Here is a 60,588-nt window from a genome sequence, read left to right on the forward strand (position 1 = left end):
CTCCTGCTTCCTGCTTTTTCAGCACCGCTTGGGTAGCTTCTCTGTCTGTCACTCTGTAGCCTACACTGTCTGTCAATCACTTCTTTTTCTCCGTCAGTTTTTTGGCGCATTACAGCCTTGTCACTTTCGCACGCAGAAAGTGAGATAATGGAATAGTCCAATGTAGTGAGGTGGGGGGCCCTCTCCTGTCTCCGACACTAATGATTTGATGCCTTTTTTCGCAAATGTTTTTTTAGAAATATACAATTTGCGAAAAGTAAAAAAAAAAAAAAACTTAAGTATAATTTAATGGGGCATTTTGGGGGCCCCTAGGTAGCTCGGGGCCCAAGGCAATTGCCGACCTTTGCCTAATGGTTAAGTCCGCCCCTGTGTACATCTCTTGGAACAAACTAAAAACAAAAAAGCAATGAAAACATGTAATGCTTTGAAAGCACTGGATTTTATGTAAAACTTTTTTTGTATTTTTTATTTCCTGGCAGCTAGTGTTAATGTGATATTGTGAATATGTAAAACCTCGTGTGGCATCGAATAAAAAAAAAAGTCAGTGAGAGCGGTCATGAATCAGTGTTTTCGGTAGTTTTTGTATTTTAATTTATCATCGTCATGGTAAATTATTGTGTTTGTGGAGGTTGCAAAAACTCCAGCCTGTCAGGACATGGAGTCCACAGGTTTCCTAACAAGAAAAGGGACGGTGCTGTATATCTTTCGTGCCTGTGTGCGGTTTGTGCAGCTGTAGAGACAGGATTTCTCTTCTGCATCGGCTTCGAAAAACGCGGTCGTGTCTGGATGGATATTAATGAGCATGACATACGCGCCTGATCAAAGCTTAGTTTATTCTGTTATTGGTAAATTCCAATACTCCTAGATGACCAATAATAGCTTTGCTATTAACTGATATACGATGGTAATAATCTGTACAATATTGTGAGCACAATGTATATCGTTAGCGAACGTGTATAGGCTATATAAGTTAGCGGTGGTCTCTCACCACGACACCTGCCGTGGCGGCGTTTTAAATAGGCCTGCATTCCCCCCTGTGCATGTAGAACAACGACATTATCGAACGATATACACCTCACATTTTACCAAACAGAATGAACGATGCACTATTAACTCTATTACACTATTAATTAAAACTCACAGTGAACAGCATTAAATATAAAAACACATATGCCTTACCTTTTTGTTGCAGTGCAGTTTTTATTGCAGTGGTATAATGTTTTGCCGACAGCACTACAGTCCTCATTTTTTTATTCCTGCTTCCATTCTCCTGATTGCTATTATTTAATTTCTTTGTTAAAAAAACATCCAGGGAAGATTGAATAGGCCTGTTATTTTAATGTTTACTCAGTATCTGACAGCTAGGCTAATCAAAAATACGCGCGATTAAGTGATGCAATAAACTGCGGCTGCGCACACTCACTCCACACAAGTTTTTTTATAATAATACTTTTGCAATAATGTGTGTCTCCTCTGACCGTTGTTCTGTCTAACATTAATCCTGGCCTGTCCCTGCTCTCTCGGCAGCATAGCAGGCTCATAATTGTAAGGCTGTCGTCCGTGGTCTGTCATACGAGTAAGTCCGAAATGTCATTGCGATCCATTGTTTTCCTGTTGTTTGAATGGTTTGAATCGACCGCTCTCCCGCCCGTTACGTCACGCCCCTCACGCCCATTTTCAGATGCGGAAGTAAAATTCTCTCACAAAAACGACTCCAGAAGGCAATGTAACGTTTTTTTAAGTATATTTTAAAGAAAATCTAATTACTACACTGTTTTTCTATACATTGACTCGTTGGGTCCTCTAACCTGCAATATGCCCTTTAAAGCTCATTTCATTGGTGTCAACAGACTGTAATTTGTTGCTCACAAATATAGGTTTATTTCCGTGTCCATGCTTTCAACTGTTTTTTTTTCTTTTCTTTTTCTGACCACTGTTAATATTTGGAAGACATTACGTTATGATGTTAATATTCTTTTTTATTTTTTAGATATCTGCCTATGTAATGGAAAAAGCAGGAGAGTGTTATATTCATACAATAAGTTATTCACATCAGTAACTTTATTACAGACAGACAAACATAAATGCTTAGATGTGATATTAAGTATAAAAACAAATTCAGGAACTGATATTATTTTTTATTTTGTCAGATTAGCTCCTCCCACAGCAATTACATCATCAGTGAAGCTCCTCCCACAGTGAGAACATGAGTGATCCAGAACCCTGCAGAATGAAACACACTGAAGATCCTGAAGAACAAAGAGGTTGGTGTTTAATCTTCATTCATTCATGATGCTGGAGAACATTCATGTTAGAAACATTCAAGCACTTCATTAGATTTAGATAAACAGTTAGCCTAAACTATGAAATTGTACAGATTTTTTGCTTGTTTTCAACAAATGATGAGTAAAGGGATGTTTGAAACTTAAGCAAAACCAGACTGGGGCCTTCAGTAGGGATGGGCGATATATTTTTACCTAGTGGGCGTGAAGCTGAGGCTTGAGTTTATCGCTAATCTAGGAACTACCTCTACAATCTAGAACTGGTACACACATATATTTTCAGTTAATGAAAATGGTATTTCAGTTATTCTCAATGAATGCACAGTGTATATGACGTAAACACTAGTGTGAGGCGCACGACTCGCTGTCGCTTTGCTGAGAGCGCTAGTGTTTCTCACACACTTAAAGAAAGAGAAAGAGAGTCTTATAACTCGCAGAATTGACATGCTACATGTAAAACATATTAATTGTTGTATTTTCCTGTAAAAATAAGTTCATTTGAAACTAATTAGACTTTTTAAACAAGCAGAAACTAATGCGCGAACGCAGAGGTGATTAATATTCATGAACCCAGCAGCTCATCAATCATAAGTAATCCGGTCTATATTGTTATTCATAGTAGTATTATTATCTTATCAGTGTTATTTTTTTTTTTTTTTACATTTCTAACTTGTGTGCAATTATTATTGCGTGTTGTTTTTCAGCACAGCTGCACTATTTAAAGGCACACTATGCAAGAATTGTACCTTAATATAACAGCTTCAAAGTCGGTGGTAAACAAACTCATAGTAGGGTGAATCATCCTGGTAATAAAGCTTGGGGGGGGACGCCGCTGGAAAAACCAGCAATGCAAGTTTGAGAGGAGCGCCCCGACAAATCTCGCGAGAATCACGACATGCTTTACGGCAACGGCATCACACACATCAACCACAACATTTGAAGCATGAAGACACTTGCGCGCATTTCAGACGTGATACTCGACGATGGAAAAAGCAAAGAAAACGCGGTCGGAAGAGACTAGGAAAAGGAAAAGAGAATCTGGCCATGTGAGGAACCGGACAAGAGTCCCACTCGTCGGACTTTCACTCGTTGGCGCGAGCTAAAAAGCAGCACTGGATGCAACAGTGATGCTGACCTGGCGATCTTGTTGATGGACTAGTAAGTACATCTTTCTAAGTTTGTGTGCATTTTATTTTGTGATTTCACCGGAATGAATAGATAGTCTCCGCAACGGCGATAGATTGAAGAGCGCGTCTGAGTGAAGACTGCGCGCGCGCCGCCACAAGAGACAATATGTATCCATGGCACTGATAGCAGCGGACACGAGTGCTCAGGATGAGTTCAAAAACACATTTTAGCGCTAGATCTCTTATTTAAAGGCACACTATGCAAGATTTGTAGCTTAATATAACCGCTTCAAAGGAGTATCAGGCCGTGAGTGCAGAGACCAGTCTATGGCAGACGCTCTGCGTGAGTGGCATTTACGACAGTAATGTTAAATACAAGTACTCCACAGCAACTCTAGGTGTCGCTGTTTGGCAAAAATGGAATTCCTGCATAGTGTACCTTTATACATTATCTGCGCTGTAACAGAAGAAATGTACACCTGCATTTTTTTCCATTTCTGCAGGGGATTTTGGATTTTTACTGTGTTTTTTTTTTATTCTTTTATGTTATTGATATATTATAGGAGCCTATTTGATGACGGGTACGTTTTACTTTAGATCACTGTTTGTGTTTCTGAGGCTGCTATCACTTGTAGCCAAAAACAGTGGCGAATGGTACCATATTTATATCGTCATTGATATCGTTAGCACAATAAATAGCAGAATATATCGTGATATAGTTTTAAGTCCATATCGCCCATCCCTAGACGCAGTTTGGCCCCTTTACGAGCCTTTAAATGAAAGTGTTGCTAGACCTCCTCCTGCTATAGAGAGTTGTCCGCTGGGATAAGCTTCTTTAATACTGAGCGTAGTTTGGCCTCTTCTTGTTCTCCTCTGTTGCTGATCATCTTATCACAGTTAATATTCTCCACATTTCATTTTAATTCTATTTCCTACCTATTGGAGATAAAACATAACATGGACAACATTAAATGTAATCCTTTGTCGGTTGCACACATCTGCCATGTTTTGTAGTTTAAAACACTTTACTTGTGTTTGTAGTTCTGAACGAATCTTCCTCAAAATTGCAATGGGTTGTGGGTAATATTAGCCTTTACAGTGTTCACGGATCCACACTTCAATAGTCTACCAGAAATAGTAGACAATACGGGGACGTCTGGCATACTCTTTTCAACCTAATATGCTTTGAGACACACTTATTTAAATCTCACATATTACTTTAAATGGATAGCATGGACATTGGGATGCAGGCCATGGTGATATCAAGTTATTTGGCTCTTTTTGGGCCGCTATGTTAAGCTCTATCGGTAAGGTTGAGTTTGGTTTGGTCTCTTTTCATTCTGAGAGTATTTTTGCGAAGGTTTCCGCTCACCTCATCTCCGTGAGGATAGTGTCACTGATGGTCCATAACAGACCTTAGGGAGCAAATGTGGATCCAGCATCCAAATCTGTTGAGTTGGTCTTATGCTGGCAACTCAGATATGGCAATCAATTTCCTCGGTATGGCAAAGTGGGTATTTTGGAAAATCGTGGCATACATAATAGGGCTTTCAAATAAAAATTTGAATTTTGAAATAATCCTTGAATTTCAACAAAAGAAATAAAAAATGCACATTAGGCTACTGTCACTTTAAGTCCTGCACTCATCGAATATACATGCATTTGACAAGGATCAGATTTTCTCAAACAATTGCTTTCACTTTAGACATAATCAACTGTGTTTATTAGGGGTGGAACGGTACACAGAAGTCACGGTTGGGTTCATACCTCGGTTCAGACATCACGGTTCGGTACGATTTCGGTACAGTGGAGGGAAAAGCAAAACAAAAATGCAGAAGGCATTGTATTTTTTAAATAAGTTTTATTAATAAAGGTATAGAACCAGTTTATTTGTAGTGCACTGACAATAGTTTTATATAATTATTAGTTTATTAATTAAATTAATAAAAAGACAAAAAGACCTTGATTTCTGTATAAAATAATACTACCATTAAAAACACATTCGATTTTCTTTTTTTAATCAATTTAGAACGTGTAAGATTAGTGCTCCGAGGACAAGAAATGAAAACCAATGCAATATGATGAATGTCCAAAAGATGAGACCCACAGACTGTTTTGAAATTGAGTTGGATCAAATTTAATATTTAATATTAATAACAGTGTGTGTGTGTGTGTGTGTGATTTTGGTTGGGTGACAGTTGTAGGTTACAGTTTGACGAGAGTTTACAGTGTGACAAAAGCACAATGTGGTGTTTTATTGCGAGTGTACACAAATATAAGTAAACACTTTGCAGGTTTAATAAACTTAACAAAATTACGGAGTATGTTTTTTATGTTTCCACTGTTCGATCACGCCCACGCCCCTCTCTCTCTCTCTCTCTCTCTCTCTCTCTCTCTCTCTCTCTCTCTCTCTCTCTCTCTCTCTCTCTCTCTCTCTCTCTCTCTCACACACACACACACACACACTCCAGCATTGTAATCTTGACATCGCAGCCTGTTCATTATGCGGTCACACCAAAAGCGAATAGAGCGTCAGATTCGCGTCTAGTTCGACGCTAGTCCAAAGCGAATAGGACGCGCGTATAAAGCCAACGTTTGATGTGAACGCGCGTTCAGAGCTAAGCCGATGGTACAGATTATGTGTCCCTAAAGAACCCGCGTATCTAACAGAAGTTCCGCATTACATTAATTAATTTACACGCGAGTTTAATTTATTTTTATACCGTGTATTCTCCGTGTAAATTCGTGCACCGAACCGTGACGCCCGTACCGTTTCGGTTCAATACGAATACATGTACCGTTCCACCCCTAGTGTTTATGTAAACCTTGTGTGTATTTGACAGTATTAGCGCAATGAGACTTCGAAAGATAACTTAGTCCAGTAACTAGGCGCTGTTAGACAGGCTTTTAGTGTCTGTGCGCTTCGGGTGTTTGCATTCAGAAAAGCGCATGTTAGAAACAGCATGAATGACATGTTTAACCGGCACGGCTTCACAGCACATGCAAATAATGAACTTTTGTGCCGTGAATGTCAAGTCAAGTCACCTTTATTTATGTAGCGCTTTTTACAATACAGATTGTTTCATAGCAGCTTCACAGAGATGAGAGGAAAATAATGCAAAAACTTAGCATCACAGTCCAGTGACGAAAATAGCGTCACAGTCCAGCTTAAGAAAGTTCCCTTGAGGGACGGACGCTGCGTGTAATCGCAGTGGGAACGCCCCCCAGCGTAACGCTTCTGAAGCATGAATGAAATCAGTCAATGGAGAGATGGAGCGTCACAGCAAGTGACGTCATCGACCAGGAAGCTATAAATATCCCCTGAAAACACAAGCCGCCAGCTTCTGTTACTTCAGCAAGCGCTCTGTGTGTGTCTGAAATCTTTTGATTGTGTTTGTCTGTTCTGTCAGGAGTTTATCACTATATATATATATATATATATATATATATATATATATATATATATATATTTATATTTATATATTGTTATTTGATGCCGGATCTATCCTATATGTCCTATATATAGATCCTTTACATCTTCTACCTTATTTTGTTTATACTCTCAGGTAAGGTAAAGTATAGGTCAAATTCTACCATAGATAATAAGCATACAAATTTATACTTACAGTCTAGAAGAAAGACCCCTCCGTGGTTTAGTTCTTTTGTATAAAGCAGAGACTTGTGGCAGGCAATCTTTTTATAATAGTTATAAGTAGATTTATTATAATGGTTATTCAAAGTTTTTCCATACAAAGTAACAAGTTAAAGTTTCAAAATCAGTTCACAAGTTTCACCAGCAGGTGTCAGGCTTGGATCATCAAACAATGGAGAGACTGGCCCATCATCCAGAATCTGCCTTTTACATGAAATACAGTTCCTTTTATAATACATATCACTCATCACACCTCCTCATTACATATTCAAACTCATATGCACAATTTATCCAATCCTAGATCTTCTACAAAGGTTAACTCCTTCAATCCGTTTACAATTTCCTTATAAAAGGTTCTGTACTCCTTCATCCTCCTTTTTCGAGCTCGTCTCCTCATCATTCGTCGTCTTCTCGTCTATAATACAGCACTCAGGTAATACTTGCATTTTGTCCTTTACATGCATGCTTTACTATAGTTTCTTAATACAGTTTATATGTGTTTCTTTAATAAAACATTTCCACAAGACAAGCCTCACTGTTTCTTTCTTTCACAATCCTTTCAATAAACATTTTCAATACATCATGCTTTCTGTGTGTTCTTTTACAAGCTTAATAAACATTTTTCAACATTTCATTCTACTGCGTATTCTTTGTAAATCCATTAAACATTTTTTAACAAATCATGTTTCTGTGTATTTCTTACATACCCAATAAACATTTTTAACCAATCATTCTTGTGTTTGTCACAGTCGTCACATTGTCACACTACATAAGAGACTTAATATAAAAGTCTTTACATTACATAAAACATAAGAGACTTAACATAAAAGTCTTTACATCAGACTTCTTATAAAAGTCTTAAATCACATAAGAGACTTAATATAAAAGTCTTTACATTACATAAAACATAAGAGACTTAATATAAAAGTCTCTACATTACATAAAACATAAGAGACTTAATATAAAAGTCTTTACATCAGACTTCTTATAAAAGTCTTAAATCACAGATTGAGATTAAATGAACAAATTGCATATTTTCCACAACATGCCCTTCATGCAATTTATTCCTTTATCTCCAAGGTCAGGTAAGTTCTGTAACATCCTCTTTTCTTGTCATATTTAGACAATTGAGCATATACTTGCCCAGTTTCTGTATACACGTTTTTCTGGAATATGTTCATGTATCCCTCTACCCAAGGTCTCTTATTTTTCGGTCTCAACACTTTACTCTCAATTAACTTTCCCTTTATAGGATTTCCAGGAGGCCAGATTTTTGTACTTTGTTTCACTATAGTCAAATAACATCCAAATGCACTGCGCATCCAATTGCCATTAGTAATCTCATGTATACAAGCCGCAACCAATTGTCCATCAGGAGTCTCACATATGAAGGCGCGGCCCCTTCCATCACTCACACATTTTTTACATCGATTGAATGTCGGAATTGGAGCTCTCGTAGGCATCACTACCTTGCTCTGGGCCGCTTTCCCTCTCCTGGACTCCTGGTGTACCAACTGGACTGGGCGAACCCACTGGACTGGGCGTACCCACTGGACTGGGCGTACCCATTGGGCTCGGCGAGTCTGCCTCTCTCTCACTTGGAACGCATCCATTTTCCTTTTGGGCTATAACATAAAATACCCCATCATGTTTCATTACTTTCAGATTATTCTTTATCGGTTTTGCTTCTAGTACATGTACAACCAACTGGTCTCCCTTCCTCCACATTTTGTGAGACGACCGATCACTATATCTCTCTTTGGCCTCTGGGTAAAGCACCCTGAACATATACTTAAATTTGTCCAATATTTGCACATGCATTTCTTTCACCATATCGAATACATCAACACAATACTCTATTGTGTCGTGTTCGTTGTACCAAATCACTACGTTCGTTTTTTCAAAACAGATGTTACACAGACTTCCCATCGGTAGTAGTACAGATTTCCTATCTACGATCAAATTCTGGCATTTCATACATGAATATCTCCTAATTACAATCCAGAGGTTATGATATTTGGATAACACATGGCCAGCAGGGGTCCTTGTAAGTTCCTACAAACAGATTAATTTATTTGCACAATTATTTCATATTCATCCTTCATTATCATTTTAATCTACATATATTATTGTAATAGGTTTATATCTACCAGATTTCCAAAATCCTCAGGTCTGCCAAAGTAATTCTGTGTCCCTTCAGAATAGTAGCTGTGTGTGCTATGTGCCATGATGTATCCTTTCGTCTCTCAGCTTTCTTTGCAGTGATTTACTGATTAGACATAGCTTCTTTTATTCTCTCTTGGCCCACCTCCATGTTTAGAGGATGGTCCCCTGGTATGCCCTTCCATGTTTTCTGAAGTAGCCACACCTCTCTCACAGTACTTGATATATTTGCATAATCTCCAAATTACAATAATACATGTTCTACACATCCTTCCTAATCCTGTGCACTCAATAATGATTAACACAAACAAGATTGTTGCTACTGTCAATATTAATTTGAAATTATTAGTTATCCATTTTACCGTGTTGAAAGCACTGTTTCCCATTCCTGCCATTTTTAGAATCTTTCTCTGTACTTCCTCACTCATGGATGACCATTTTTCTTTTATTTTTTCTTCAATATTTCCTATTGTTCTCCGTGGATTTATATCTTGCATTTCTCTATCAAAAATTTGTTTTCTTGCTAACATAAAGTAGAATGGGAATGGTGGCATACACCTACTATTTTCTTGTGTACTGAAGTTTGCCATAGTATCTGCATATATGGTTTTCTCAGTCATAATTGGTTCAGAAACTACTCTGCATATTCCTTGATTTATTTCATTTCTCTTCAAATTTCCATCTACTTTTGAATCCGCACAAGTCCAACCGGTGTATAACCACGGTATCTTGCCTCCAATCCATAACACCGACCAGAATCGCTTATAGTCAAACATTTCTTCCCTTTTTGCTAATTTTCAATAATAATTCCAGGATATTTTGTACACTGGTTTAGGAATATCTTCTTTCCCATGATATTCTTTTATCTCCTTGGGAATCTTCCACCACATGATCTCTGGATCATTTTTATGTCTTATTCTAACTATGGGTATTGGGTAATACTTCCCTAATCTATTATTCTTGTACTGGACACTTACTCCCTGACTCATTAGTTCATCATCTTTTGTATCCACTATCTTTATTGGAAATATTTTCTCCTCTGTCTTTGTTTCTAGATCCTCCAATAAATCAAATAGTCTAAACTGTATTAACATCTGATCTGTTTCTTTATTATTTTCTGTTATTATGTCAATCCATAGCTGATATCGCTTTCTCATCGTTGTTAATGTTATACCTTGACTTTTTACTCCATTTTTATTTACAAATACCAACCAATAATTAGTATTGCCTTCCTTCTTTTCTGCTATATTTTTATGGTAACCTATCTCACATTTCCATTTGTCCGTGCAGGCACAGCCTATCCAATTCATCTCATAGGCCTCACAATCTTGTTCATTGAATTGCTCAATTAGTTTCTCAATCACCCTATCTCTCCAAAGATTGTGCAGCTTCCAGTTATACCTGGTCTTTGAACATTCGTTGATATTACTGTCAGGACATTCTTCCCAGAATTTATTTGTTTTAATGCTTGTTTGGAAAAATAGCTCCTTCCTTTCTCCATACTTATTTCTTCCTATAGCAACTTCAGCCACTCTTGTTGTTTCACTATACCATTTTAATTCTGGAATAGGGTTACTTAACTTTTCTAATGTTTCATACATTGTATATTTTTCCTCTGTAAATTCCTCCATACATTCCCTCGCAATGTATCTGTCCTCTACACGTTTACTTTTCTTTTCATTCACTGTTATTGTTTTTTCAGATTTTGCATTACTCTGTTTTTCATTTTGTTTTCTTGTATCCGTCTTCACATCTTTTATGGATGTATGACCTACTTCATAACTCGGATCTATTTCTTCTATGTTAGTATTAGCATTCTCATCTATTTCCTGATCCATTCCAGTTTCAGTATTATTTAGCTTAACTTTAATCCATAATACTAATAGCACAACCCCAATTGTTACTATTGTACCCATAAATATGGGTCTTTGTACACAGGCCTGTTTCCACCTTCGTGGTATTTTGGGATTTCTTGACCTCGCAGGCCTTCTCTGGTTCTCGGACTCCATGTTCTGTAAAATAACAAGCTGCCTTAATGTCATTAATTTTTCCATTAACAAAATGCCTCTTAAATTTTTCCAATTCTTGTACAGTTTACTTCACGAGTTGAATAGATTCTTAATCCTCCAGTACTTCCCCTTCTTAAGAATCTATCAACATATATTCCCCTTCTTTGCAAAAGGTTCATACTTACATTGTTTGATATCCAGCCATTTACCTGTATTTGAACTTGTTTCTGAACTGTTTAAACTTTACATACCATTTCACCGTAGACACTTTCAATGTCCTACGGCTCTGCCAAGTACAGTCTCTTTATTTACTGCTATGTACGTCACTATACTCTAGCATTTATCTCCCACTGCAAACTGCAGACATTCAGGTATTGAACTTTTTGGTCCATCCAGAAAATCTTTGATCTATAAATTCACTGCCCTCTAGATTTACGATCACTCCCTTGTGTATTGCAGCTCCACGTCCCTGACCTGCCTACCCCTTTATCCAAATATTGGGTACATGTTTTACGATCATTTAATCAGGATCAGGTTTCTTTTGCTCCAAATTCCATTTTGCTCTAGCTGAACTGTGTGTTTGTCCACAAGTCCTATCACCCTATCTTTTTTTGTGATTAAATCTTTAAATGGTCTATTTGGATGTTTATTTTTCAATTTTATCCACACATAATCTCCTACCTGACAAATATCGTCAGGTTCTGGCTTATCCTTTTTTGTTTCCCTTTCGCCTGTATTCATGTTTACAAAATATAAGGCTTCTTCCATGTGTTTGTCCCACTCAATATTATTATAATTTGCTCTAAAGAAACTTTTTAAGCTGCCAATTGATCTTTCACTTAATCCATTGCTCTCAGGTTGATAACGTACTGACTTAATTAATTCAATATGTTTCTCATTCAACCAATGTTCTAATTGTCCTCCGACAAAGTATGATCCATTGTCTACTCGTATTCTTTCTGGTCTATTCCATGCTGACATTATTTCTTGCAGGGCCATAATTATATTTTTCGTACTGGGGTCTTTTAATGGTTTGGCCCATATTTTATTTAAAAATGCTTCAACCACCACTAAAATATATTTATTTCCTAGCTTCGATCTAGGATTTAATGGACCAGCTATGTCTAAATCCCATTCTAAGTTAACTCTTTCAGGAAGTATTCGGCCATAATCTGATCTGATAGTTCTATTATATCCTTTCTTCATGCAATTCTCGCATTTCAATTTTATTTCCCTGTACTTTTTTCTCCAATTGGGAATATTTATATTGTTATCTGCTAAAATTTTTCCCATTAAGTTCATACCAGGGTGTCTTAGATGGTCATGTAATTTTTGAATGGCCTCTATACCCTCCTCTTTGATGATGATTATCCTCCTTAGTCTAGCTAATTTATCTACAGCCTCATTCCCTTGGGATAATTCAGTCTTTTCTTTTGAATGTCCTTTTTGGTGAATTACGACTAAATCTAGATCTTTCACTAGATCGTCAATCTCCTTCCACATTCCTTCATGCTCAATAGGTTTTTTATTACTTTTGTTAAAGCCATTCTGTCTCCAAACACTAAGATTACTATTCAGACTTGTCTCCACGTACTTGCTGTCAGTTACTATTATGATTTGAGTAGCATTCATTTCTTTTATTTTCTTGAGTGCCTGTAGAACTGCCATTACTTCAGCACTCTGCGCTGTCCCTGGACAAGAGCCTTTATCAGATATTTCACTGCATTTTTTTCTTCTGATAATATACGCCCAGTGAGCTTCCTGATCTGCTAGAGTTTTGGATCCATCTGTGTATATCACCGTCCCTTTAAATAATGGTAAGTTTATCTTTTGACATTTTTTACGTTCTTTATTAAGAATAGTTATACTTGGATCCAATAATATATTCTCCCACCTTTGCCAGCGTGTGTTTTGAGCTTTGGCATCTTTGATCTTGTTCTTGTTTAAATGAGCCATGACCCTTTCATCTGTGTTAATTATTATTTGCTGACCTCTTGCCAGTCCTTTAAGCTCTGAATATCTCTTACTGATAGCAACTAATTTCTTCTCAACAGGTAGAAATTTTTTCTCTGGATTTTCCCAATTTCCAGTCATTATACGTATAGGTATAATGCTTTTTGCATTCCGTATGATTAATTGATATCCTACGTCACATATATCTAGGTCAACTTCTAAGTCCTTTTCATCATCTCTTCCTTCCAATTGCCCTGAGCCTAAAATCGCTTCTTTTAGATCGCAGAGCGCATTTTCAGCTTCTTCAGTCCAATTCAAATTATTACCTTTGATTGTCGCATATATAGGCTTTGCCATGTGACTAAATTTAGGAATAACATCTCGGACATAATTTAATAGTCCCATTAATTGTTGCACATTTTTGACACTCTCTGGTGTCTTTATTTCTGTTATTCTTTCTTTCATCGTCTGTGTAATACCTCTATTACCTGCTGATACCCAGAAACCTAGGAATTCTACCATATCTGTCATGACTTCACTTTTCTTTATGTTTATTTTTAATCCTGACTTAGCAATCCGTTTTAATACCTCTTTTACAGTTTCTACATGTTCTCTTTCATCTGCACTTATTATCAAGATGTCATCGATGTAGATATCCACGGGTAAGTCTTTCAATATTTCCATCATTACACTTTGAAATACTACTGACGCATTTATGTATCCTTGTGGAAGACGTTGATAAACATAATGTTTATTATTTACTGTAAATGCAGTTTTCTCTTGACTTTCTTCTTTAATTGGAATCGCCCAAAATCCATTTATTAAATCTAATTTCGTTAAAAATTCGCCATCCTTTAATCTCTCGATTGTGTCTCTAGCATTAATTAGATAACGGCGATCTGGTTTCGTCAACCGATTAAGCGCCTTAAAATTCGTAACAAGACGAAATTCCTGATTTCCTGGTTTCGGAACTAATTGAATTGGGCTATTAGTAACTGCCGAGGCTACTTCTTTAATAACCCCTTGCTCTAGCAATTCCTGTATTGTCTGATTCAATTCCTCCTTACCCAATTTATTAATTGGATATTGTCTCTGTGGTTTATGTATTCCACCTACAATTTCATGAGCAAATTCTTCACTTACTTTTCCACAATGATTTTTAAATTTTCCACAGGGAGTTTTCCTTATTTCTTGTATTAATTCTTCTTTAGATTCATCACTTCCAATCATTTTATGTCTTATACGAATTAATTCCTGTTCTACATCCACTTCTTTTAATCTTAATATCTTTTTCAGATCTTTACCTGCAAGTAAATTTTCTTCTCCTCTTATCATTTTTACTCCATGTTTTTCTCCCATTCGTTCCTCTTCAATATTTCCATTATATGTTTGAACTAATATTTTATCTGTATACTGTATTGGCTCTGTTGTCGAAGAAATTTGAGCTCCTGTATCAACAATATATTCCGTTCCTTTTATATTCACGAATAATTCCTCATCTCTTTCTAAAACTCTCTCATCACAAATGTTCTTCTTCAACAGGCCTAGTTCACTTCATTGTGTAAGAAATTATAGTCTGCTCCGATCCAACTTCCACTCCAATATAGATGTATTGAAATGTTCCTTCACTTAAAAGAGCTTATTTATCATAGAATTAATTCCTTACAATCTTAAAAGTATCACAGAGTCACGTTTATTACCTATAGCGTGGGAATGACAGCGGGTATTCAAGAACCATCTTGATTAGGGAGCTTCAAAGAGATGTTATCACCTTAAACATTTGGCCGTTCTTATTTGAAAGAAGATCAAAGACATGGACACAGAGGTACCACTTTTTGTTATTCTCAATTTACATTTAAGAGAGAGCTTCATTTACATGCTGAGGAGAAAGACAGATGTAAGACGGTATAAAATGTTTACGCTGGGATGAGTTCGGGGTTCATTCTGACGCCAGTGAACCCAAGGTGCTTCGTGTCCCTTGCCACTGCTATGCTGTAATAAACTTCATTTTTGAGATCTTCGACATCTACATCATTTTTTCTTACATTGGCGAGCCACCCTTCCAGGAGTTTCCAGCAAAAAGTGGGGAAAGGTAAGAAAAAGCCGTTTTCTTTCATTTATGCTGTTTTTTGTCAGGAAACCCCTCGTTTAAAAAAATCTAGAAAAGGAAAATTTAAGGACAGAAGAGAATTTGGTTTATTCAGTATTAGCAGGAGGAGTTGTTAAGCCTATTCTGTACGATTTTGTTTAAGATTCTAACGGAACTGAATCAGCCCGAAGCAGTGCGGCGGCAGAGTTGTATTGGAATTGTTGTTTCTAAAGTAGTTGAAACAAAGTGCTTAAGTGTAAAGTTTCTAAAGTAACTGAAACTTTGTGTTGGTCTCTTATAAATTCTGTTAAGATCCTAAAATAATTGAATCAACCCGAAGTAGTGAGGTGGCAGAATTGTTCAGTTGTTTCTAAAGTAACCGAAACAAAAGTGTATGCAGCCTATTTGAAACCGATTGTGAAAGTTGTAATAATTCTGAGGAAATTCTAAAGTAATTGAATAGACCCGACGCAGTGTGGTCACAGAATTAATTCACAACGATTGTGTTTTATAGTGTAGATTAGTGAGTCTGACACCGTGGCTCTGTGAAATTTAAAACAAGAACCCGAAGCAGTGTGGTTTTGCCCGACGTACTGTGGCAGTGTTTTAAATTGTATAAATATTGTTTAAGCCCGAAGTACTGTGGATAAGTAAACTGTTTTAAGAAAATAACATAAAACCCGACGTAGTGTGGTTTTGTCCGACGTACTGTGACGTGTTATATTTTTTTAAACTGTTTTGTGTAGTGAAATTTAAGGTCCAAAGGACTGCGGCCATGGTTAAGTTAAGCCTCGGGTAGTGTGGCTATTTTGTTCATTTGCGTCCGAAGTACTGGAGCTGTGAATAATTAGACTAACGGATATCTTAAAGAAACTAGATAACGTGTAGTTATTTAAAATCAGACTTTGTGAATAACAATTAGATCACGAGTAACTCTAAAGCCCGATAAGGGGAAGAAAATGGAAGAAATTATTCTTAAATACATCGCTAAACATGGTTCTCAGGGAATGTTTGATGGAATAGAGAGTATTGTTGATAAACCGTACAAGTGGGCTATCTCTAAGTTTGAAAATGATCCCAAAATGCCTAAGAACAAAAATGGGAAAATTGCTAATGCGCTTCAAGCACTTTTTGCTTCATACAAAGTAACGAGGAGGAGACTAGATGAGTTAGAGGCTGAAAATGAGCGACTTTCTACCAAAAATTACCTGGCTAGTGACATGATATGGAAAGAAGAAAAGGTCAAGATGCAGAATGAGATTGCACTTCTGAGAACAAACAATAGTTTGCTTAAATCATCTGTGGAAACATTGTCCAACAATTTGGAGGAAGCAAAGGCAGCGTATCAGTTTATGATAAAGAGTGGCACAACTGAGAAAAACTGTAGTAAGACATTATTAGGTGTCACATTGTGTAACCCAGTTCCAGAAATGCCAGATTTGCAGGAAGACAGAGCTGAGGGTTGGGAAAAAGATTCTCAGTCATTTAGTAGCCAATACTCAGACTGTAGAGTCAGATTTCCCATGGCACCAGTCCATACTACTACCGCTATACGTGCTAGTGAAGGAAGAGAAGAACCAATAACCTCTACCATAGTCCGAGGATTTAATCCAACTGAACTAGAAACTGTGATCAATAATATTGGTAGATTTGATCCTGTCAAACAAGATCCACTAGATTTTCTGAAAAACTTGGAGGAATATGCTGAAGTGTACAATTTAACAGATGGTGATGCATGCGTTTTGTTGAGAATGTGCTTGCCTGACACTTTGTCTGGAGCCTTAACTCAGAAAGTAAAGGACCGAAAGGCTAATAAGTCAGAGAGGAAAAAGGCACTGCTTGAAGTCTTAGGTGTGATGTCAGTTAATTGGGATAAAATATCTGAAATGCACATGAGGAAAGGGGAGCATCCAGCTGCATTTTCAGAACGATTATTGGAGATGTTTAAAACTTTCAGTGGGAATCCTGATATTACTAAGAATGATGTCAGTTTCAAGTCTGCCTTGATTAACAAATGTGACCCACTCACCCGGTCTGCTGTGACAATGCTTGTGACACCACTCTCTGAATATAATGACATTATTGGTAAAATGACACAGTTTTACAACAATAATGCTAATGAAAATAGTCAAATGAAAACTGTCAAATCTAGACATCCAGTTGCTGCCTTTGGCGGGAGAGAATGTTCTACTACATTGTCTAATGGTTTCCATCATAGACCAAGGAGATTTACAAGAATAAATTCAGAAGGTGTTATTCTTTGCTATGCATGTGGAAAAGCTGGTCACATTGCTAGACATTGTCAATACAATGAGAGACCTCTTCAAAGCTTTGTCTGTCATGCATGTGGAAAGGATGGTCACATTGCAAGGCACTGTTTGGAGAAAAGAAAGGAAGATCAGGAAGTTGTTTGTTTTGCTTGTGGACTGATGGGGCACAAGGCAAGACAGTGTCACTTTTCACACAAAAGAAAGATGGGCTATCGTGGTTTGCTCAAGAAAATAGGCAATTTAGAAACCCAGTTGGAACTGTTGCAAGGAAATAAAGAAGCGATTCACACCTTGTCAAACATATCACCGCATGAGCAACAAGACTGTAGCTCAGTCACAAGCAGATGCTGATGCAAATTAGAATTAGTTTTATGATAGTAACACATTTTAGAAAAGGGTTTACTATCAAAAGGGGGGTGATTCTTTATGATTTATGGAACATGTTTTATTAGCATTGCTATGTAGGTGTAATTTATAATAAATGTTTTGATGGCATTATGTTTAGAAATAATAATAAAAAAAAAAACATTACAGATGTTTGATGTTTTGAGATTAAACTTCTGTGACTTTGATGTTTGAATGTGAAAAGATGATTGTGGGGGAAAGGGGGGCAACCTCTTCTTTTGATAATTGTTTCAGATAAGCATCAAGATGTTTTGTCTGAAACGTGTAACCTCCTGGAGAAAGATGGCATGGTCGTTTGAAGGACGAGAAGGAAGTAGAACCAGTGGAGCCAGGGGATTTCCTCAAGAAAAAGAACACAATACAGAGATTTCCAGACCTGCAAGATCCAGAACTCCAGACCTAAAAGATTTAGAAACCCTGAGACCCACCATGGGATGGATGGAACTGATGAAGAGACACAGACTTGAACAACACCAGTGACTGCTTCTTCTAGAAGGACTTACAGTATGGTCCATGTGAAAAAGAATGGACAATGAGAAAAGAAACAAGAAGAGATCAAACCATTTCAGAGACTACGGACAGCAGTCTTTGCACATAGATGGAAAACAAGTGGGCAGAAGACATACCCACTCTAAGAAATGCGCAAAGACACAGACGTCCTGCACATGAAGAGACAAATATATGCGTACTCATTCACATTAGATATATTATTGTCTATTGGATGCACACATGTGGATAAAGGATGCCCACACTGAGAAAATGGACACAAAACACATGACAAAATGAAAACACACACACACACACACACACACACACACACACACACTCACACAGTCTATTGATTGTTGATTGTTTGAATTGATCAAAACTAAAACAATATGCTAACATCACTGATACACATTGTGAGCCCAACAAGGCCTTGAAGAAAAAGACAAAGATTTTGGCAAAACAAATGCATGATGGAGATTTAGATATTGCCTTTGCTGGTTTAATTTGGAATGTAACCTTTAAAACAGCTGTATGTGTATGTATGCATTCTTATTATCAGTCAGTACATTATGTTATTCTGTATGTGTTCCATGTTGAAACGTCAGGTTGAAGATAATTCTATGATCAAAATTGGACTTTCCCGTTGGATGTGATGGTTCTTGATTACCTCTCTCAAACCCAAGAAATACTTTTCCAAAAAAAAATAAAAAAATTCTTAACACCAACTATGATAATTCTGCTCAAGTGAAGTAGAGCTGTAACCAGTGTGCATGAGGTGTCATTCCTATGACGGGTAAGATTCTCCGATGGCCATAGGGGGACAACCTAAGCCAGGATGGCACCGCCACTGGGCACCTGCCCACCAGGAAAGGGAGGTGTTATTTAGGAAAAGGGAGTGGATGTGATGCTACTTATGGGCCAAGAGCATCAAAGGGGGGTCTGTAAGAAATTATAGTCTGCTCCGATCCAACTTCCACTCCAATATAGATGTATTGAAATGTTCCTTCACTTAAAAGAGCTTATTTATCATAGAATTAATTCCTTACAATCTTAAAAGTATCACAGAGTCACGTTTATTACCTATAGCGTGGGAATGACAGCGGGTATTCAAGAACCATCTTGATTAGGGAGCTTCAAAGAGATGTTATCACCTTAAACATTTGGCCGTTCTTATTTGAAAGAAGATCAAAGACATGGACACAGAGGTACCACTTTTTGTTATTCTCAATTTACATTTAAGAGAGAGCTTCATTTACATGCTGAGGAGAAAGACAGATGTAAGACGGTATAAAATGTTTACGCTGGGATGAGTTCGGGGTTCATTCTGACGCCAGTGAACCCAAGGTGCTTCGTGTCCCTTGCCACTGCTATGCTGTAATAAACTTCATTTTTGAGATCTTCGACATCTACATCATTTTTTCTTACAATTGTTTAGGTTTCACTGATTCTTCTATTCTTTCAGTTCCTTCTTTCATCTCTTGACTTGTTTGTCTTTCTTCCTTAGAAACTAATTTGTTTCTTCCCAATCTCTTTGTATCCAAACTAGTGGTCTTGCGTTTTTGCATGATTTGATTTCTCTGCTCTGGTGTCATTTTTCCCCATTTATCACTTGAGATATAACTGGACCTGGTTCCAGTTTCCCTCTGATCAGTTTTAAATGTAGTTTTAGCACCACTATTCCTTTGCCAGGTCATCGTATTTTGATTTCCTGCTTTTGTTCCAATAAACCTATTTCTCTCGCCTTGTCTGGCTTGAAATCTGGTATTGTAGGTTTTTACATTTTGTGTTTGTACTTTCGATTGATTTCTCACCTCTCTTTTTTGTTGCTTTTGAATTTTCCTATTTTCTGGCTCCTTTCTTTTTACAAATTGAGTATTTAAATCATACTCTGCTAGTCTCTCTTCTATCTGTTTTTTAGTTATTGTATTCAGGATCGTAACTAACTTATACCCGCCTGGTATTTTACGTCCCACATCTCTCAGCAGTCTTACTTTATCTGACATCGGTATTTCATCTTCAATAGATAGCCAAACACTTAGCAGCGGTACTTGATCTCTATTGGCATTAACCAGCATGTCTCGCCATTGTGAGTATTTGTCTTCTACCCCAGTTAGGTCTCGAACTCTCTCCAGTGCCTCAGCAGAGATGGCATGGCCTGTACATGTGTGCACTAATCGAGTTATCGCTTCCGAACCTAAGCCTGATTGTGTAGCTGACTTAACTATACGATCTGTATAATTATTGTAATTTTCTCCTGATTTTCTAGCCCCCACTTGCTTCATTACAGCGTTAGTTAGCTTTAACTCCAACAATTGCATTTGTATATTCTGCTCCTGGTTTCTCTGTGGAGTACTGAACTGCAGCTGCCTTACAGGATCCTCTCTTTCATTGGGGGTTACCGGCCTTTCCACTTCATTTTGATTTATTTCTGCCCTACTTTCATCTTCCCAGTCCTCTTCGAGCTCTTTGTTTAAATTATCAATGGCTCTCAGACCTCTTGTCGTTTCCAACTCTCTCTGGAGTTTTTGGTTTTTATTTTTCAAGAGTTTAATTACATTATCCATTTCTATACATATTTTTCTGTTGTACTCGTAGCCTTCCTGGAATAATGTTTGTTTCCCTGATTTTGACCATCCTTCCTGCTCTGCTATTTGCACAGCAGACGGGGACCTACTGGCTGTTTTTATTTGACCATAAGTCAGATCTCTTTCAGGTATTACTTTTTTATCCCATTTGTTTAATAATTCTCTATCTCTTTTTTCTCCACTCGGATTTCTATATTTACATCCTCGAAATTCCTCCTCTGGCCAGTCGTTCTGTATCTGCTTTGTTACCCTTTTCAATGGTAATTTACCACCCTTTTTGTGTTTCAACCTAGTCTCTTTTCTGAGTACTGGTTCTTCCTCGCTAACTTCATTTTCTGTACTTATTCTTGTGGAATTCAGTTCCCCAGCTTCTACTTCTTCATCCAGGCTGTCCTCAGAACTTTCTGAGTCTGTTTTTATTTCATCTTGTTGTTCTGTTGTTTTTATCGGAATTTTGTTAGCACATTCTAACCCTTGCTGGTCAAATTCCATGATTTTCTCATATTCCTGTCGGAATTCTTCTCTTTCTCTGTCTGTCATTAGCAAGTTTATTCTCTGAAATCTTCCCTCGGAATTACTGATTATTCCTGATATTATTCCTTTTATCATCGCAGTAACAGAATGTCCAAACTGCCCTGATCCTATCAGATTCATGTGTATTTCTTTTATTTTATTTTCATTTGCTATGTTTATCAGTGAGGACATTATTGTCTCTATCTCTTTTTCTGATTTTTTAGCAGTACATAGCTTCTTCCTACAGTCTGTCATTATTGCATGAGCTATTAACTGCCAGTAAGGAGTTCCAGATGTTAGCCTCACAGATCCTACTGATTTCAACATCAGCCTTTGTTCTACATTTTCGATTTCTTTTAGGGCCTGTGCGTCTAACATACTTTTAACTATCCGTTTTTCCTCACTGCTTTCGCCAGCATTTAGGACTACTATTCCTTCTCTGGTATTTTTTATTAGTCCATTACTAATTATTACTTCAATATCTCCAATTTTTATCCTTTGTTTATTCAGCTCGCTGATTTCTAATATTTCCTCCATATTTGCACTTGTAGCTCCTTTCTCTTCTAAAGGAGTTTCTTCTTCACTCTCAAAATAAATGAGTTGCTCTTTATCTGATTGTCTTGCTGACATTCTGTTTAAGTGTTTTATTTTTTGTTTCTTATTTTGTAACTGTCTTCTCTCTTCTCGACCTTTCAACAGTACTCTCTATTTCTTTATTTATTCACTGTATTTTTTCCGAACTTATCTAACTACTTCTCTCTTTCCAGCCCACTCTATCCCTGCAGTAGCTGTTTTTTATTTCGTTAGATTGTTCTTTGATCAATTGTTTTCTGGATGGAAGCCAAAATAGAACTAGATTAAAATCTATTTCTCTCACCGATTTATTTGCCTGTAACGCTTCCTCTACCCATATAATTTCTCTAGGATTATTACCTCTGTATATCCTATTATGGGTCTACTACAATCTCCATCCAACGATGTGCACTTCGCTGGACAGTTCATGCAGTCTTCTAAATCTCTATGTTTCAGATCTAGCTGATCTACTTATCTTATAGAGATTTCAGTAGTGTCGTGCATGCACTTATAACCCTGACCAGGTTATCTTAATAATTCTACGGCGAATTATTGTGTCTATAAGATTCCTCCTCTTTTAGACTTATCTCATTCCTTGAGATTTCAACACTACTATTTGTATAACCTTTCCATTAGGTTTTTACAAATCCACTTTTTATTTTATTATTATGTCATCTACATAATAATTCGCGTTTTTCCTTCAGCACTTGGTTATTGATTTTGGCCAGAAATCAATAATCAATGTGCCCCACGTTGGGCGCCATGTTATTTGATGCCGGATCTATCCTATATGTCCTATATATAGATCCTTTACATCTTCTACCTTATTTTGTTTATACTCTCAGGTAAGGTAAAGTATAGGTCAAATTCTACCATAGATAATAAGCATACAAATTTATACTTACAGTCTAGAAGAAAGACCCCTCCGTGGTTTAGTTCTTTTGTATAAAGCAGAGACTTGTGGCAGGCAATCTTTTTATAATAGTTATAAGTAGATTTATTATAATGGTTATTCAAAGTTTTTCCATACAAAGTAACAAGTTAAAGTTTCAAAATCAGTTCACAAGTTTCACCAGCAGGTGTCAGGCTTGGATCATCAAACAATGGAGAGACTGGCCCATCATCCAGAATCTGCCTTTTACATGAAATACAGTTCCTTTTATAATACATATCACTCATCACACCTCCTCATTACATATTCAAACTCATATGCACAATTTATCCAATCCTAGATCTTCTACAAAGGTTAACTCCTTCAATCCGTTTACAATTTCCTTATAAAAGGTTCTGTACTCCTTCATCCTCCTTTTTCGAGCTCGTCTCCTCATCATTCGTCGTCTTCTCGTCTATAATACAGCACTCAGGTAATACTTGCATTTTGTCCTTTACATGCATGCTTTACTATAGTTTCTTAATACAGTTTATATGTGTTTCTTTAATAAAACATTTCCACAAGACAAGCCTCACTGTTTCTTTCTTTCACAATCCTTTCAATAAACATTTTCAATACATCATGCTTTCTGTGTGTTCTTTTACAAGCTTAATAAACATTTTTCAACATTTCATTCTACTGCGTATTCTTTGTAAATCCATTAAACATTTTTTAACAAATCATGTTTCTGTGTATTTCTTACATACCCAATAAACATTTTTAACCAATCATTCTTGTGTTTGTCACAGTCGTCACATTGTCACACTACATAAGAGACTTAATATAAAAGTCTTTACATTACATAAAACATAAGAGACTTAACATAAAAGTCTTTACATCAGACTTCTTATAAAAGTCTTAAATCACATAAGAGACTTAATATAAAAGTCTTTACATTACATAAAACATAAGAGACTTAATATAAAAGTCTCTACATTACATAAAACATAAGAGACTTAATATAAAAGTCTTTACATCAGACTTCTTATAAAAGTCTTAAATCACAGATTGAGATTAAATGAACAAATTGCATATTTTCCACAACAATATATATATATTTATATATTAAAAAAAACAATATGAGCGAGCAGTATAGGAAGTGTGTTCCCCCCTGTACACGATACATCACGGGTGGGGATTCACACGAGCTATGTGTGGCCTGTTTGGGAGTGCAGCAATGCCCAGTCGGCTCTCGAGGGAGTCGATTGTGAGCATTGCGAGCACTTTCCTCTGAGAACTCTGCGCTTGCGGCGATCGCTCTTCGAGGAGGGCGGTATGCTGCAAGCTCCCCAAGGCTCGGGTCCCGGTTCTGTTGAGACAGAGCGGCGGCGCTTGTCTTGGGGTTCGCAGATGGATCTCACCGGCGACGTTGAGACGGGCCCCGCCCTATCTCAGCTTTCTCCGGCGGGATCCAGTGCCTCTCACCCGGCTCTGGAAGCACGCGTTGCGGCGGTTACTTCTGCCCGGGTGGAGGCACATGATGATGTTGAATTGAGATTATCCAGTTCTGAGGAGCTGGATGTCGAAAGTTTTGCATCAGAGGAAACTAGTTTGTCACATTATTAGGGGTGTAACGGTACGTGTATTCGTACCGGACCGTTTCGGTACAGGACTTTCGGTTCGGTGCGCATAGCTGGAAACACATCAAACTTGAAAAGGCATCACGCACTTGAAAAGGCATCACGCGAATGTGAACATCACTACTACGAGGAAAAAAACAAGCATAGTTCAAACGCAGCTCCCGTTGGCATTTAAACAGACCTTTGCTGGTAATTCCGATCGGGCCAAAGCAATAACAAATGCAATTGGTGTTTTCATAGCAGCTGATCTACGCCCATACTCGGTTGTGGAGAACACTGGTTTTAAGCACATGATGAAGGTGACTGAGTCCAGGTATGAAATTCCATCTCATCCACATTTCAGCCAAAAAGTTATACCCGCCCTTTATGAACAGGTTAAAACTGCTGTTGTCCACGAGCTGTCCAAGGCATCTGCTGTAGCACTCACAACTAATGGATGGACATCTAGAGCTACTGAGAGCTACTTAACAGTGACTGCCCATCACATTACTCCAGAGTGGAACATGGTAAGCCATGTTCTGCAAACCAGCCCCATTTATGAACAACACACAAGCACAAATCTGGCAGAGGGACTTAAGGAGACAGTGTTTGAGTGGAAGTTGGAGAGGCCAGGAACTACAATTCCTGTCACAACAGACAATGCAAGGAATATTGTCAATGCAGTCAGTGAAGCTGGACTGGGCCCTCAAATTGGATGTTTTGCACACACAATTAATTTAGCATCACAGAAAGCGACAGGTCTCAACCAGGTGTCCAGAGTGCTAGGTAGAGTCAGAAGGGTTGTGTCTTTTTTTCACCGTAGCCCAACAGGAGCACATATATTGGAGAGCAAACAGGAAATGCTTAATATTCCAAAACACACCATTATTCATGATGTCACCACCTGCTGGAACTCCAGTTATGATATGCTTGAGAGGTACCTTGAACAGCAAGCAGCTGTGTACTCTGCACTGACAGAAAAGGCCCTCAAGAAGAATAAAGAAATAAGCACGTTGTCTGACCAGGATGTGAAAATGGCAGAGGAGGTACTTGAGGTTCTTAAACCACTAAAAACCATCACAACACTGATGAGCACTGAATCCACACCTTCAGTATCAATGATCCTCCCCCTAAAAACCACAGTCCTCAACTCTATGGCACCCAATGAGGAAGACAGTCCAACTGTGAGAGAAATCAAGGCTGCCATCACAGAAAACCTGAAGAACAGATACTCTGCTTGTCATGACTTCCTCCACAAATGCACAGCTCTTGATCTGAGGTTCAAGGCCCTTCCTCATGTGCATGATGCCTGTCGTGACAGAATCTACAACAACCTCATCACAGAAATTGTAACCATGGAAGAACAGGTATTGTGTTAATTTGCTTGTGTGTAAAATATCTTCATTGACATTGTATAATTTGAAAGACTTTGCTGCTACAGTGCCAATAGTAGTAATTTATTAAAGTTAGTTTTGTCATTTTATTTTGCAGAGTGAGGAGGCCACAGCAGTTAGTTCATCTCCAGTGACAGGACACTCAGAGGCATCATCTCCTCCTGTCAAGAAGTCAGCCATTGCTGAACTGTTTGGTGAACTCTTCAAGACTCAGGTGGGAAACAAGCCTACTTTGCAGCTAGTGAAGGAAGAGGTTACCTTATACAAGTCTGTGGACTGCATTTCACTGGATTCCAACCCACTTGAATGGTGGAGGACCAATGAGCCCACATATCCTCATATTGCCAAGTTAGCAAAGCACTACCTTGCTGTACCTGCTACCTCAGTCCCTAGCGAGAGGGTATTTTCTACAGCTGGAGACATTGTAACTGCCAGTAGATCTTCCCTTTCTGCAGACAATGTGGACAAGTTAATTTTTTTGACAAAAAACATGAAAGTTGAATGAATCTGAGCAGGTCTAAAAACTGAAACTGTTGATGCTGCACTTTACACTTTGTAAAATTTATATATATATATTTTTTTTTTTCATATGAGCAGGCCTAAAAGCTGGGATTGGTAATGCTTCACTGTTATCCATAGTTATTTATTTTTTTTCATTTTATTTTATTATGTGATATTAGTTTGAGAGGATTTTATTTCGTGGAGAATTTTGCAGCAATATTTTATTTCTTATTCTTTTTTTGTTTTATATATATTTTATTTATATTTAATTAAAGTGTGTTTAAAAAAGTTTAAACAAATTGTTAAAAAAGTGTAAACAAATTGTTACAATAAAGTTTATAGTAAACTAAACAACCAGCAGTTTAATGTTTGCATTTATTTCCCTTACTGTACCGAAAAATAACCGAACCGTGACTTTAAAACCGAGGTACGTACCGAAGCGTGATTTTTGTGTACCGTTACACCCCTACACATTATACTGCAAATGAAGAAGGTTTGATGGATGTGTTATCTTGGGCTGTTGAAAAGCTCAGTATCGAGTGGCCAGCTGATAGACAGGAGTCTAGAAATAAAAGCAAACTAGATGATAGATTTCTGTCTGCACGACCTCAACCTTCTCGCCGGTGCTTACCGTTCTTCCCAGATCTTCATGCTGAGGTTTCAAAGACCTGGGTTAGACCGGTTTCAAGCAGAATTTACACTAATCAGTCCAATGCTTATGGTGACATTTTTGGTGCTAAATCTGCTGGTTATGTGACGATGCCGAAGGCGGAGGAGACGCTCGCGAGCTATCTCTCTCCTGCTTCGTCGTCTTCACTTAAAGCACCGGCTCTTCCATCTAGACCACTAAAAAATACCTCTGTGCTGGTGGGGAAGGCTTACTCGGCGGCTGGGCAGGCGGCTGCATGTTTGCATAAGATGGCTATTATCCAGGCTTATCAGGCCGACCTGCTCAAAGATGCGTGTGAGGGGGGAGAAATTTCTGCAGATATGATTAGCGAACTTAGGTAGACTGCTGATCTCACTCTTCGTGCCACCAGAGAGACCGCAAAATCTATCGGTCGATCTATGGCAGCCATGGTGGCCACAGAAAGGCACTTATGGTTGAGTCAGACCTCTATGAAAGAAAAAGACAAGACTCTCCTTTTAAATGCTCCCGTTTCGCCTGCGGGTCTCTTCGGTGACGCTCTTCACTCTGTCACGGAGAGGTTCCAGGAAGAGAAAAAACAGGCGGCTGCCTTTCATAAGTTTATCCCTCTAAAAGTGCGTGTCACTGGGGCTGCTGAACGAGGCCAATCCCAGCCGTCGAGTTCGTCTTCCAAAAGAGCACAGCAGAAGCGGAGTGTCGCGTCTCGTGCCCCCCCACAGAGAAACTGGAGGGACGAGGTGGGGCGTTCTCCGGCGCGGCCTTCTCGGGGCAGGACTGATCTGAGGACAGTCATTGTCGCCAGGAAGGCCGCGTCGAAAAAGTCCTGACGGGCTGAACGTCAGGACTCTGAGGGTGGTCCCCATCGGGAAAGACTTGAGTTCACCGCACAAAAACACGGTGCCCTGTCTTTCTCGATGCCCTCAGGGGTCTGTTCTACTAACCCTGCCCCTATACAGGGCGTAGAGAGACTCGGCGAGCGATTTCCCGAGGGACGCTCGCCCCCTCCGAGGAGGGTTGTGGAGTGCTCAGACCAGCTGTTTCCTGCCAGTATGTTACAGGGCGCTGTGTCTGTCACTCGGGATGTTCATCCAGAGGCCAGCCTCGAGAGGCTGGTTCCCTTAGTAGAGTCCTGACGGAATGGGAAATGCTTCCCAATGTTTCTATTCAGTTCAGAACGCGTCCACCTCGGTTCAGAGGGGTTCTGCCTACTGTGGTGGGCCCCGAGCAGGCTCTGGTATTAGAACAGGAGGTAAAAACTCTGCTGCAAAAAGGGGCTATAGAATGGGTTCCCCCACCCAGCAGGGAGTTAGGATACTACAGCCGGTACTTCGTTTCGAAAAAAGATGGAGGGCTTGTCCCATTCTAGATCTGCGTCTTGTAGGGAAGCTCAAATTCAAAATGCTCACTCTCAAGCAGATCGTGTCACAAATCAGATCCGAGGACTGGTTTGTCACGATAGATCTAAAGGACGCTTACTTCCATGTGTCTATCCTCCCTCAACACAGGAAGTTCCTGAGGTTCGCTTTCGGGGGCGAAGCGTACCAATATCGGGTTCTTCCGTTTGGCCTAGCACTGTCATCCCGCACGTTCACGAAGTGTATGGATGCAGCTATAGCTCCGCTCAGGCTGCAGGGCATCCGTATTCTGAACTATATAGACGGTTGGTTAATTCTAGCTCAATCGGAACAACAGGCGGTTTGGCATCGAGATGTTGTTCTTGCTCACATCAAGAGATTGGGGTTGAGGCTCAACGCCAAGAAGAGTGTTCTTTCTCCATTACAGAGAACCACTTTTCTCGGTGTAGTGTGGGATTCGACTACGATGCAGGCACGATTGTCACCTGCTCGTGTTGCTTCGATTCTCGCCGCAGTAGATCAGGTCAAGCTAGGCCAGTCGTCCACTGTAAAACAGTTCCAGAGACTGTTAGGTCTCTCCATCACCGTCTGTGGCACATAAATTGTCTAGAGATGTTGGCAGTGTTTCAGGCTCTGAAACACTTCCTCCCAGACCTAAGGGGCCACCATGTTCTTGTCCGAACAGACAACACATCGGTGGTCTCTTATATCAACCATCAGGGGGGTCTGCATTCTCGCCCACTTTACAAACTGGCACGTCAGATTCTCCTATGGTCCCAGGGGAGAATTCTTTCTCTGAGAGCTATTTATCTCCCGGGGTATTTAAATCAGGGGGCAGACATCCTGTCAAGACAGGGGCCGAGGCCCAGGGAATGGAGTCTTCACCCCGAGGTGGTGGAGCTCCTATGGGAACATTTCGGTCGTACCGAGGTAGACCTATTTGCTTCCCGAGAAACATCACACTGTCCTCTGTGGTTCTCTCTCAGCCCTCCAGCCCCGCTGGGGTTGGATGCGATGGTACATCCGTGGCCGAGGTCACGTCTGTACGCATTTCCTCCGATAGCTCTGCTCCCGGGAGTTCTGGAGAGGGTTCGCCGGGACGGGCTCAGTCTTCTGCTAATTGCCCCGTTCTGGCCGGCTCGAGTATGGTTTGCGGACCTAGTGTCTCTCCTCGACGGCTTTCCCCTGGAGATACCGATCAGGAGAGACATACTCTCTCAGGCGAACGGGTCGATCCTTCACCCCCGCCCAGAACTATGGAGGCTATGGGCTTGGCCTCTGAGGGGGCCCAGCTCATAGATTCTGCTCTCTCGACTGAGGTCGTTGAGACCATCCTCCAATCCAGAGCTCCCGCCACGAGGAAGTTATATGCCACGAGGTGGAAACTTTTCACCTCTTGGTGTGGAGAGCGCCTGCAGGACCCAGTTAACTGCCCGGTTGGCACAGTGCTGGATTTCCTGCAGGACCGTCTCCCCACTGGGTTATCCCACTCCACACTGAAGGTGTACATGGCGGCCTTAGCTGCTTACCACGCCCCTTCAAGTGGAGGTTCCCTCGGGAGACATCCACTGATATCTCACTTCCTTCGTGGCACCTTGAGGCTACCTGAAAATAGGCTACCTTCCGTCAACACAACGGAACTATTTTCAGGCGCTGCGTCATATCATTATGCCTGCTGCGCTCATGGTACGGCAGTAAAGTTTCTTGATTATTACGCAGGAATGAGAGTATAGTTCCTAGCCATATCAGCCTAGAAAATCGCAACTTTACATTTTCCGTCGGTCTTAGTGCACGATGTAACTACAGAAGAGTCCAGTTTTAAATAGGAAAAATGTCGAAACTCTTTGGTCATTTTTTTTTTTAGAAATGCTAATGGTCTTGTCCACTTCAATGATGTATGCTAAGCTATGCTAAAAGTGGTACCGCCAGAACTGGAGATCGGCTGAATGGATTCAAAAACCGTACAACAGTTTAACTCTGGCGGAGTTGTAAAATGAGCCTATTTCCAAAAAAGTGGAGTATCCATTTAAGAGAAATTCAACATATAACAAATAATAATACATCTATGTAAAAATATGCAATCTACTCCACTTGACTGCAAATTAGTTGGTCTTCTTTTAATTTAACTGATGCATTAATCTCGGCCACAAGGCTTCACTTGATACAAATGCAGGTGTCCTACATTTACATGCATATAAATGGAAGTAAATGGAAGAAAAAGTCTAGTGTGACCAGCCATTAAGAAGTTTAGAAAATTAAATTAAACGGCAAACTAAAAGTTGGTGCCATAATTATGGCAGTATTCTCTATTATTTAATGTTAATATTAGATTAGGTAATTGTGTTGTTCAAATAAAATTGTAGTTCTCACTACAGAAACATGGGATATGTGCCTATAATATTCAATAACTGAAAGATTTACTGAAAATGACTTTTTTTTCCCCTTTCATTTCAGACCTGATGGAAGTAAAGGAGGAGAGTGAAGAACTGAGTGAAGTGAAGGAGGAGAGAGAAGAACTGAGTGAAGTGAAGGAGGAGAGTGAAGAACTGAGAGAAGTGAAGGAGGAGAGTGAAGAACTGAAGGAGGAGAGAGAAGAACTGAGTGAAGTGGAGGAGGAAAATGTTAAACCTAGGAAAAAACCTTTGAGTCGCTCAAAGACTAAAAAGACATCTTTTAAGAAAAGAGACAAGAAATCTACAACCTGCACTCAGTGTGGAAAGAGCTTCGTATATAAACAAAGTCTTGTGAATCACATGAGAATCCACACCGGAGAGAAGCCTTTCTCATGTGATCAGTGCGGGAAGAGCTTTGCATACAAACAAAGTCTTGAGCTTCACATGAGTGTTCACACTGGAGAGAAGCCACATGCATGCCGTCAATGTGGGAATAGTTTCTTGCGATCATCTCAACTTAAGAAACACATGAGAGTTCATACTGGAGAGAAGCCGTTCACATGTGATCAGTGTGGGAAGAGGTTTCCATACAGAGAAGGTCTTAATGTTCACATGAGGAGACACACTGGAGATAAGCTGTTCACTTGTAATTGCTGTGAAAAGAGATTATCGAGCAAACAACAACTAAAGGTTCACATGAGAGTTCATACTGGAGAGAAACCGTTCACATGCACTCAGTGTGGGAAGAGTTTCTCAACCAGAGAAAATCTTAAAGTTCACATGAGGATCCACACTGGAGAAAGACCATTCACATGTGATCAATGCGGGAAGAGTTTCACACAGTTGGTAAAACTTAAAGGGCACAGGAATATCCACACCAGAGAGAGGCCTTACACATGTAATCAGTGTGGGAAAACGTTTATTTTAGTATTAGCCCTGAAGACACACCTGACAGTTCATACGAAGGAGAAACCACATTCATGTTCTGTGTGTGGAAAGAGTTTTTCACGGCTGCCATATTTACATAGACATAAGAAAATTCATACTGGTGTAAAAGATCATGTGTGCTTTGAGTGTGAGAAGTCTTTTATTTCAGTGGCCTTTTTAAAACAGCACGAGAGAATCCACACTGGAGAAAAACCTTACAAGTGTTCACACTGTGACAAGAGATTCAGTCACTCATCATCTCTGAAAACACATGAGAGGATCCACACTGGAGAGAAGCCGCACACGTGTGATCAGTGCGGAAAGAGTTTCTCTGTTAAATTTCAACTGAAGCTACACATGAGTATCCACACTGGAGAAAAACCTTACAAGTGTTCACACTGTGACAAGAGATTTAGTGTGGTATCATCTCTGAAAACACATGAGAGGATCCACACTGGAGATAAACCTTACAAGTGTTCACACTGTTACAAGAGATTTAATCACTCATCAACTCTGAAAAAACATGAAAGGATCCACACTGGAGAAAAACCTTACAAGTGTTCACACTGTGACAAGAGATTCAGTCAGTCACAACATCTGAAAATACATGAGAGGATTCACAGCAGAGAGAAGACGCACACGTGTGATCATTGCGGGACGAGTTTCTCTTTTAAAACTCACCTGAAGCTACACATGAAGATCCATTCAGTGTAGAAACCACTTAAACACAGTCTGAAATCACAGTAAGTACACTCTTAGAACAGATGTGTTAAAAACAACACATAATGTGTTCAATGTTAACACATGTACTGAATCAGCTCAGGGACAACACATATTGTCAAATTTGACACAACTTATGTGTCCCTTTCCTTAACACATCTATTGCAGACTGATCTCATGAAATGGCGTATGTATGACACGCCAATTCGTATTTCCATTTTTGGCGTGCTATCAACACGCATAATCGCTTTTCAGCGTGTTTATCAACGCCGTTGACTTAACGTTATATTACTGTATTATGTATATATAAATATATGACCTACCCCAACCCCGTCCCTAAACCTACCCGTCACTGGGGTTAATACCATTTATGAGTCTTTTCCTACCATCCTAGGAAAAGAAATATCGCTCCACAGATGTAGATATAGATTTTGCTTCGTTTCGCTCGGACATTTAACGGCGTACACATACACGCGGAATCACTCGGACATTTAATGGCGTAGACATACACGCAAAAGATTTCGGCGTGGACATACACGCGGATAGCTCAAAATGCGTATAGATAACACGCCACTTGAATTGAAAGTGGCGTGTATGTTTACGCAAAGTCATGATGTCATGTTGTCTATTGTGTCAACTAGGTCAACACAAATATGTGTTATTTTTACACAAATATGTGTTTACTTGTGTTTTGATGGATTAATGTGGAATTAAAAATGTATGATTAAAACATTTTGTGTAGACAATTTACACATGTGCAATCAAGAAAGAAACATGTACATTTGTTCATGTAAATTTATTACAGATTAGATTTGTTTCACATAAAAAAAACGTGATTAAATCCGTTTCTGTTATCCGTAATACACTCTAAAAAGAGATGTGTTAAAAATGACACATGTTGTAACTCATAAATAACTTGTGTTTACACTTGCCTGTTTGTTTGAGAACATAGCAAATGATGAGTTGAAAACAACACAACCTGTAAAAGAGATGTGTTAAAAATGACACATGTTGTGTAGATTTTAACACATGTGGTGTGTGTGCTCAGGGACAACACATGTTGTGTAGATTTTAACACATGTGGTGTGTGTGCTCAGGGACAACACATGTTGTGTAGATTTTAACACATGTAGTGTGTGTGCTCAGGGACAACACATGTGTCAAATTTAACACACAACCTGTGTTGATTCTTAACACACCTCTGTGTTTATAAGGACTACACATTTTGTATTAACTTTAACACAACTAATCTGTTATTACTCTTACACAGAAGTGTGTTCAAACCTTTTACACACTAATGTGTTATAGTTGCACAACTTGTGTCAGATATTACATGTGACTGTATTCGGTGTGTATTTGCCAGAGTTACTTCCTGTGTTTTTACAACTGAGTGTTTGGATGAACACTGAAACGTATTGTTAACTTGTGTTTATGTAGTCCAGTGACGTTTAATAAAGAGTTTGTTTGAACATTTGGATGGTTTAGACATCATGAATCTACATAGACAAGCTCTTATTGAGAATTAACTGAGGTTTAGATGTTGATGATTCACTGAATGTTTTATTTGAAGTCACCAGAATTGTGATTAATGGCTCCTTTATTTGAGCTCTTGACCCTTTACTCTTCTTTCTTTTGTCTCTGGCTGCTTTAATTGTATTTTAATGAAATACATTTGCTATGGAGAGAGATACGTTGATCAAATGTTTCTTGATGATGTCATAATCAGCAAGAGCTGATCTGATCAAGTTTATGAGTATATGGATGGTGTGTATTTAATTTATTTATGTGCTGTTAATTATAATGATCTTGTGACACTACACCATGCTATCCAGCAGTGCAGAATAAAAAAGATGTGTCCTGAAATGTTTAATCTACAGCAGAAACTAGTCAAACACAGACCTCAAGCATCAGCGTATGAATCTCAACAATGGTGATAAACGAAATACTTAATGCCGCAATGCATGCTGGGAGTCATGGATGAGATTTGTACTATGGTGGCACCCAGCATGCATTGCGTTATGAAGCTTTTCATTTGTCACCATTGTTGAGATTCATACGCTGATTCTTGAAGTCTGTTTGATACCTTATACTGTAAGACTCTGTACCAACTATGTTTTTTAAAAGTAAGTTATTTGCAATAAGCTCACCTTTGTTAAAAATCATCTTTTATATAGTACACTTATTTTTCAAATAATAAACTCTTGCTGAGGTCAGCAATCTTACATGTCCATGATGATAACATTATCATCTGAGCATATTTTGCCCATGATTTTCTCTGCTGTTTCGAATGTGCGAAATAAAAACACATTTACAGCAATCAGAGAAAACTAATATTAAAGAGTCAAGGGTCAAGAGCCCAGATAAAGCTGCCACTAATGACGATTCTGGTGACTTTAAATGAAACATTCAATGAATCGTCAACACAAAACCTGTTAATTCTCAATAAGAGCTTCTGTAGAGTCTGACAGAAATAAAGTTAATCTGGTTATTAATAACAAGTGAAAGCAGCATTTGAAAAAGACATTGAAAAGAGGCATTATGTGATTGGCTGCCAAAAAACACCCATTAATCTGTAAGTTTTCATGAATTAAGATTACATTTATTTATTTGAATGTATTGCTTTATTTATTTTAGAGCATTTTATGGGATACCATATAAAATATACCTATAATTTTTCATAAACACAAACTCTCCTCCACTCAGTGCTATCCAGAGTTACATTTTAACACACATTGGGTCTCATTCATGAAACACGAGCAGAACGAATTTTTGTGTAAATCGTGTGTAAAGTGGTTCTGACGTATATTTTCGGATTCATTAAAATGTTCGTATTTTCCAAATGTTAGTTGGTACACAAGAAATCTACACCTGCTCCCAGCCACTCGTAAATAGTGCGCTTAACACCCGAACGTTTTGCTCATTAATAAGGCTGCATTTTAATTCACCTTAATCGGGTACATATTTGCACAGCATTTTGAAAAAAATATTATATATAGTAATTACATACGTTTTTTCTTATTATGAGAGCCAGTAATAGCATCTGCGATGGTGGTCCTTCTCCAATTTGAATACTATTTTTCCGAAGTGAACTAATTCGTTTTTTTGCTCTCAAGCTTAATGTCGAACCATTTTCTTCTCACTTCTGAGAATGTTCGATTAACAGATGAAACTCCATTAACTGCATCTGTAATATGGTGCCAAGCTTCCTTTTTTTTTAGGACCCAATACGCCACTATGTACGCTTGAAAATAAAATGTGGCGTTTTGAATGAACTTCTGATAATAAAACTTCAATTTCTGCATCTGAGATTTTTTTTTTTTCATTCGCATTCATGTCATAATATGATGCCCATATATAGTTGTCAGTCGGATTTAATGGGCGGGATTTATGGTAATTGAGAATGAACGTGCACGCGCATCCCATTTACGACTGATTGGAAATCATTAACACACACACACATTTCACTATCACATCTGACGTTTACGAAGTATTTGTGAATCAGGAGAAGAGTTTTTGGGAAGGTCTCTTTACGCGCAAATCACTCGCATATTTACTCGTATATTTACGAGTGTTTCATGAATGAGACCCATTGTGTGCTATAATCTACACAACATGTGTCAAAATGCTATCTACACATCACATGTGTTGTTTTTTGACATCTCTTTTTAGAGTGTAGTTCATATTTATGTACTGAGCAACAAAGTAGTTTCCTTACAGCCACGGTGAGCGTCAGGACATTTTGTTGTTGTGCTTGGTATCTGTTTGGATCTCATTATGAGGTGCAAACAGGGCCTAAAACTAACTTTGTCACACCTGCCAATCGCTGATTTTTTTTTTTTACTTTTGTACCAAATTAACCAAATTTTTTTTTTAAATAGGCAGTAATGACACCATTTTTTTTTTATTCATAATCCTCTATTACAATGTGATACCTCAGCTAAAACTACTAGCTTAACTTATATTCATTTAATAGCCTACATTTTAAAAGACAAGTAAACAGTCAGTATTAAAATAAGAATCAAAATCAAATTACAAGCAAAAGGACAAATAAATCCAATACAACAAAGATACAAATTAAATAAAGGGTACAATGCCCTTTTCTCAAGATGTAAAATAATGTGAAGTTTTAGCTCAAAATACCCCACAGATAGTTTTATATAGCATGTTAAAATGTTAATGTTATATAGCATGTTAAAAAGCTGTGTGGTGCCCAAACAGGAGATAATCTACCTGGGTCTCAGACTGTCCTGTATCAAGCGTTTCTGGCAGAGTAGCGCATCGGGTCCATTCACGGGTGTCTGTCCCTTTTTCAGAAAGGGAACAGAGTCCCATTCAGTCTTGTTTATGTATTCTGGAGCTGATGGCCTGCACAGTTTCTGTCATCCCACTGGCATTATTGCGAGCGAGAGAGTTTCAGCACTGGGTAGCGGCAAAGCGCTGGTGCCATCAACTCTCTGTCACTGGAGAGATTGTTATTTTTTCGAGTCAGAAACTCTGCGGAGGGCAGTTTATTTAAGAAATGTGTTGATGACTGATGCGTCTCTCTGGTGAGAGAAGGTGTGCCTTTGCTCTGGAACTGCCTACTCTAAGAAAGTTAAGAGAGTACGGACACACTCAGTAATACTGATCGCTGGCTGATGGAGATAATACAACTCCTGTGCAACCAGCCTTGGCCTCTACTGTTGTGCTGCGATGACCTCTCACAAGTGCACAGGGATGTTTATCATCCAGCTCTGGACAAAGTGGCTCTCTGGGGACGGCCCATGAAAGGTTAAACTTAAGAGTTACAGGTTTACGCATTGAAGCTGCTCTAGCGTTCTGAATTTTTTCAAACACCCTCAGAGCTTATGATCAGAAATGAATGTGCACAGACGCATTGTTCCTTTTTCTCTTTTCCTTTGTGGATGTGTCATGCTTCCTGCAGGAGCTTTTGGACAAGGGTAGATCCTTTTCTTTTCTATAGGCATATTTTGCTGCGATTTCTGCCTGCTATGTGGGGACAGAGACACTATCGTTCAACGCCCACTCATCTGCAGGTTTATGAGATGTGCGCGGCATCTGAGCAAGGGTTTTAAACCACTGACTCGATTGTGGGATTTGTCTGTGGTCCTCAGCCCCTTTTGAGCCTATAGGTAGTATTGATTTAAAGCTCCTTTGGCTAAAGGCTGCTTTATTATTGGCTCTATTATTATTGGCTCTATTATTGTGAACCTGGGTAAGTGAACTTCATGCTTCGTTGGTGTAACTCCTGTATTCAGTTCTCAAAACCAATCAAGTGTTTATGCCTAAAGTACCGTAAAACTTCAAATAATAGCCGAGTACCAAATAGACGCTTGCCTCTTTTACACGCCTGGTGTGGCTGCAGGTTTGGGTAAATAAAGGCCGGTCTCAAATAGAGGCCGGGTCTGTTTTTTAGTTTCGGGTTGTATTTAATGCTCTAAAACCGTCAGGTCGTCCGCTTTTTCGCCGCCGTCAAAGCAAATTTTTGTCCCTCCAAACGCCTTTTTTGATCGATGAGTGATGTAGAATAGAATGACTGCTGCGCTTGACAGGGCGCGTTACGAGCAGAGAGAGAGAGAGAGAGAGAGAGCGCGCGCATTCTCACGTCTTCAAACACCACGAGCGCTGTCTTGCTCTCTCCCTCGCGCATATTAATCAAAATCAATTGACGCGATAGTAAAAGGTCGGAAGACCGCAGTTTCACGTGGAGCATTTGGAGATTTTTAGAGATTAGAGACAGGCCTATACACTCAATGAACAACATCTCAATACTAAATTATAAAGGCCTGTCTCATATAGACGCCTGTCTCAAATACAAGCCGGTGCAGTTCGACGATTTGGGAAAATAAAAGCCCGGGCTACTATTTGAAGTTTTACGGTAAGCTAAATTAAATCAGCTCTCGCCTGTAAACAGGTGGATATACGGGCTTACCATCCGCCACCTTTTTCATCATCGAAGGATGAGCGGCTTCATTGTGTCACTATGCAAACAGAATGAAAATACTAAGGAAGAGAAATCAGTTAGTTGTTTCTCTGGCTGATTCTCATAAAGGTAAACCTATTTCACTGAGTAGTGGAAGCTATTATATTAGGTTATAATAGCATTGGACTCTTGCAGAGGGGCTAAGAGCTCATTCTGCCAGAGGGTGGTTTGTTAAAGGTCCCCTGACATGGGGTTATTTTATTATTTTATAATGTTTCCTGGGTTGCCCTTATAATGTTAGTATGTTTTTTAGATCAAAAATAGTAGGGATGCACCGATCCACATTTTTTCACTTCCGATCGTTATATCATTATTGTTGATTTTATATGATGCTGAAATAAACTCCTCTCAACAGGCAAGTATGATATGTACGTATGTATGCATGTATGTCCCAAAAGGCAACTTGAGGTAAGTATAATGTCAGAAAAACAGGAAATCCTGTTAACAGGAAAAATCCCATTCTGCAAATAAATATGCAACTGTAAGGGTTTCAAATTGATTGTCATGTCAATATTTATTATATAAGAAAAGTGCAAGTGTAAACATCTTACACATACTCTCAATAAAACAGTGTGCATCTGAACAGCACAAATCAAGTACACTGGCTCTTGTAGTTTTAAAAGTCAAGTCAAATCAAATCTCAAATCAAATATAAGAAAAGTGCAATAACTGTAAACATCTTACACACACACTCTCTATCCATAAAACAGTGTGCATCTGAACAGCACAAATCAAGTACACTGGCTCTTGTAGCATCAACACATCAAGGTTTAAAAATGTAAAATATTTGAAATATAAGAAAAGTGCAATAATAACTGTAAACATCTCTCTCTCACACACACACACACACACACTTTATCAATAAGCAGTGTGCATCTGAACCGCACAAATCAAGTACAGTAGGAGGTTTGGCACTGAAGATGACCTGGATTAAGCTTAACGCCAGAGTCTTACTATTCTTCAAAAGAAAACAATAAAAAGTAAATGACTCCTCAAAAAGTTAACACTGAGGAAGTGATGTAGTGTTCAACAAATCTCACTTAAACATTGGCAGGTTCTTTTTGAGGAATATGAGCATTTCTGCTCTCTCTGCTGTCAGATGATTCCTCTTTTCATCCACGATGCCATGCTAAACAGTCTTTCGCTTTCCACTGGTTGAAGGGGCACTCAGGAACTTTACAGCAACAGCAGCAAGGAGAGGAAAGCGAGCATGGTTGTTTGCCCAGTACTGGAAAGGGCTGTCTTTCTCGCCCATCGTTGGTTCTTTCAAATACATTTGCATTTGGATAACCGCTGCCTGGGTACCTCCTGCAGTTTCATCATGCTCCTCCAGAATTCTGTCGTACAGACTGCTGAACCTGCTCTTACTTGTGCTTGGAGAAGAACCAGTACTTGGACCAGCTTCCATGCGAGCAACCTTTTCTGCTGGCTCTGCCTCTGTTGCCCCTGCTTCATCAGCTGATGCCCTGAGCAGTGCTTGCTCCATCTTCTCAAGCACTTGTGTCAGGAGAGCCTTCACACTCCTGGCAGTTTCTTCACCCATAAAGAATCTGACACAAAAATTAAATGGGTTGAGTACAACTTATTTGTTGCTGCTGCAAGAACCCAGCCTGCATGCATGTACACAGCCACCTCCCCCCTTATCCAATTAATTGTAGGCCACATTAACAATCAATCAACAAGGTTTTGTAGTCAGTTTTAACTTTTTCAGTTTTAAAACTTAGCCAACATTAATAAATAGGGCATTAATAAAAAGATGACTGGCTCACCTATCTTTGTATCGAGCGTCCACTAAAGTGGCAACTGCAACTTCCGATGCTCAACATGACATCATGACTTTGCGTAAACATACACGCCACTTTCAAGTCAAGTGGCGTGTTATCTATACGCATTTTGAGCTATCCGCGTGTATGTCCACACCGAAACGAACCGTCATCTTTTGCATGTATGTCTACGCCGTTAAATGTCCGAGCGAAACGAAGCAAAATGTAGATCTACATCTGGGGAGCGATATTTTTTTTCCTAGGATGGTAGGGGAGGACTCATAAATGGTATTAACCCCAGTGACGGGTAGGTTTAGGGACGGGGTTCGGGTAGGTCATATATTTATATATACTGTAATGTAACGTTAAGTCAACGGCGTTGATAAACACGCTGAAAAGCGATTATGCGTGTTGATAGCACGCCAAAAATGGAAATACGAATTGGCGTGTGATACATTCGCCATTTCATGAGATCAGTCTGCGATGCTGCTGAATCGCCTGCTGACAGCTTGGATGAGCGTGCTTTTCATTGTTTTGATGCCGCTGTCAGTACTGTTCTCCTCGGCGAGCAGGCGTGTAAAAACGGTGACGGCTGGGATTACGTCGGCTGCAGTGGAGGTCGCTGAGCTGATTTTCCTGGTTAACTCCTCGAAGGGCTCCAGCACCGTTACTATTTTTTCAAGCAAACCCCACTCGTTGGCTGACAGTGTTGCTGGCAAGTTGTGATCGGCAGCATATGCACAGAGAGGTCGCTTCTCTTTCAGAAGGCTCTTGATCATAAAGAAGGAGCTGTTCCATCTTGTTTGAACATCTTGAACAAGACGAGTTGGGGTGGTCGTGGTTCCCGCACCTTGCATTTCATGCTGCTGGTCTTCCAAGCGAGACTGTGCGAGTTGTGAATGCTTGAAGTGTCCTACGATCTTCCTGCTGTTTGCTAATGCATCACTAACGCTGCGTTGTGACATTAGTCCCTCGTGCACAACGAGCTGCAGCGAGTGAGCAAAACAGCCCAAATTAGGAACTCCCAAGTCTTCCATCGCTGCCTTCATATTACGTGCATTGTCCCGTTGAAGGGCATGCACTTTTTCCAGAGGGATCTCCCAGTGATTTAACATCTCTTAAATGGAGGCTGCGATTGTAGCTCGGTTGTGTGAACCGCTGCACTTTTTTACCTGAAGCACCGCACTGCAGTGGCTATGTAAGTCTGAGTCAACCCAGTGCACTGTGAGGCTTATCAGCGACATTGGGCAGACATCTGAAGTCCAAATATCTGTAGTAAAGCTCAGGGCTGGAACTCCTTTTAACTTCTCAGCTAACTTGTTTGACACTCGGCTGTATAGTTCAAGTAGTGCAGTCTCTGATAAATATCTCCTGAATGGTAAACTATACCGTGGCTGCAAGTGTTCAATCAGGCTGCGAAATCCAGGGTTTTCCACCACTGATAACGGTTGGTCATCGAGTACGATGAAGTTGAGCAACTTCTCGGAAATCCCTTAAGCCTTTACGTTGTCTGCCTGGAGTTTACCTTGCTTGTGGAATGACTCCAAAAGTGATTCCTGACGGCTCCCGTTGTCTTTCTGCCCCCTGGCTAAAAAATCCTCGTGCTCTTTTACATGGTGCTTTTTTTAAATGTTTGACAGCGTTCGTTGTGTTGTACAAAGCGAGGGAGCTTCCGCCTCTCTGAATAACGGCTTTGAAAACATTGCATTTCGCGGTCTTGCTCTGCGGTGTTTCCAATGTAAAATATTTCCACACAGCGGACATGTTTAGCTAGCCAAAATGCTGCTCAATACTATCCTGCTAGCTGGCTGCAAACTGCGGAAAGGATTTCCTGAGCGGTCTCATAACTCTGTGTCTCATTGAGCCGCGCCTCCGTTCAGGAAATCCATTCCACAGTTTGCAGCCAGCTAGCAGACTGGTCGGCGGGAATCACTTGTGGAGTCATTTCAGCAGACAGCGTTAAAGTACAGACATGGGTCATGGATATCGGAATACAACGCAGGTTGGATCGGGAAAATCCGATACCTGAATTATGCTGGTATCGGTCCCGATACCGATACTGGATCGGATCGGCCCCATCCCTAAAAAAATAGTCATAATTTAGAAATAAAAGGGATTTTTTCTAGCCTGATTTTAGTCTCTGATTTGAACGCTCTGTTTGAAGGGGCGTGTCTCTGTGGGATTCAGTGTAACCGCCCACTGCTGTGATTGGCTGTGGGATTCAGTGTAACCGCCCACTGCTGTGATTGGCTGACATGCTTGCATATGAAATAGCTACATATTACATGTGAAACTCTCTCGAATACTTTTACTACTGCTATTATACATTTTTACTATTACAGCTATCGAGATTAATGAATCGTGAGAAGTTTTTCGAGATTAATGAATCGTGAGAAGTTTTTAAAGTATTTAGATCTAATCCCATCACATAAAATGTTGCCGTGATGAGCATTGAGCAAGCAGATGACAGTCTGTTGATCGCGAGAATGAAGTTTCTGCACTCTCTCTAATGCTTTCACCAATGCAAACAGGATGATGTACATACAGTAAGAGCTTCGTTGTGCAGTGTAACGTGCGTCATTGATTTCATAACGAGTTGTCCAGATAAACTGTGTGGAAAGATTTTCCTTTGATCGCTTTCTGTATAATTTGTTCACAATTTAAATAAGATTATTTTCATCCTACTAAAATAAACGATGTGAAGTTGATATTTTAGTCACTGGCTTGACTTACAGATGCATAAACAGTATTGAACGATTTTGAGAGAAAGATTAACTTACCTGTCTGAACTTGAACAATTAGCTACACATCAGAAATTGTTGCTTGGTAGCTCGATCGATTTATTTCCAGACGTTCATCGAGGCCAGCTCTGTATTGGCACAAGTTGAGGAAACGTTTGGACCATACAAAACTTTGGGAAGTTGTGTCGGCGCATTTCCTGAGAAAATAAAATTAACCCATTGTTTCTTCAGAGGCTCGGATAAAGGAACTAAAAAATACTTTTGTGTTCATTTGTACATCCGAACACTGATCAACTGCCATGCTTCGCTCGTTTGCAAGCCATGATATCTCTCAAGGAAAAACTCAAATCGCGCTCGCGCGTTCGTACTTGCTCATTTTCTCATGGGTGAGCCAAATTCTCTGGGCGGGCAAAGCAGAGAAAGGGGAGGTTACCTTTCCTCTGTATGACGTCAGACGGAGGAGATTCAAGATCAGCGCGTCTGAGCTTTCATTTTCTCAAAGGCAGAGAAAGATAGCCAAAGCTCGGTTTACACTGATTGAAATTTCTAGACACGAGGGGACCAAATACAGGCTAGGGGAACTAATATTAATGTTAAAACACCTCAGAAAGTGAAAATTTCATGTCAGGGGTCCATAGATTTTTTTTTTTTTTAAATCACATAATCTTCTTTTCTATTGAGGGAATAGTTGTGATTACTGTTTGTATTACCATAGTTTTCCGACATATGATTAAATAGTTTATAATCTAATATATGTATAATCATTGTATATAAAATGTATAAGAACATTAAGTCTGAATCAGGCTGGAATTGGTTTGAAATTGAGGCCGTCCATAATATGTAGATCTAAGTACTGGAGCTCGCGGTTATGGTTAGGGGTGGGACATTTCCTGAACATGAGCTAAGCGCTGCCAATCATAACACTGGGCCATCAAACCAATCACAGCACATTTCATATTTTGGAACGAAATACTGGTTGAAGCATTCAACCAGACTCGGGACAGAGGAGCTGTAATAATGTAAAATATGTGAAAAATAATTGGTCTTTAAAGAGATGTGCTGACCCATAAGATATAACTTTGAGCTGCTGCAAATACACATTTAAGAGCATGTGGTGGCACCAGCATTAAAGATTAAAATTACTTTAATTTAAACATTTAGCATTTCATGAACACTTTGAACTACACGAGTAATCCATTAGTCAACTGTGTAAAATAGTCCGATGTCATACATCTTAATGGATACCGGGCCAGAAAAGAAAATTAGATGAACTTGGCTGAAAACAAACATGACTTTAATAATAATTGTATTAATATAACACTATCATTGTGTTGAGCTAATAGGCTGATAATTTTTAATATTTAATAATCAGGACTCAAATAAACTGGTGTACAAGCAATGAATTTCACATAAAGCAGTTTTTATATCAAATAATTATAGCCTATTAACTTCCGAATAACATGCCTAAAATATATTTACATATTTAAAAATGTCTGTTTCTAAAGGCTTCTGAATATTAACATGGCTTACTGACAGATTTATTCAAATATAGCCTTAATTAAATAGTTAAGACCCCACTAACAAGTTAAACAATATAATAAATACAGTGCATATGTTTAGTAAAATGCTCTATTTCACAGTCTAGCCAACCCCGTGCCGGCTACGACTGGATTTATTTTTTTCTTCAAAGAAAATGCAGGGTGATAGTTCTTCTTTGGCTGCAGGAAAATACACATATACTTCAAAGACTCAAATAGCTAGCAAAACAAGTGTTAAAAATGTGAATTACCACTGCGTGGCTTCATTTGTTAGGTGGTCTGGGCTAAACTTGTTCCCCGGGAACATCTGTGGTGCCTCTGGATTTTGTTGAAATTGATTGTATTTGCCTGGTAACAGCCCTATAGTAGTGCCTTATTAACTAAATTGACCAGTTAAACTTAAGAATTTATAGGCTACATTATGACACATAGGCCTATAGCCTATACTATTTAATACGGTTTTTAAAAATGCAACATGAAATCAAGTTATAGAAATGTCACCTCTTTATGGAAAAGTTTGTTGCTGTCAACATTGTTTTTGGAAGATACATTAAAAATGCAGTTAGTAAACGGGTCTACAATGCATGGCATAATATGTGGTTATTAGTGGATAATTTGACGCGCTTCCGTGTAAAAGTGTCTGTTATCAGCGGACTGTTCATGTGTGCACGGCTGCGTGCCACAGAAGTAAATAATTAGACACGAAATATTGATCTGAGCTGAAATATTTTATTCGGTCTTTAAACGCAAAGCTTCCGTGGAGAGAGCAGTTTCAGCGGCGAGATCAAATAGGGAATGCGGAGGTACGTCACGCCGTGTTGCATTATGGGACGTGGGCGCCATCTTTACAGGCACGATCTCTGTTTACCTTCGGTATAATAGTGGGTGTTTGGCTAAAACGAGGTAAAATTGAAGAAGAACGGAAGAAATGGAGATGTTTAAAGAAAAAGACAAGGGACCCTACCGGGATAAACTAAATGCCACTGCCAAAAAACGTTATTTGGACAAACTATCCGCGATAAACAACGTTGATACATCTGATTTAGTTTTGGTGTTCAAAGCCTATGCTAAGTTGATTACTATTGTACATAAAGTTCAAGCTATTTTACCTGAAAAGCAGCTCTCATAGTTTGTTAGCTTGCTATTTTCAGCATATGTTAAGTTTTCATAGGTTGTGCAAGAAATTTACATTACTTTATAATGCCACAAGATGTGGTAACTTGTTAAATACAACTGTGCCTTATTGTCATCATTCAATGTTGACACGTGTAAAAATGAGGGTATTTGGTCATTTATTTTAAAATAGTTTGATGTATCTTTGCTCATTTATGTGTACTTAAAGGGTCTTTGTTGGATGCAATCAGTACAGAAACAGAGATGTCACTTAATGTATTTATTAAGCAGTTACATAAAAACATGATTCACAAACATTTTAAAAAAGCCATGTAAAAAGATCTACAGAATATCAAAGCAAATTGTTAATTGAAAACAAAATAAATATAATTTGATTCATGCAATGTGTCCTGGCTTTATCATCTGCTAACATGAACCACAAATTCAACATCATTCATCAACTATCCTCCTAACTGTTAGTCATCGAGGAATATACAATACACAACCTCTTGCTTTGTACAACTTTTAACAAACGTAGTATGCAGCGGAGGACAGTAAGTCAAGTTTTTCCTCATGATTGCGGCACCCCACGCGATCCGGCGTCTTCTCGTCAGCTCCTCGACCTGCTTCCCTTGTTGTTTTTTCCAAGAAAGAAAGGTGAAAAAACGTATTCCGTTGTTCAGTTTCCTCCCTGAACGATCGTGTGACCTGCTATGGCAGTTGAACTGAACAACCATATCGACGTTTATTAAAATCTCGACAGAAAATCCAAACACAGCCTCCAACACATGCATTTAAATACAGCGGTATTGGGCGCAATCCTGTAAATATGGCGGCGGACCCATAATGCAACACGGCGTGACGTCATCTCCACATTCCCTATTAGAAGGACACGTTAAACATACCTTTTATTACACAGCATTTCGTTACATACATAATTATGGAGATAAGATTGATTTCAGATTAAAAACAGTTTTAAAATCGTAAAATCCACAAAATGGCAGAAGCTGCGTTTGTATTCGAGTGAGTGCACGATACTGGATGGCATAATTACATACCTGTACCCAAAATATTGATTTGACTGAGTTTTAATACTTTATTAGCTCACCAAACGCAAAACTTCCACAAAGAAAAAACATTCCTAGCGCTGCTAACATCAGTTACCCGGATGAGTCAAGTCAAGTCACCTTTATTTATATAGCGCTTTTTACAATACAGATTGTATCAAAGCGCTTCACAGTGATAACATGAAAACAATATAACAAAGTTTGTTTCTAAAAGAAAATTGCGTCAACGTCCACCTTAAGTAAGGCAGATCAATAATATTATTGAATATTAAATGTCCCCAACTAAGCAAGCCAAAAGCCAAGGCAACAGTGGCAAGGAACCAAAACTCCATCAGGTCACAGAATGGAGAAAAAAACCTTGGGAGAAACCGGACTCAGTCGGGGGGCCAGTTCTCCTCTGGCCAACGAAGGAACAGTGCATGATTCGGGCAGCATTACAAGTCAGATTGGATAGGAACATTTAGAGTATTTGTCCATTTCCATCTTTTGGAAGTCCAAGTAATCACGCCGGTATTAAGACGAGTTGTTGAGGATCAGTGCCGTCCACCATAGAGAGTCCATATCGCCCGTGTTGAGTCGTCACTTCACAGGCTTTGTGATTGGAGCATCTGAAGTCTCCGTGAGAGGCTGGATACAAACTGGAGCTGAAGAACACCATTTCAGATAACAGCAGAAAAGCAAAAAGAGAAAATAAAAGCAAAAAGGGAAAATGAGTCTCCGTTATCGGTTTTGTTCATCATAAAATGTGTGGGTTTATGTGTTAATATTAGCACATTTCGCGGATGGAAACTAGTCTATTTGATTTGAGATTAGCATACAGAAAACACTTTTTAAGATGTTTATGACTTATTACAATGTATACTTCCAGAGAAGAAGAAGAAGAGCAACGGACACAAAAACATAACCCTAACCTAATTATAATAGCGATGCTAATAAATGTAAAATGCTCAGCAGACAGTTGATATGCAGTTTATTATTGATATTATTTATTGACAGGTTTACACACTTTACCACATAAATAACAGGCTTCATATTTGATACAGATTAAGTTTTAGAAAAGTTACTTACAGCACATAAAATAAAAGCAAAGATATATTTTTTTTTCCGGCACGTTTTGTAGCCTATTATCACGATTACTCTCCCACGATGAGTTTGGGTTTCATCTCTACGTTCTTCTCTTTTCTTCAGGGAAACCATCAGATGCTGTTTATGAGACATTTCTGCTGCTCTAAAACATATAGATATGCTCCATTTCTGTGTTGTGTTTGTTTCTGCGGGATGGTTATGATATTCCAGCTGGATTGTGCTTTTTGATTCGCCGTCGACCAAAAGTAACGGGTAAGAGAGTGAAGTTGTTTTATTACACATATACATACACATCAAAATTACACATAACAGCCGTCAACGTTAGTTTTAGTGACATTTCTCTTTTGCAGAGCAAAAAACAAAATGTTTATTTTACAAAATGTAAAACATTATTTACATGTATGCATTTACAACATATGAAATAAAGCACAATGTTACAAAACAACAGTCCACAATAGGCAGACATTTAGATAAATCTCTCATTTTGTCTTCCACATAAAGTCTCCAACATGTTTTGATCACCATTAGAAGTGATAGCAGAATTTAGAGTCATAAATATTAATTTATTGATCTCCTTTCCAGGCTCACTATTATCAGGGCCGGATTTACCACATATTTCATTTTCATCTTTATTCACCCTTGAATCGTGAATAAGCAGAGACTCTCCGACTGTTCGTGGCACTTCTGGAAATGGAGATTTGTCCACAAGATCTTTCTAATACTTCTCTTTAGTTTAATATCTGACAAACACACAGACCATAATAATGATTTATGTTAAAAATTACGATATCTTATATTTTATTCATTTAAAAAAGTAATTGTCTAACATAATTTTAGCATTAGAGTGAAATAATAATAATACAAAAATTATTTCTCCTCATTGTAATAACTAATGCATAAATCCGGCCGAGACTATAATAGAGGAGAACGGCTGATCAGGAGCTCTTCTGTGTTTGGACACATTCTGGCCTGGAAACTTCATAAGGAATGAATTACAGATGTTTTCTAGCAAGAGGAAGGAAGATAACAACAACTCAGAGGAGTTTTGATATTACATGAAGGATCCGATCTGCCGTCTGAAGGATTGAACATTCAGTCTCAGTGTTTCTGATGGAGGAAGAGACACACAACTGAACATTTACTGACTTCATGATCCTGAGACTCAAACCTCAATCCACCAGGACAAAGTTAAAGTTATAACACTGATTTCTCTCTTAGTTGATGATCTTAATGCAGTTTCAGATCAACTTTCATCTGTATTGTTGAAGTTTACACCTAGAATTAGTTATAAAAGCAAATCACTATTACATGAATACAAAGAACAAGCGCAATACAGTTAAACATCCTGCATATATATACAGCTATTCACAAAACCAAAGAAACGTAGATTAGAAAAAACGGTGTCAATAACGAATGCAGAATGAGATTGAGCTCTTAAATCAGTCAGAAGTTTCTCAGGAGTGTTTTTCTCTGACTGGTGATTATGTTTTTGACACCACTGAATCCGGCTGAGATTCACTCCTACCAGTGTCCGGATCTGTATTCAGAGGCTTCAGCTCATGGGATTCTGCTGGATTCTGTGTTCAGAATAAGAGAGAATGTTTTAACATGTATTTTCAACAGTATGACAGCAGTGTTTCTCAGTCCTCATAGAAAACACTTCACAGTCTTACCACAAAGCATTCAGAGGATCAGGATAATTACGGGTATTACTGATATTACAGGCTTTACACACTCAATTATCTGAAGTGTTTTGTGTGAAATAAAAGGAAAGCGCTGATGTTCTCCAGGAGGATTGAGAAACACTGATGATCTACACAACATCTCTGGAGAAAAGTGTTCAAATCCACAATGATTCTTCTGACGCTAACCTGAGATTCCTGATTCTGAGATCCAGCGGCTCGAGCTCGACGAGACTTTAATTTCTTCTGTGTTCAAGACAAGACAGTTCATTAACACACAGATCTACACTAATGCATTAATACACACACAGATCTTCACTAATGCATTAATACACACAGATCTACACTAATGCATTAATACACACAGATCTACACTAATGCATTAATACACACACAGATCTTCAATAATGTTTTTCTGTTTTTTTTTACACAGTTATTTAAAGGTGCAGTCAGTCATTCTGTCCACATTTAAAGGAAGAATTTCACAGATCTGACATAAATGATGTAGAGTCGGGAAGAGTCAGTTTTATTTCTCTCTTGGCTCGTGTGTGTCTGTATAAAGACTTCAGTCTCAAACACACCAGAGAAACATGAACATAAAATCACTGACTGCACCTTTAACATGAAGTCAAAACGCTGGTGAATTAATAAAATCTAATTCACATTAAATATGAAATACTAACCTGACATGACTGTAGACACGGTTTGATCCCTGTGAGTTCAGAGACGGAGGAGAAAAAGAGATTTACAGGATTATTCAGATTCATAACACTTCAGACTGTATAATAGATGAGTCCTGATTTAACAAAGAAAAATAAAATTAACCAGTTCAATCAAACAGTCAATAAACACACGTGTGAGATTCATCAATCATCACAACACAAAACTCAGCATTTATTACTATTGGTCACATGTTTTTATATGAAAATCCCTTAAAGAAATACGAGAGGCACCAAAACACCTGAAGTGAATGTATTAATGTAATTGTCTTTAAGTTGAGGATATACTCACAGGGTTCAAATATCAGTAAAATCATGAGAACTAAAGTGAAGATGAATTCAGAGGAAAAGACGATGATCCTCATATCTCCAACGGCTCCTTCACCATTAACTGAGGATGAGAATAACAATATAATGTGTGTGTTTTTACCAGAAAGCTCAGATATAAACCAAGTGATGTTGAAGTGTTGACTCGCCTGTTTTCAGTATCAGTTCAGTCATCAGAGCAACAGCGTTCAGTAAAACTACACCGACTGATCCAAACACATACACAGGAACAACACGGAGAAGATCTGGAACATACAATAATACAGTTTCATATCATCAGTTTCATATCATTAGACAATACAGTTTCATATCATCAGACAATAATACAGTTTCATATCATCAGACAATAATACAGTTTCATATCATCAGACAATAATACAGTTTCATATCATCAGACAATAATACAGTTTCATATCTTCAGACAATAATACAGTTTCATATCATCAGACAATAATACAGTTTCATATCATCAGACAATAATACAGTTTCATATCTTCACCATTAGAGACAATAATACAGTTTCATATCATCAGACAATACAGTTTCATATCTTCACCATTAGAGACAATAATACAGTTTCATATCTTCACCATTAGAGATAATAATACAGTTTCATATCTTCACCATTAGAGATAATAATACAGTTTCATATCTTCACCATTAGAGATAATAATACAGTTTCATGAATAAAACATGACAGTAATATACAATATTCATACACAAACACACCCTCATTTTCCACACACACACATTTGTTCTTGATTGAGGAAACATTAAAGTGAACTAGATGAGTAAAGTTCGTAAAAAAAAAAAAAACCTTTAAAGTTGGCTTGAAAAAAAGCATTGTCTGAAAGTTGGACATATCTTTGACAAGCTTAAAGTTTATATTTAATTGTTGAAATTAGGTCTGCAGCTGTCGATTCTTTTTGTAATCGATTAATCTAGCACTCAATCGATCGATTAATCGGATACATTTTTTGTGTGTTTTTAAACAACCTCAGGTGGGTAAGCAAATTACCCACCTGAGAACAAAAATAAATTAATATAAAATATCAAGCCAAACTAGTACACAATGTATACAATTTATAAAAAAAAAAGTTAATAAAACAATTATAAATAAGAATCAGACATTTTCAGCTGTAATCTCAAAACAAACATCAAAATGTACCTAGATGAGGTAGAGAGTGAGTGAGAGAGTGTGTGCGTGAGTGTGTGTGTGTGTGTATGTGAGAGAGAGAGATATTTCAGATTCTACAACAGCTTATAGTTGCAATGGAGAAACGTCAACATATCCACAAGCTCAGCACTTAGGCTTGCCCTACGTTTTGAGGCAATGTTCCCGGCAGCAGAGAACAGGCGCTCTGAGGGTGTTGATGTTGCTGGGATCCCCAAGAAAGACTTTGCCAGCTGTGCTAAGGTTGGATATCTAGCTTGATTTATTCTCCACCATAGCAGTGGATTCTCCTTCTTGGAAATAGGCTGTTCACCAAAATACTCCAAGACCTCTGCTCATCATCATCCTCTCCTTCATCCTCATCCTCTGATGATGATCCCAGAATACTTGTCTGATGTGATCTACCTGTAGTGTGTGTAGCTGATGTGGTGGCAGTGGCTTCCTCTACCCTTACATGTGTCTGTTTTTTTGTTTTCCCTTCTGGCAGATAGTGCCATTGATTGAATACTAGTTTGGACATTCAACACCAAGAACTTTAGTTTTCTAAACCTGGGGTCCAAAGCAGCAGCCAGAAGGACAGGGTTGGGAGCATCAGGTAGAAATTCATCCAGCCCTTGCCACCTCTCTGTGATCTGCTCTGCAGAAGAAGCCTGAAATGCCTTCACTGGTGCAGTTTCAGGTTCTGCTGTCAGTGTGGACTTTTTAAGGTTTTGGACCAGCTGTGGAAGGGCAGAGAGGGTGACATATCGTTCTCCACTAAGAAACTCTGTAGCTCCTTCAAATGGCCCAAGGACCTGTGTCAACTCCTCACTGATGTGCCACTGCTCTGGCTTTAGATAGTGGTGTTTACCTCTCGGATTGACTTCTGGATCGGAGAGAGCTGCAGTCACAGGCCATCGCTGTTCCAGGACTCTTGATAACATGTGATACGTACTGTGTATCAATATGAGTGGTGGCTTTCCCATCTGCTGTTGTTTTTCTTTGAGCTTAGTGCAGGCCAGTTCACTCTTTTTGAAGTGTTCCACTAGGCACCTGGCAGAACCCACACAACTAGCAATTGTTTTATTGTTTTTGAGTGTGCTCTGCACAACTAAATTTAAAGTATGCCCTGCACATCTCACAGAAGCCCACCCATGCCTCTCTCTAAGAATTATTGCTGCTGCCACCACATTGCCCCCATTGTCATGGACAACTGCCTTGACCTTTTCAAGTGGAATCTCAAATTTGGCAGTTGTCTCCTCGAGCCAGTCTGCAATGTTGGCTGCAGTGTGTCTCTCTTCTAGGGGTCTTGTGGTTAGGGAGAGGGACTTCATCTCCCAATCTTCCCCCAAGAAGTGGCATGTCACCCAGGTAGGCCTCTGTTGCCACACTGGTCCAAATGTCTGTTGTCAGGGCAACACACTCTGTTTGCTTCAGGACAGCTTTCAATTTCTCTGTGATGTCTCTGTGTTTCTTCTCCATCAGTTGTGTGAAATATATTCTTGATGGCAGGTTGTGTTGAGGATTGAATGTTGAGATCATGTCTCTAAATCCCTTGTCCTCCACCATGGACAGTGGCCTCATATCGGTCACGAGCGTGTTCAAAATGCTCTCTGTAAAGATTGCAGCCTCTTGAACAGTGCATGACTGAGCTGGGCGAACAAAGCTGTCCATACTCCGTTGTGAAGTGCAGAGAGGGAGAAGAAGAGGAACAGCAATTTAATTTATTAATATGCACAACAGGTTTCATGCTGTAATCTAGCCCTGACAAAGTAAATATCTGTTTTATGTAGATTTCTACACCTGCAGCATTTACTACTAACAAATAATATATCATTTCTGGGGTGAGCCTATTTGCTATGCTAACCTAGCAACCTGTGTTTGTGTGTGTGTGTGTTTGTTTGTTTGTTTGTGTGTGCACACGTGCCGTGCGTGAGGAAGAGTGAAGGACCTTTCACACAGGACGGGGAATACGTTCAGCGTTGCTCTTCAGATACAAAGTGATTTGCGCTGCGCTATGCCAGAGCAAAGTATGCAGAGTTTTCAAAAACTTTAAGCGGGAGTTCTATACGTCAGTATAATAACGTTAGTCATTTTGATTGTTGTTCCTCCTTTTTACACTCATCCTCTAAATAAGTTGGGAAAATGTTTTCCGACACACAGTACTATCCACATGTTCATCCATTTTGATTTCCATGTTTGTTTGGATGTCCCGTTTCTATTGGCCGCGCTGGTAATCGTCACAGCGCAGCGGAAAAAGTTGAACTATTTTGAACTTTGACCTTGGCGTGCGCGCGAGCAAGTCAATGGTGCGCACTGCTGTGCTTGCGCTTTGGTCGACGCAGCAACAAAACGTTTTCGCGCGGCGCAAGCCTTTGAAATGAATGGGTTTCATAGCGCAGCGCGTTCCGGGTCCTGTGTGAAAGGCCCATGACGCCCCAGTCAGACCAGTTTCTTCATTGCAGTTTGGTACGGCACGGCAGAAATATACATTCATTTTCAATAGAACGCTGCATTTGGATTGCATCACTTGCAGTGCGGTGCATTTTAGGTGAAGCATCCGTTCGAAAAACATAAAGCTTTAAGCATATGTGGTGCATTGCCGCAATTGGTCTGACTGGCGCGTGAGAGAGACCAGCCCGTTCTCATCCTTTGGCGTCATACATGTGACGCTTTGTACATTTCGTTGAAATCTTACGCACATGGCATCCTTTAGGGTCAATATGAGATGCAGATCCCAAGGCGTCATAACCATAACCCTACCCCAGACCTAAACCTACCCATAACAGTGCGTGTTATATTGACGCTAAAGGATGCCATGTGCGTAAGATTTCCAAGAGGTCCTCCTGCAGCCTTTAGCACGATGACGTAGCTGGATGGTCCAATACATGGTGGATGGAGGTGTGTTTTGGTGACGTCATAGACGCATGCGCACTAGTCAAGTCAAGTCAACTTCATTTATAGCGCTTTTAACAATGTAGATTGTTTCAAAGCAGAGATAAACATATAATTTAAAGTAAATGAGATTGTTTTGGCTGTATAGCGGTTCTTAAATAATGTTTAAGAACCTGTGATAAACGCTGATGGCGTTCATATGCGCATTAAGAATTGATTCTATAGTTAAGAGTAGGTGTAGAGAGAGTAGAGTTGGTGAACGATCGCACGTGCGATCGTTCGTGCTTTAAGAATAAAGTTAAATATAAATGGTCACTTGAATATGGAAGCTCTTTTCCGCCACAGAATAAAACATTTAAAAATATATAATTGCGACTTTTTCCTCACAATTGCGAGTTTATTTAACGCAGTTCTGACTTTATATCTCACAATTCTGAGAAATAAAGTCAGTATGCAAGATGTAAAGTCTCAATTGCATGTTATAAAGTCAGAATTGCGTGAAATAAAGCCAGAATTGTGTGCTATAAAGTCAGAATTCTGAATTTATAATAGGCCTACATAATTGGGAGTTTACGTCTCCCAATTCTGACATTTTGTCTCATAATTGTGACATAAACTCGCAATTGCGAATTATAAAATCAAATTCTAAGGGAAAAAATGACTTATTTTTTTAACCTCAGAATAGTTTAATATCTCACAATTCTGACTTTAGGCTATAACACGCAATTGCGACTTATCATGCTATTCTGACTTTATATCTCCCAATTGGTATTATAAAGTCGAAATTCTGACTTTTTTCTCGCAATTCTGAATTTATAACACATAATTAAGATTTTATATCTCCCAATTCTGACATAGTTTCTTAGAATTGTGAGATATAAACTCGCAATTGCGAGTTATAAAGTCCAATTTTACCTCAGAATAGTTATCTCACAATTCTGACTTTATAACACACAATTGCGACTTTATATCATGCAATTCTGACTTTAGCCTATATCTCCAATTTGCATATTATAAAGCCAGAATTTCAAGTAGCCTCGCAATTGCGAGTTTATATCTCATAATTCTGACTTAATAACACGCAATTGCGACTTTATATCACGCAATTCTGACTTTATAACCTGCAATTGCGACTTCAATTCTGAGATAAAAAGTCAGAATAGTGAGATAAAAAGTTACCTTTTTTATTTCTCACTCTGTGGCGAAAACAAGCTTCCATAGCCTACCATATGTATTGCAGACACTGAACAGCAAATTAAGAGGAACCTTATGTAGGCTACAGATCACTGTGGAAAAATGAGTATAGCCATTAAAGAAGGAACTCTTACCAGGCAAAATATCAAGCATTTTTTTTCTTTTTTTTTTACATCTGACAAGATTTATTTTCTTGATGCTGTTATTATTTTTGCATTTTCCCTTGAATGTGTACTGGTATTTTAAAATGTTTACAGACTTTATTGTATTGTACCTTTAAAATTACAAAGACAATTAGGCTACTTGATTCATTTTTGCTTCCACTCAACAGCAAATGTGACCTGAATAAAATAAAATGGCTTAAAAAAAAAAAAAAAAACTTGCGGTGCTGCGGACATGCTATTAATCTATCAAATTTAGGTTTAAAATCATGTGATTTAAAATGTTGTAAAATTAACTATTTTGCATAGCCTATGTGTGAAACTCGGATAAGCATCCCATTTATGTAAATAATTACTTATTTATCAATAATTACTATTTAGCAGGACTATACTACACAGGTTAGAACATCATATCAGTACAATATTAAGCATACATGTCACTTAAAACCAGCGCATGCGAATTATAATCCAGAGATCGACACTGCGCATGCGTCTATGACGTCACCAAAACACACCTCCATCCAATACGTATTGGACCATCCAGCTACGTCATCGTGCTTCAGGCTGCAGCGAGGGGTGTCTCAAGATTTCGACGAAATGTCATATGGCGTCACCTATATGACGCCAAAGGATGAGAATGCGTTGGAGAGACCAGGGTGCATGTGTGTGTGTGTGTGTGTGAAGGGGTTCTTTTTTTAGGCTATACTCTCTTGCAATTGAACGTGAATACGTTTACTACTTAAAAACATCAAAGCTAAACATCATATCTAGTCAAACCGCATCACGACATCGCTACAAATACAGTATGGGATTAAAATCAGCAAACATCAATGTATCATAGGCTTAGGCTACGTTACCTTGTTTCAGCGACGCTTGGTGAGACAGCATGGAGTGGATGTTTTCGGTGCTGAATCATTGAAGTCGTACTGTTGTGGTATGCCAGGTCTACTTTGCAGTAGACACATTGCACTTTGTTCTCTTCCTTTTTAAGAATATAATGATCCCAAACTTTAGACATTCTCTGCCGTTTATTAGACATCTTTACTCACGCACGGTGTGCTTCGGTCCGTCTGAAACAATCAGATCCCTGCGCGTCATAGGAATTTAACGAGGCTTCGAGGCAGAGTTTTTGCCTCGAGGAATTTTTTTAATCGAGTAACTCGATGAATCGTTTCAGCCCTAGTTGAAATTGACGTTTGGGACAGCAGTAGAGATGCGCGGTTGGCGGTTACAGCCGCGGACTCCACGGATAAACCGCGGATCGGGTGGATGACGTGACGAAAAGTTTTTTTTTAATTAAATTAAGGCGGGTGGCAGGTGGTTGAACCAATCAAATGAAAAATATATGTTTACATTGTTAAATATTGATATCTGACTATACCTACAACAACAAAAACCCCAAAAACAATCGAGCACACTTTGAAATAGTCAAATTTTCATCAGGCAATATCGAGGCTCTATAGTTTATGATATGATTGTTAGGCCTGTTGATGGTATAAAATGAATTGCACTGTGCCTGAAAAAGACGCGCTCTCCGCTCTCTTCCCGTGCATTCAAAATTAGCGGGAGTCTTCAGAACAGGCTCGTCCTATCGTCGTCACCCTGACATGACAGTGCGTAGAGATAATTAGCCTAATTTAACTATTTAAAATATCTCTAAGTTGACAAATATTGTTGTAAATGTGCTAAAAAGTGACCGTCAAAAATTCATACCAGTTTTTCAAACATTGTTTGAAGCTAAATGTGACAATGTTGCTGTTATTTTCAGCGTGAGCTGCTTTACAAACGGTGCCCCATATAATAGCAGCATGTTGAAATGATGTGCCAAAATGCGTTTTCTATTAGGCTACAATGAAAATATTGTACAGTAGCCTATCAGATAAGGTCAGGTTTGCCGAAGTGCGTTTAATTTAGGCTATTTATTTATTTGTGTCCCTGCGCGCCGATCGGAGACGGAGTTCACTGCTGATATTCTGAGAGCTTTCTAGTCTCGCGGCTGTCATCAGCAGCGCCTTGTAACGCCCAATCAGTGGATGGCGGGCGGGTGTGGTTTTGAAAACTGGTCAAAAACGTTGGTGTGGATGGATGGCGGACGGATGATGAGTTTTGTGATGCGGTTGCGGATGAAATAATAGCCCATCCGCGCATCTCTAGACAACAGGGAACACGTTTCTAGCATCATGTTGCTAGCAATATTTAGCATTATTCACCATGTTGCTAGCACGATTTCACGTGAATTACCATGTAACTAAAATTATTTAACATGCTGTTAGCATTAATTAACATTGTGCTAACATGTTTTAACATGATGTTAGCATTATTTCACATTATTCACCATGTTGCTAGCATGATTTAGGATGTTGTTAACCTGAATTAACATTTTGTTAACATTTTTTATCATTGGTGTTAGCATTAATTAGCAAGATGCTATCATGTTTCATCATGTTGCTAGCTTGATTTAGCATTATTCACCATGTTTCTAGCATAATTTAACATGAATTACCATGTTGCTACCATGATTTAGGATGTTGTTAACATGAATTATAATTTTGTTAACATGTTTTAACATGTTGTTAGCATTAATTACCATGTTGCTAGCATGATTTAACATGAATTAACATGTTGCTAGCATGATTTAACACAGTGGTTTTCAAACTCTGGGTCGCGACCCTCGGGTGGGTCGCGAGAATTAAAAAATGGGTCGCCAGTGATTTAAAAAAAAAAAATCCGTTTTCTAATTAAATTAATATTAATAATAATAGCTTTGAAACAACGAAACAAACTGAATGCTTCTCCTGACATGCGTGTTGCCCTCTCGTCCTGCGAACCGGCTTGGGACCAGATTATGCAGAATAAGCAGGCCCTTCTCATTAATATACACAAAACACGCACTCGTTCGCTCCACCCGCAACACACACACGTTCGCTCCATCGGCAACAACACACTAACACTCGTCGTTCCTTCCTAGGGCTGTCAAAATTAGGCTACTCAAAAATTACGTTCTAAAAAATCCCTCTAAAAAAACACATATATATTCGAACTATTCGAACATCTGGTTGTGCATTTTGTCAATGACGCGCATTACGTCAATAACAGGTCAAATTAATACAAAGAGACATAACTACTTGTTTAGGTAGTTTATTTAAGTTTAAACATATTTGACAACGTATTACCTACACAAAAACAAGTAGCCTAAATCAACTAATGGCCAAGACCGCAGACCTCACTCTCGCTAGGCACTCTTTCTCTCTCTCTCTCTCCCTCACCTCACGCTCTCTGCGCATAACGGTTTAAATGAACAACAACAACAATAAACAAATGTTGAGTGCTGATCAAGAGTTTTGTGCAAGCAATTTAAGGTCGCGACTCTTGTCCCAAATATAGCAGGCTTCATTCAGTGATTGAAACAAATATTATTAACATTAATTGAAGTTTTAAAGAACCGACATTGAACGCCCCGAGCGAGCTGTGCTGTGGTAAACATGGAACTTGTCCTTGACATGAAACGGTAAATAATCAAACCAGTGAAGCCTGCGATGCATGGAACTGCTGTATCTAACCTACCTTATTCATGCAATAAATAAGAATAAGAAATAAAAAACTTTCAGCTGTGCCAGTGCGACTCTTGTGACCTGTCCCTGATCCCTCAGCGCCCACTCGCAAAGCAGACAGCCGCGCCTCTGATACCGCGGGCGTGTTTTTCCACATTCAAATATTAATTTTCACATTCGAAATTCTGTTTTTTAAAACTATTCGCATATATAGGCCTATTCGAATTTAGAATATTCGTTGACAGCCCTATTCTCATTTGAATTATAAATAAGTTTGCTTTTAAATTGTGTGTGATTTTGGTTGGGTGACAGTTAAGTTTGACAAGAGTTTAGGCTACAGTTTGACAAAACCACAATGTTGTGTTTTAACAATGTTGTGTCGAGTGTACACAAGTATAAATAAACACTTTGCAGTTTGAATGATGTCCTGTATGAACGACGGAGTATATTTTTTGTTTCCAGTGCCGCGCCTCACACACACACACACACACACACACACACACACACACACACACACACACAAATACACCATTCCAGGCTTGACATCGCAGCCTGTTCATTATAGCCGAAATAAAAATATGACAATAAAATAGTCAACCTAATATAAAAATCACACTGCTCTGTTTAAATAGTCAATTCGTACCATTCAGCGTAAGCACCGCTCAACTGTGATGTTTCCAAGCACATTTTTGCGCATGTGAAAAGGATGATTTTTTTTCCCTGTCGATATTGCAACGTGAGTGAAGTTGCTACAACGCCTATAATAAAGAATAGTTTACCATCAAATACATCGCGAATGTTAAAATATTTTGATTCTAATGAGAGAGTTAGGCTACGTGAGCATAATGCCCCTTTTACTTTCCCTTTAAATTATTTCGTTTTGGCTTGTTTAGTTATTATTTTTTTATTCTTGTTCTGTTCTGTATATAATTAATATTACATTTAAAGAGTTTGTTGTGGAATATGTTTTGTGTATTTGTACTTTTTAAGCATTCAGCAAATGATAAGCTATTTATTGGTTAAAAGTCCTGTATGTAGGCCTATAGCTTGATCAAATTATTTCAGAATCGACTTTG

The 60,588-nt window shown here is 38.8% G+C and overlaps 1 protein-coding gene and 1 long non-coding RNA gene across 4 annotated transcripts in view; one reads left to right on the forward strand and one right to left on the reverse strand.

The window, feature by feature from the left end:
• Positions 1-2,201: 2,201 nt before the first annotated feature.
• Positions 2,202-32,549, forward strand: LOC130076438 (gastrula zinc finger protein XlCGF26.1-like). 2 transcript variants are annotated; one of them, XM_056241516.1, is made up of 4 exons: positions 2,202-2,264; positions 30,954-31,054; positions 31,112-31,473; positions 31,558-32,549. In XM_056241516.1, the coding sequence occupies exons 1-4, from the start codon at positions 2,207-2,209 to the stop codon at positions 32,531-32,533; spliced, it is 1,497 nt and encodes a 498-aa protein (XP_056097491.1). In that variant the 5' UTR covers positions 2,202-2,206; the 3' UTR covers positions 32,534-32,549. The 2 variants fall into 2 exon arrangements, with proteins under 2 accessions (XP_056097491.1, XP_056097490.1); XM_056241515.1 differs by having other exon boundaries at positions 31,112-32,549.
• A 17,067-nt stretch (positions 32,550-49,616) lies between these two features.
• Positions 49,617-60,588, reverse strand: part of LOC130076440 (uncharacterized) — a 15,488-nt gene continuing 4,516 nt past the window's right edge. Inside the window, exons 3-5 of one of the 2 annotated variants that reach the window (XR_008805650.1) lie at positions 50,524-50,803; positions 50,196-50,224; positions 49,617-49,755 (exon numbers count right to left, since the gene is read on the reverse strand). This is a non-coding gene — a long non-coding RNA (uncharacterized LOC130076440). Of the gene's footprint in view, positions 49,759-50,195; positions 50,225-50,523; positions 50,804-60,588 lie in introns of both variants that reach the window. The other variant, XR_008805649.1, reaches the window with a different exon arrangement.

This window comes from Rhinichthys klamathensis, unplaced genomic scaffold (genome assembly GCF_029890125.1).
Source record: "Rhinichthys klamathensis goyatoka isolate OS25496 unplaced genomic scaffold, OSU_Roscu_1.1 h1tg000651l_1, whole genome shotgun sequence".
Lineage (NCBI taxonomy): Eukaryota > Metazoa > Chordata > Actinopteri > Cypriniformes > Leuciscidae > Rhinichthys > Rhinichthys klamathensis.

Bases quoted from the DNA above. Each gene is read 5' to 3' on its own strand.
- LOC130076438 (XM_056241515.1), top strand. From the start codon at position 2,207: ATGAGTGATCCAGAACCCTGCAGAATGAAACACACTGAAGATCCTGAA. The intron at 2,265-30,953 runs GTTGGTGTTTAA...CTTTCATTTCAG, and splicing joins AGATCCTGAAGAACAAAGAG to ACCTGATGGAAGTAAAGGAG. The intron at 31,055-31,111 runs GTGAAGGAGGAG...AGTGAAGTGGAG, and splicing joins AGAGTGAAGAACTGAGAGAA to GAGGAAAATGTTAAACCTAG.